A 72,089-nucleotide genomic window follows, 5' to 3' on the forward strand; every position below is an offset into this window, starting at 1 on the left:
CTGGAGGATCATTGATTTTCATCCAAACTGAATTGATGCTCAAACACGTCATAGACATGGTAACATATGTGCAGGCATGTGCACTGAGTCAAGGCAGCACTCGGTCCACATGATGCGAGCAACCCAGCCATAACGTTATCCATCTATGTACTTTTCCAGCGCAGCAGCAATATGGAATGCTGACTCTTATTAGCAAGGTTAATTGTGTTATTTTCCGCAGTAAATACAGAAAACACCAGTGACATTTATTATGATTGGGTTCTCTGGTAACTACAAAACACAGGATATTGTCTAAGTACAAACAAAATTGGACTTACAGAAGCGGATGTCATACAATTTTAATTCCACCCTATATTGTTTGTATTAGGTATGGAGCAGTGCTTACCTTGAGGGCATGTTCTATGAAACCAGTCCTTGTAAGTCATTCAGTGAGAGGCTTACTCATTCGTATGCTAATGTTATGGGTTAATATTTGTTCCACTGATTTGCAATAACCCAAAGTCCACCTCCTCTAATAAGCCCAATGAATAATGCACAATGCTTATACAATGTTTAGAAATGCATATCTTTGGAAATGAAAATCCCGGCCAACCTTGGGTGAGTTAATGGGAAGCGACTATTCTCCCTGGAGGATGTAAAAGAGGCTCAGCAAAGTCCAGTAAACACTCCAGCTTCTCTGATATGAGAGGTGAAGCTCAATACTAATAGCTCAAAAACTCACCATGTAGTGTGTTTGTAGCTGCAGCTTTGAGGATTAGATTTGAGTTGTGTTAAAGACTTGATGTGTTGTGCGTATTTTTGCTACTAATTATTTTTTTTAAAATGCACACGTCACATCAAAAAGATCACCTGTCCGTCAAACAGAGTGCTTAGTGCTCTGTCAGTTTCTGTAAGTGTTGCTTATTTCTGTCTTCTCTCAGCCACACTGTTTATCACTTTTCATGCTCACTGCCAAAATCCTCTTCTGTTTATTCTGAGCGAGCCGCCGTTGGTGGTGATATAAACATAAATGCATGTAGCTGGGATCCAGGCCTGGAAGGGCTTTAAAAGTGATTGGGAGAATTTTAGAATCAATCCTGGCAGGAAGGCAGTGGGGAGGCCAAAATAAGGTGATTCTGTCCAAGACTTATTTCAGAATGCTAGACAGTCTGCAGCCAGTTCAGAGATGATTTGCATTGAGGCTATTAAAAGAACATGATAATGCCCTTTTAATGAAGTCTTACGGTTTTCATAATTTATTGTTTCATAAAACTGAAGTGGGGAGGAACATTAAAGGTACCATGTAGATTTGAATTTTCCCCAAGAACAGGTGTCTGAAAGGAATAAAAATGGTCCAAGAATTGAACTCTGTGGAGCTCCAAAATAAAACAATCACAAAGTGACAAGACATGATCATTAAAGGAGACAAAACTTTCTGGCACCCAGTTAAGAGATTTTAAAAACTAGGTCACAACAGCAGCTAATTCTGTTTCAGTATACAATACACACTTGTGTCAAAGGCTGCAATCAGGTCAAGTAGTGCTAAAACAGAGCACATCAGCGAGTCATTTGACATATTGAGGACTATAGTCTCTTTATTTGATGTTGTGTGCTCTGGCACAGCAAGAAGATTTTTCACTGTTATAGCGGTTAAATTGAAAAGTAATGGTTCCTTGTAAATATAATCCTTCTTTTTCAGGGAAGAAAGTTCTTACTTTTTCAAAGAAGTTCAAATGCTGAAGTTGAGATACATCATGGCTGTATCCACTAGAAAGAAATGAAGCTTGCCGAAAGTTCAGTCCGCAAGATTATTCACATGTTTATTCTGTTTCGAGTTTTTTGCTTCCTTTTTCACTTCCAGCTCGATCAGCTTACTTAGATGATTCATATTTTACTTCTACCAATCACATTTTGTCACAGCCTTCATTTGTGAATTAATCATTTCATCGCTGTCAAACTTTGCTGTCCACCTCCACCTCATTCACCCCCTGTCTTCATCAGAATCAGTTGTCCATCGGTCTCTCTAGTGGGATCTCTCCACTTTTAGACACCACACTTGTCAACACTCCATCTAGGGGATATTCCTGACTTCTCCAGTAGAAATAATGATGTCACGGTGAAGTCACACATTTCTTCAACTTTTCCTGTTGGGCACACCATGTCAAATTAATTGAATAGCTTTTCAATTCTAATAAGTCTCTCCAGACTGAAATACTGAAATGGAAAAATACAACATGCAAACAAGGCCCAATATTGTCCTCTTATTTGGGGTCGATTTTGAGAGGACTGGAGAGGACTGGAGAGAGCTGTCACATGTGACGATATACTTCTTGCACAGTAATGAGATTGAATGTGTCCAAATGGGAATGGTTGGCATTGGGGCAGGATTGTAGTTGGATCTATGAAAGATTGGACAGTTTCTATCCACTAATTAAAGAAAAATAAGACCTTTTTGCAGTCAGAGCTGCTAAAGGCAAAAACACCAGTGACGAGCAGGTTCACTAATTGGTCAATAATTTCAAAATAATAACCTGGTGTCAATTTATAAGATTGTGGAATGGTCAGCTGTTAGTTAATTATACATTTTCATTGAGTACTTTACTCAGTTGATTTAAAATATAGTAGGTTTTTTGATGCCTTCTAAACTTGTTGACAGTTATTCTTTACTTAGAGACTAAAACTGGATGGTCTGTGATGTATTATGAAACAAATTCAGGAAATTAGCATGGGCTTTGTCATAGTGTTTTGAAAACTTGAGTTCACAAATACAGTATGAAAATCAAATCGGATAAACTTAAATTGAAGGTTATGAAAACCTGCAGAAAAACAGAGCCGTATCAAAGACTGAACATAAGCAAGTAGTGGCTTTAATGCACCCACCCTCCCCGTCACCATTACCCTCCAGCTCCAGTTCAGCTCAGACTCACTATCTGTTTGAGATGCACGCTTTCATCAGCTCCCCGCATGTTTACGTCACATATACATCTCTCAGCCAGCAAGAGTTGGGGAGAGTCTGGCACCGGTTCAAATGCAACCCCCTCCTCCCTTCAACACATAACACTCCCTCCTACAAAGAAACACATTCCACCCTCCTCATGTCGAAAGGATACCCATCTGCCCTGGAGCCAAATTCCAGCCATGTTTTCTGGGAACGTAGCGCTCGGTTTTAGTGAGCCTCCCCTGAGAAGACCAGGGCCTCCCCCCACAAAGGCCAAAAAAAACGCTACAAATTATTGCGGGCTCACACAGTGAAGTCTTTCTTTTAACCCCTGACAGGTACCGCTGGGCCTTTATCAAGATGTTAATGGAAGCTGTGTGACACAACAGGGATCGCAACAGTTTCAGAGGTGTACATCTTCAGGGTGAATAGACCTTGTTACATCAGCCATGTTTTGACATCATGCATTGTTGAATATTCATTAAGAGACACTATCACTTAGTATCAAAAATCCCCAGAAACAATACGTAAAGTTGAATCTGACACCAGCGTCCCTCTGCGTGGTGGATATTCAAATCTAAACGTTTCATTTTGTCTTTTCTTCAGAGGGCAAACAATTAAGGGGGAGCTCAGGAGAGAGGACATGTACGAGACATTCCTCCCACCTCTATCGAGCAGGCATGAGATGTCAGAGAAGGTGCCTGAGGCTGCTCTGGTATGGTTCATCCTTATCTGCACAGATGAACCCTTCTGGCTCCGACCTGGCAGCCATCAGCCTGCTCCGACGCTGAGCACACAGCCCCTAATGAAAGAAGTGCAGATCAGTAGTAGAAGCACTCACATGCTGCCACCACACATTAGGCAGCTCTCTGTGTGGCAGCAGGAAGCAATCGCTCAAATTTATGTCCATAAAACCAAAAGAGAATTTAAATGTCTTTTAGCATGAATGATCTGGTGTTTTTCCTCGTCTTTGATGCACATTTGGTTGTGTGTGTTCTGTTGTGCTAAGTGCTGGTCAGTGGTAGAAAGAGAGTACTTTCATTCAAATATTGTGCTTTGTTGACTTTTACTTTAGAAAGTATTTTCATTTTTTTCCGCTCTACTTTTTGCTCCACTACATTTACTCTACACCTATAGCTACTACTTATTTCTCAACAGATATTATGCCCATAATCAAATTAAAGCTTAAGCTTAAAAAACATCAATGGTTCATGATTTAACAATGGTCACCCAACCTTTTTGACCTTTGACCTCTTACAAAAAAGCAGGTTTTTTTTTTAAATGATTATTTAATAATTTGTCATTTCGGCATCAGTTTAGAAATGTCCCCTGCATCCCCCCCTGAATTTTACACCTCTGCAGATGACTATGAGTTGTTCAGCTCACCCAGGGACAAATTTCTCTTCTTAACTTCACAGTGGGAGACTGTTTAAGGCAAAATGATCCAACATGTCACAAAATGGCAAAGACTGGATAACAATCCCAAAAAAGGACAACATGAGTCTGTGTGTCAGAATGAATGAATCATCTTCTCTACCCCACTAATCATCTCACAACCCCCTTCAATTGGTTAGCTTAATGTAACTGCAGAAAAAAAAGCAGTGCGCACAAGTCCAAAATATATTTTCAGCAAATAAGCCGTCTTCAGTCTGACGAACCTGAAATCAATGCATGTCCATTATTGCCCTCAATAAGTGAAATCTTATGAGTGCCAGTGGTATTTCTCTTGTCTAACCTCATGTATCTCCCAGGATGTCAAAAAAGTGGCTTGGGCTGAAGCCCTCAGCATCAGATACACATTCAAAATGCAGCACCTTCAGTATCTGTATGAGACACAAAGGGGGGCTTTCATACAACTGCAATGTATACCCCTCTGCATCATTATGACAGGTTCTGAGCAACACACGTATTATAAAGAGCGTGAAAGTCCACTCAGGAGGAAGTTGATGGGTCCAACAAGCACAGGGCTTGACCCAAAAGACTGGTTTTTGTGTCCCATGGGAAACTAAGTTTATTTTATAGATGATACTTTACTTAACTTATAATTGAGTGTGAGACATAATGATATTGGACCTTTTGCTTCAGTAAATGATCTGACTATTTCTTTCATCTCTCTTATTGATACCACTGTGTCTGCTTGCAAGTCTATTTTTCTATTAAATATTAAGTGCTTCATTGAACACGTGAGCTCATCAGACTTGACAGCTCAGTGTTTGCATATAGTTTAGCATTTTTCCCTCCACCTCTCTCATCGTATTTGTATCTTAGCAAATGCATTGCAGCATGTAAGTTCCTGTCGTAAGTTAACGGAAAGAGGCGATGAAATCATTTCCTGTTATCGCCTCACTGTTTGGTTTCCTGGTAACACCACAGCGAAATCAGGGAGGACAACTTTCTGAGAGCTGCTTTGATCCTTGAACCTTGTCCCCTAATAACCCTCATCACACACTGTAGATGAAATGTTAGATTAACCCCTTACTCATAATGAAGCTTTGCTGTCGAGCCAGACTTTCCTATTGATCAATATAATGAAACATTTTTTGTCTGCCACGGAAGTCTCAGACAAATCAATCAGTCTTGAAGCCCATTAATCACAGATATCTGACGCCGCTCGGCTTTGTCATGATTATATTTGCATCAAACAGCTTGTGCAGTATCCTCACCGAAACCTCAGTGCTGAAAAAAAAACACAAAGCAATATACTCACTCATGCCTTCCATGATCCAATCTATGTTCAATGACAAGATTCTCCACATGTAAAGTCTAATACAGTGGATCCATACTCATTGTATCAATATTCTCTATCTGGTCCCAATGAAAACATTGTATAGGATCAATGCGTTCAGCCTCAAGCCCTGAGATGTTCTATTAACACTTTCACACAGCCATTTAAATCAGTGTGAGGAGATCGATCCGGAGTCGTCTAGTTAATCGATGATGGTCGCTTTTTATGACTGGAATGCTAGCATGAATAACACAGCGACGGTCTTTTCGGCTCTTTTGTTGCTAGAAAACTGTGTTATTGGGAATATTACATGCTGCAGAATGTGAAAAAACACACACACATATAGAGGCGAAGGAAAAAACACATTGGATTTAATGAGGGGACAACAAAAGGTGATATATCTGAGTCCAGTAAGTGGAGGCAAGGTTGAAATGATGGTGTATTCGGCTTTGTCAAGGATAAATCTTTTTGTAAAGCTGGTAAAATATATCAGTTTTAATGCCAAAAGACTAAACTCAGCAAGCATTTGCTTCAGATTTAGATTTTTTCATGATGGATTATCTTGAGGCTCATGATTTCAGGAAAGAGACATCACTATTGAGTTTCTCAAATGTCTTTTTTTTTTATTGTTTTGAGCACAGCATGACAAGTGCCATCGAGTTCCATTATGTTTGAGAGAAGACAGATATCTTCGTAGCTGATATCTCCAACACTCTGCAACTCTTCCAAAAACAATCCAGATTAAGGGTGTTAAAATCTGGCCCAAAGTTAAAAATCAGACCACCAAAGGGTCCAATCTGGCTCACGGGTTTACTTTGCACACCTAATATTGATACAGGCTGTAAAGGCTAAGAGGTGCAGGTTAAGAAAAGAGTAGCCTATGAAAAATTTCTTCTGAGGCTTTCACACCCTGACCAGAATACAATTCTGTAAGAATCGTTTTTAAAAAAGGCTGTTTGTTGCCTGTTTCGTAAAAAGATGAACATTTTCAGAATGTACTTGCACCTTTTTTTTACACTGAATGAAAGTAAAAGGTTATTATGTAATGGTTTAACTGGTCTGACCCACTTGAGATCAAATCAGACTCTATGTGGCCCAGAAACTAAAATCAGTTTAACACCACTGATCTAGGCTGATAAAAAGCCCTACAAATTTTGGATGAACTGTCCCTTTAAGTATTTTCATAGTGCACTTCCTTACTTTCAGAGGGAAGTATTGTACTTTTTTACAACAGCTGTTAGAAGTTACATCACCTGCTTCTTACATAATACCACAATGACAGTGATTCATCCTTTATTTAAGACTCGAACATTTACACATGTACATTTGCTTATAATACTCATTTACCTTTATTTAAAGCAGTTATAATCATTGTTTAACACTGACTGAAAATACTAAGTGTATGTGTATGTGATGACCCCACAAGAAAATCTGTTGGATATGTTGTGGACTATATTCACTGGCAACAAATTTTCCACCAAAGGAAATTTTACTTTATGTAAGGAGGAGTTAAGGGTGGATTGTATGCTGTCAAAGTGCAGATATTTGACACCAGAGATTGGGGTTCATTTATTTTATTTATCAGGACAACACACATCAATTAACATGTCTGTAAATGTGTTAGCCATCAGGCTAATTTTCAACTCCTTTGGCAAGATGTATTGAAACCTTAAAAATGATCAAATTCACAAATCAACAGTGGCAAGACAGCGACAACATAAAGACAACAATGGCAGCAACATACAGGAACTCCCAAGATAGAACACAAGCCATGTGAAGCAACAAGAAACAACAGAACAGTGCAAAACAGTAGCACAGCAACAACATGTAGCATTTTAGCACAAAATAGCCATGCACGCAGCATGAAGCAACAACACAAACTAAGTACAACATGCAGACATGCAGAGCAGCAAAAGCAACAACAAACAGCATCAGACAGAAGCAGATATATAATACAAGAGTCATAACATAGACCTTAATAAAATGTTAAAATATGCAGTGACGGGTAAACAATATGTTTGTATGCAGGCCATGCAACACAAAGTTAGGCACATGGTCAATAAAACAGATATTTCCTACATACCCATGCAAAGCTCACTGCCTGGCAAGTCCTGCATGTATAGGCAACAAATATACTTTGTTTTAATATTAGTGAAAGATTGTGGTTTTGGTCAAAAATAAGTATAGTATAAGTATAAAAGTATAGGGTCCCCAGTAGCTTACCTGCTAAAGTGAGCGCCCCATGTACAAAACATGTTCCCATACCGCAGTGGCCAGAAATTTAACTTCAACCTGTGCCTTGCTGCATTTCATCCCCTCTCTCTCTCTCTCCTTTTCACGCTTAACCTGTGCTATCTGATAAAGGCAAAAGCCAAGATAAATAAATAAATTTTAAAAAAAATAAAAACGTAAACACACACGATTTTTCAATATTTAACTTGAGTCATAGTCCACCCTTAGCCCAAACAAAGTGCTTTATTATAACCATAAAAATTCAGCCATGCTTTAGCAGCTTTACATTGAGTAATGCCAGTGTGGGAAGACTATTATGACCAAACAGGCCACACAAGGTTTGTGATGAGCGGACACATGTGCAGGCTGACTGTATGGGCCTAACGATAGCACAGGAAGCAGGTTGAACAAAGAATAACTAGAGAGCCGAAAACAATGAACATCCACCCAGAGAAAAACAGAAGTGACTTCAGCCTCTGTTTGTTCCTCCATCATTCCTTGTGAGCGGTAATTGCACAGTGAAACATCCTGTTTTGAGTTACCTAACTCAATAGAGTCACTGCTGCAATAAACAATAAGAATATTTCCTAAGCTGTGTAATGGAAAGAATCGCAGGGAAATGGGTTGTGACAGAAGAATGTGGCAATTGAAGTTAATGTAGCCTAACATCTTTTATGCCGTGCAACATCCATATTTTTTGTCCTAAATAAGAGGTCAAGCTGACACACTGTCTTGTTTATGCTGCTGTAAAGATGACAGCCCCCCAAAGGACATTATGGATGAATTGATAAGATTCCAACAGAGGGGAAAAGGTGTGATTTATGCCAGGAACTTGCTCACAAGGTGGCCTGGGTCAGGGAGAAAACGGTGGCCAAGGTTGTCTGTGTGAGCAGATTAAGTGTCCAGACACAACCTGTCAGTGAAAATACAGCCTCAACTGTGGGAGCCGGGAACAAAGCCAGAAAGTGAATGGCAAGTCTGCCACATTTTCCAACACACATAAGGGCATAAAATCCCTGCACAATAACACTGGCGAAAGAATTAGACACACAGAGGGGGGGAAAAAACGATTGTGACAACAGGAAGTGAGGTAAAGAAGCAGGTGCTGCTTCCTGCTGCTGAAATACAAGCATGGAGAAGGAAGGAGGCTGGGAGATTTAAAGAGGGGGAGGCGGAGTGGCGAGGGATTTGGGCAAGCAGATGGTGATTCTCTCGCTGTGGAGGGAAGTGAAGCTGAGCGAAGATACGAGGAGAATGGTAAAGAGTGCGGACAGAGGAGGAAGGATGTAAGTTGGTCCCAGGGGGAGGATGAGGTAGTGGGGTTATCCGCCGGCTGGGCTGGGCGTGCTCAGTGCGGTCTGGAACCATATGAGCCGAGCAGGGAGGGTCAGAGGGAGTCAGAGGGAGTCTCTGCAACTGCAGGAGATTGAAAAGCTCAAGTAAGATGCAGAGATAAAGAGAGGAGAGTTCAGTGTGATGGGTCATATCACTGACATGTGGTGGGATTCTTCTTAGTTTACTCACTGACTTAAAAGAATACCTCAAACTTCTGGAAAATATGTTTATTTGCTCTCTTGCTGAGAGTTAGATGAGAAGATTGATACCGTTTTCACATCTACGCCATAAGGTGCTGCTGGAACTAGTAGTCAGTTAGCATAGCTGAGCATTAAGACTTGAAGCAGGGGGAAACAGCAGCCAGTTCTCATTCTGAACTCATAAATTAGCGCCACTTTGTCAGTGCTTTTGATGGCAGTGTGCAACGCCACATGATACATACATGAGCGACATCACTTGAGAACACTTCCAGACAGAACCTGTCATCTGGACATGGAATACAGCCTCCTTGCCCTAAACTGAACCATCCATGCCAGCATGTGCATTTGTTGACATCCCAGCATTGGGTGCAATGTACTGTTGTTGCCTAAATATACACACATGCAGCGTAAACCTAACGTGCTTTTGTTATCATCATGGTGGCAGCATCCCTGAGCATAAACAGATGCAACATGTGACAAGCTGTGATGAGAATGTGTTGGAAACAGCTGGCCTGGCTCTGTCCAAAAGTAACCAAAGTCTTCATAAATGTATGTCTAAAGCTCCCTAATTATAGAAAAAAGTCCTGACATCATGTCTAGTCTCGTATCCATTCCTCTGGCTTCTTCCAAGTTATTTTTTAATGATCTCTCTGGAAAAAAAAAATCAAACATGTTCCTGGTATTTACTCTCCATATTCCCCAAATTGGCACCCATTAGGACACCTCCTGGACTGTTTTCTGGTTGCCTTGCAACCAGGTGTGTAAACTTATCTGGGGTCAAAAAAATTGACAAAAATGCTAACCACATAGGGGACTCCAGGGACATGTCCCCAGAGGAAGAACATGTTTTAAATATCAAATTGTGGATTTACAGTCAATTTTAGCATGAGGATATAAGGCACAACTGACCCTGTATCAATGTAATCTTACTGCTAGTAGGTATTGTAAGGCCAAAAAAACAAAACCAGTCCATTTGCCTCCTTCTCTTAATCCTAGCCATCTGTGCCAGCATGTGCACCTGTTGGCATCCAGGCGTTGGTTGCCATGTGCTGTTGTTGCCTAAACATAACCACATGCAGCATGTCAAAAGTAGATGCAGGAGGAGAGCATAATATGTAGACACAAAAGTCCACTGCAAAGCAGCAATATGTATTGACCTGGGATGAGATCATCTTGCACCTCCACCAGAATGTAAAGCCGTGCTGCTGTGATGATTTTCTAAAGTGTCTTAAAGCCACCTATTCACAACTGCCTTCAAAAATAGTTTGAGAATACAGGAGTGGGTCATTTATTGATATATTTTATGTTGTCTTAGGCCTGAGTTTACCACAGACCTCATTTCAGGCATCTAACCAAAAACCTTTTAAAACTGACTTCCAGATGAGAGAACCGGAAATGCAGAAATGTTAACTCACTTCCGGCTTTTATGACTCATTCCTGCACCACTCATGCAGATTAATCCCACTCTATTGAGCTTTAACCCTTTAAAACCTGAGCAAATTGGCCCATTGTTATTTCAAGAACATAAGAAGGCAATGAGCAACTTAACAAAGAATGACTCCAAAAAAAATTAATAACATTCATAAAGTTACAAGAAATATTTTTGAAACTTAGCAACAACAAACAATAGTAAAATACAAAAAGCAAACATGAAAATGACCTGAAAAGGGTGCTAAAATAATGTATATTTCTGTAACATAATTGTAAATATATAATTATAATATATATACTGTATATATACTGTGTGTGTGCGTGTGTGTGTGTATGTGTGTGTGTATATATATATATATATATATATATATATATATATATATGTGTGTGTGTGTGTGTGTAGTTCTCTCTACTTTTTCTTTTTCTCTCTCCTTTTTAGGTCATTTTCCTTGTCACTTTCTACCAATTTCTTGCATTTTCATTTCTTGCCAAGTCGCTCTTTGCCCTTTGTTCATATTCTCAAAAGAAATCAAACCAATTTGCCGATATTTCAAAGGTTTAAATCAAAGGCATCTGAATGTTTTACAAGAGAAATAATGTTGATTCAGGCCTCAAAGGGTTAAAGGGTGCTAGTAGGCAAATAGTGTTACCTTTGGACAGAGCCAAGCAAGATGTTTCACCTTGCTTTCACTCTTTATGCTGAACTAAGTTAACCAGCTGCTGACTCCGGCTCCATATTTCAAGTGAAGACATGAGAGTGGTATCAACCTTCTAATCTAACTCTCAACTGGAAAGCGATTAAGCGTATTCCCCAAAATGTCAGAATATCTTTTAAATTCTCAGCGTTGCTCTCACTGAAATTTGCATAGTTACCTGACAGGGACACTTTCCAAGGCTCTCTTTTCTTTCTTTCCGTCTTTTTTTTTTGAGGAATAGCTGTGCTGAAAAGTGTAATCAGCTTTGTGTCGAACAAAAAGCAGGTGTGTGAAGCTAGCTGCAAGGGGAAGGAGCTCAGAAGAGAGAAGAGGGTGGTGGTGGTGGTGGTGGTGGTGGGAAGGGGGGCCTCGCTCTTCACATCCATTTCACCCAAAATAAAAAAAAAAAAGAAAAACCTGAGGATAAATCCCCGAAATAGATTTAGGCTCAAAGTGGCAGACTCCAAGCTGTTTCTCTTTGCCATACGGCAGCTGTCTTCAAACGTCTGGGATGACACAGCAAGCATCCTGTTTATTGACTACCAGCAGGAAACGCTTTCAATGCTAACAATGTGCGCTACTTACAAGTCTCCTTGCTGCTGCGGCTGCCTCTTTTTTTTAACCTCATCCCTCTTCTCCCAAAAAAGGGGGGAGTGTTAACTTGAAAATGAACCGTCTAGGGAAAGCTGTGCATCAATATTCATTCATGCAGAACATGCATTGTCAAGTCGAAATAGAGACGGTGATGAGTGCTGCATTTATTTGTCATTTACCTCCTGGTATGCTAATATAATGAGGTCTGCACACCAAATAACCAGAGTCTGCATGAATACTGATTCTGTGCCGTGTTTCCAAATGCAACTGGCACACAGAGAACACAAATACTGCCTTTAGGGGTTTTCTTTTTCCTCGAGAGAATGCTTAGTGATAATAGTGGGCTACATTTTCCTTTGCAGCAGTCAAGAGAAAATTATATTATTCCATCAGCATAAGATTATTGCATTATGTGCTCCTTACATACTTCAATAAGCAATAAATCTTACGGCAGGGCACCAGTAAAACTGCACAAAGGTAGAGCACAACCTCACTTTATTGATGACAGTTGTGGGGCAGTCAGACAGTCACATCTCTTGTTAGAGAGTAGATGGACAGCTCATACTAAGGGACTGTATGAAAATTATTAGGGGGTCAGAAAAAGTGGGGAGTTAAATATTTAAATAAATAAATACTATTTTTGCTGAGGGGACAGAATCTGACTTTTGCTCATACATTTTATTTGATGATTTTTGTGGTATGCAGTGTACTCTATAAAAAATAGAAATAAATATAATAGTTAGACTACTTCAACTATTTTGTTCAACTTAAAGGTCTAGTGCAGAGATAACCAACTTGCCATTTTTGGGTGCCACTTTTGCAAAATGACAGGAGGTCAGGGACCACTTAATAAACAACCATGAATATTTCAGATACAATGAATAAACAAGACAAATCCAGTGTCTGCAGCCCTGAACAGGTCAGGTGTTTACAGGAGCGTTTCTAGGATTTAAAGACAATGAGGTCTTGGCACGGACCCCTGATACTTCTCTGACACTTTTTTTTTAAGAAACAAGCTCTATTTTTATGTTTGACATAACAAAATGGTGAACGGTGAGGGGTGACAGTGTTGCAGTGGGTTTTTTTGTTTGTTTGTTTTGTTTTGTTTTTAAATCAAGTCAGAAGAGGGTCCAAAGAAAATACAGACTTCCCCTCCATCCCCACGTCAGTAATTTTTGTACAGTCCCTGAAGTTGATGAAAACTGAGGGATGATTTAGCTCATTCAAATTGCTTTAATTAGGACATTTAGATCAGATTTTTTTGCTTCAGACGATGAATGTGTGCCACCTCAGCTTGAGCAGCGAGGACAGAATGAGCCAAGAAAAATGGTTAATGGGAAAACCATTTGACATTTGCTTAAACATACTTTCCACAGTCAGAAAACAGCCTTCTGCTCACATCAGAACATGTGAATGATTCTGAAGTCAGCGCACGTAGAAAGGGAGATACAGTTTACATACAGTCTACAATTTAAATAGCATGTACATACAGTTTACTGTACACTGGCACAGGTTAGCACCACTATCTCGTCATCACATAATGTAAATAGTATGGTTTCCTAATAACATGTTTACTGGAGACAAAGTGAGTCAGGTCCCGAGAGGTTACAGAGGGACACTGAATGCCTGCGTCATTGCAACCATAATGGAGCCTTTAAGCTAGGAAATATACGCTGACATTGACCCAAGGGTGCAGGCCTTTGTATCAGGTATCTGCGGGGGTTTGTGGCCTTGACATGTGTCTTTGAATGGGAAATTGGACGTTTTTGTTTGGAGATGGTTATTTTCCTGATAATCATTTGCACAAGGTTTTGCAGACCCTCGCATAGCTGTGATGGTCTGTTTCGTTTAAATTTTACATGATTTTGAATAGAGGGTTTGAATAGATTTTTTTCCCCCTATTACTATTAAAAGTGACCCCTCTGACTGGTAAATTCTTTTCTCATTTCATCCAAAGATTCCTTGTCTTTTTCCACATTAATAGCAAAAAAAGGGGGAAAAAAGGAATGTTGGGCACAAATGTCATGGTTGTAATTAAGGGATGTGTCAGTAATGCTGCGTCTCTCCAGGAAAAAGCCCTGAGCCCTCCCTCCATCTCTCTCTCTCTCTCTCTCTCTCTCTGTGTGAATGACATTGTTTATGTTTCACTTATCTCTGGCAGATGTTAGCTGAGTGAAATTGAATTCCTGGCAATGAGGGGGAGAGAGATCACGGTGCGCATCCTTTTTTATGTCTGGGGACAGGATTTCTCCTGGCCGGCCTTGATCCTTTGATTGTCTGCCCCCGCGATGTTGTTGCTGGATAATGACAAAGGTCAGGGGTGAAACAGGCTTTTCCTGAGTCACGGGGCCAAGGAACCACCGTCAGCCTGTTGGCTCAATTCGCATTCGCATTCGCAAACATCTCAAGCTGGCAGAATAGAAACTGTGCCAAAAAAACAAGCCCATTATGCACAATACAAGGCAAATTATATGCAGTAATACAAATCAGCTGTCTAATTCTTTTATTCAGCGATAACAGCTCTGGTGAATTACAGGTTCCAGCTCAAGTTTGAGTAAAACACTTATCATACTGGGGTTTATAGTTCTTCATATTTCTGCTTTTTTCCACATTATCAGAACGGACTTGTAAATCTTCCTGAAAGATAAATCCTGCAGTGATAAAATGTAGTCAGTCATCTTTATTGGATTTTCAGAGACTGGTGTGAAGACGGCGAGATGAAATTGCTGCTCGCAAATAAAAACACGGCAGAGCCCCTGAGTGAAAGGCTTTGCTCGTGTGCTGAATAGCGCGCATTTATCTCCAAACTCGGAAGCTGCCGTTTCTGCTGCAGTCGAGCATTTCCCCAGAAATTGTTGGTTAGATGATGCAGCATCACTTTACTGTAAAACCAATACACAGAGAGAGAGAGAGGGAGAGAAAAAAAATAAAGAGAGCAATTTGATGTCATTTGCTGAGAGGACAAGCTCATGTGTAGGCGCTCTCTTTCCTCCTGTTTACCCCGAGCTGTTTCTCAGCCCGGGATAACAGCCCTGAACAAACATGACTATCAGCTGATATTGCAGAGGTCTCCACAAAGCATGTGCAGATGACACTCATTACCAGAGCAGGCCAGGAAGATACGCAGGCAGCAGTTACACAACAACACCTCGCTGGCTTCGTTACGCTTGATTGAAATAACAATTTGCCCCCCGGAGGAGGCTACAAACACATAAACAAACAATGGAAGATGACAATAAAAACTTTAACAAGAGGAAATGGAAAAGTATAATATACACAGTATATATCAAAGAGCATCTGTACTTCTGTCTGTGCTCATTTCCTGAGTCTCCTCAGATAACACCTGTCAATATTACACTCACTGTTGCACAGCTGTCGTTATGCAATGAACCTTGAAAAGATGACATAATTCGAGGTAAAATGACCTTTGTGGGTCTGCCATGTCTGATGTTTACAGTCGTTGCCATGGTGCTGTTGACATTCTATAGATGTAAATCATTCCATACTGACTCCCATGTGCTCAAAATTTAGAATCATTGGAAAATCTAATTAGAAATCAAATATATTCTGCTGAACTTGTGTGAAAGCATTAAGTTTGCATAAGTAACTATAATAAAACCAGTTTGGAAGGTCAGTTTGTCCAAATCTAAGCCTAGCATGGCCATATGTTTTCAGTTAAAAGAAGGCATGCTTTAAATAGTTCATTTGTTGTTGTGTCACCCGACTTCAGTGAAAAGACACTGTTAGCCTTAGCAGTCTGTCAGAGTGAGGCTGCAGTTTGTAATCTGTTAACCTTGTGTAATCTGGTTATGTTTTGCCCAATAAGATGATAGCACACGCTGGAATAATGACTCTCCAAACACCATGCAGCATGCTTCTATGGCCCAACCGCACATCTGCATTGTCAAAGCAGTGGCGTGTCCAGACGTTTTTTTTAATGTTATTTATGTACCAAATGTAATGGCAATTTATCCAATAGATTCTGAGACATTTCATTCAAAGAATGGCAATTGAAGCAACCTTAATAACTGAACGTTCAGTATCAAAAAGTCTTGATCCTACACTTTTTACCTGGAAATGCCCTCATCTTTCAAAAATTAAGATCTTCATGCCAGAGCTCAAATAACCCTCCTGACATCACTATGACATCATCATGGTTATTTTCTCATTGACCAAGCTCCTCCAGAATCAAAAAGAACATTATAAATACAGCGTATAATTGGTGGAGTACGCCTTTAACAAAACTCCAGTCTGACAAATTATTATCATTTTAACAGACTCATTTAAAAGTGAGCTCTCAGCAGATAGTGAAATGATGTCTTTTGTCCGCCCTCGTGTGCTGGCTGTTCACCAACAGACTAATTCTCCGTTAATGTAGATTCAGACTGTGCAGCTATATATCATCTGTGACCATGAATACAGCCGTACAGTATTTATCTGCCCTTTGACAATACAGATGATAGGCCCCTGAACGGAACAGCAACAGTTGGCACGCTCCCAACTTCCATGGGCCAGTTAATAAATAAAATCCCTTTTCTGTAATAATTCATCCTACATATCTTGTCTGGGCATCGCGGCAACAGCGGGCATGAAGGTGCCCTTCAAGACGCCTGAATAAAACGCAAATTCTGTACATTGAAAAAAAAGGACCACTAGAACTAAACCTGTTATGGGTTCAATTTGATCCCTTGTAGCATGAAGTTGACCCCTATATCTGAGCCACAGATTGAATTGAAGAGTTTGTGTGGACTTGAGTTATCATTCACGGCTTGCTTTTGAAGGGGGTCTTGGGTTTTAAATACACAGATAATGGAAGTGAGGGAGGCACATTATTAAGAAAAGCGCGTGGAGCTGAAGGGTGGTGCCATCAGTCAAAGAAGACATTAGAGATTTAGATCAATCCTGTTATATAGGGAAGCATATGCACAATGTGGCTGATCTCCATATTCATATGTATATCTCTGTGCAGTGTCATTAATAATCCCAAAGATGGTCCATAAACTCAATGGTGTCGCAATGGAAATTCAATATGAGTAAGCGGCTGGTGTAGGGCCCTAAAATATGTGGGGGTTTTGATTAGGGTACACGGATGGGGAAGTGGATAAGGAGAAGATATAAAAGCAGCCACACATCTGCATCCCCACAGGAGAGCTTTTGGAGAGGAAGATGAATATGGATTCCCATTAGAAAGCGAATAGTTCATATCCAGGTGATTTGTTGCGAGGTATCAGCAGCTCAAATCTCTACTCCCTCCCCTCCGGTGCCGCCACTCCTCCGGTGAAGTCATTTGCGGAACGAGATTCCTCCAGACACCCCAGATTAAAATGCAGTTCAATGAAGTGGCAGGTGGCAATCACTCCCCCCAACCCTCTCCCCCCCAGGCTCCCTTCATCTCCCCCTCATCCGAGCTCTATTTTATTGAAGTGTAAAAAAAGGAAAAACTCTAAGAGGATCCTGGTTAGTGAGATTTGGGGAACATCGGTCACAACCTGATGCTAACGACGTCTGATGAAAGGGTGGGAGATGAGCGGCGGGTGATGAAAATGCATGCAGGTGCCCGGAGCGAGAATCAACAATGAGGCTCGGTGACAAGACACCATAAATAATAACCAACGAGTGTTTGAGCAGTTTTTTGACAAATGCTCGGCGGCGTGCCCTGACACTGCTTGGTTTTGGTTAACGACGCTCACCTGGAGAAAGCGGCAGAGGTTGTATTTTGGGGTTGGGGTGTGAAGGATGTTCTCGCAGTGCAAGACGCATTGACCTGGTTTCTCGAAATAGAGCCATTAAATGCAACTTTACTCAATGACACAAGTAGCACTTGAAACTTTTCCCATCGCAACTTCACCACGGTATGAATGTGGATCCCAGTATCAGCAGATCGGAACATGTTATCACTCTCTCCCCGTGTTCACTGAATGGCAAACCAAGGTCAGCATGTTTGCACGAGGAGGAGATATGTTGAGGTCAAAAGTTTATCAAAGAAAAAGAAAGTCCCCATTCAGTGCGGCACCCATGGATGGACAATGGATGAAGATGGAGATCAGGGCTGGACAATGCTGCTGACCTCAGTCACTCTGCCTCCTTTCACCTTCATATCTCTGCACCACTTCTCAGTGTTTTCACACCGAATCAATAGGAGCCGTATAGAACGGCTGACTTGAAATTAGCTGGAAAAGTAATGACAAAAAATATCAATAAGTGTAGATAATGTGGCTGCAAATGTCTTCATTGCCATGACTGTAATGGAAAGCCATTATCATTTTACTGCTGAATTCCCTAACCAATTGGAATTGCAATATTATAGCCTATTGTGATATTTTTATTGATGCAGCTTCTATATTTCAGGGGAATGAACAAACAATGTTTGCCAACAGTGTTGGGTCCATGAATTTGACAGCATTTGGCCTGGAAAGTCCTTGAAAAGTCCTTGAATTTGATGTTTGTGGAGGTGTGAGAACCCTGTGTTTTGACAGTTTTAGATAAATAAGGTTTTTAAAAAGAGATGCTTATGTATTTGTTAATAGGGTGACAACTGTGTAGTATTTTGTTAGGTCAGCTTGCATGTAGAGAAAAAAAATAACCAGGACTAACAAAATGTAAAGGGTTAAATTAACTTCATATTTTGACAAGCAGAAAAGTTGGGCCACCTTGACCTCAGAGAGACAAATAATTACTTCATCTAGCAAAAGTAATTTTAACATTAACATTTTGAGCCATGTGCACATTGTGTCGTCTAAACGGCAATGACAATTATTAAACCAGGGCAGCAATTTTTCTAAAAGATGAATAAACTTAAAAAGCTTTGAAATTTGTGTCTTCTGGAATAATAAAGTTTTTTTTAAAAAAAAAAGGGCTGCTTGTATATCTATTATTAGGGTGACATCTGTGTATTTTATTATGCCAACTTCCCCAATAGAAGAAAATTAGTTGAGCCTACATAAAAGTTTGATTTCTTTTTATATTAAAGAGTCTCACAACTTAACATTTGAACTATGTGCACGTTGTGTCAACTAAATGGAGATGTGAAATATTAGACTATGGCAGCAGTTAAACTTAAACTTTAAAAATACACAAGGGGGCACAGCTTTTTTACAGTGTATTTGTAAATGGAGGCACCTCTTAAAAACATGTTTCAACACAAACTTATGCAAGAGGAAGGGTTTTTGTGTTGTTTTTGCTCCATCTTCCAGTGGCATGTCTCAACCAAGGCCCCTCAATCCCTGTGAATCCGTGCAGTGTTTCCTGGCTGCCACATTTTGTTTGCACACGACAAAGCAGGAGTTCCTCCGCTTTTGTTACACATGTACACGGAGATCAGCGTGTGTGTGTTTACAGTGGACCATGAGGATAATTCCCTGCCAGGCATCTCAGATATGCAGGTGTTTCCACGTGTTTGCTCACAAGCGCCTCACCCTTTTCCATTGCCGGGACCTCCAAGAAAAACAGCGAGGGGCAAACGTAAACATCCAGATTGATGAGTGTGAAGCCCTGTTATATAAGCCAGTGCTATTCAGCTTGGGGGGGAGTGTTTGGAGGTTGGCACAACACACTTGATGTAGGTGCTTGAGAGAGATGTAGAACACCGGTGGACTGTCAAAACACCTGGCTTGTTGCAACACGCCGCATTTGCTCTTGAATGTGCTTGGTATTTCTATAGCATACTATTTCATGTGTGTTGCAAAACACGCTGATTTGATAGCAGGAGCGGCGATGACAGATTTGCACGCTGGTGATTGCATGGAGCTCTGAAAAAACACAGAGAAGAACCGGAGGTCTTTCAGCGGCAAGTGATCAATTCAGCCACGTGTGGTTCGACTATCTTTTATAAAGGCAGCAGACTGAGGAGTTCTTCCATCCCAGGTGTAGCTGATAGTAATGGCCACGAGGCTTTTTTCAATTGTTGCTCTACCAATTAAAGCGGCTCATCAGAGACTCATGGTGGAGCTGTTGTTGGTCTAATTAGTAGCCGCAGGCCGTGTTGGAGTCTCACTGCTCTGGCTATGGCATAAGCTTTCATATGAGCAAGTAATCACAAGTCCTGTCTGCAAATCCTCCCAAGAATGTCTCATTACCTAACAAACAGAGCTGCAGACACATCATGTCATTTTTATCATTTGCTCTTTTATTTCGGTGTCTTTAAGAGTTTAAATGCATGTGTCCGTTTTCGGTTCAAGCTCCACTCCATTTAAAATTTTCACTTGGACGTTCACTGTGCAGAATTATGTATGGGTAGAGTTTGGCACCAAAAGGCTGTTTTCACATTCATCTTCTGAGGGGAGGAGAGCTTCTCTGTGCTCACCTTAAATTACCTTAAGAGTTTTAGACCTGTGCGTACGAGCAGGAATTTGTAATATCACAAAGTCTGGAAGCAAGTGTGATGTGGAGGTTTCTCCAGGACACACACAGCGAGGATTGGCCTTTTAGTGAAGTACTTAGCACTGTTAGCTGCTAGCCTCAAGAAGCTTTTGAAAAACTTTTTGAAAAATTAACTTAAGTTAATTTGTGCACAATTTTTTCATCTTTTAGTCTCCTTTTTACACTTTTATGGCCCTCAATGCACATCACAGTCACATTGTAAACATTGGCAAACACATAAATGAGACACAGCTTTTGTTTGGTATCCTCAGTATTGTTGGCACCACATTAGTTTGTATTTGTAGCGTGCACATTTACAGTTTAAACAAGCCTACAGCTTAAGCAAGTCAGATTTAAGACTTTTTTAAAGCCACTTGGAATTAATTAAAGACTAATGTTACAATAACCAATATTAAAGAAAAAACATGAACATGACTTTAATTACTTTTTGCCCAAATATTTATTCTAGCATAAAATATGATTTTGTATTTTATTTTATTTTATTTTATTTTATTTTATTTTATTTTATTTTATTTTATTTTATTTTATTTTATTTTATTTTATTTTATTTTTGGGCACTGTTAACACAAGTGGAGAAAAATACATGAACAATTAGAGATTTTTTTATGTATTGTCAGAAAAAAACATATAAAATCCTTAACCTCAAGCATTTTTAACTTTTGAACTTTTTACATTTTAATATCAATTAGGGCCTTATTTTTGGTTCAATGAATTCAATGCCTTTTAAGATCTGCAGGAGCTCTTATGTAGTTCATTCCTGTACAGCCACGCTTTAGCTCATCTTTGGTTAAGTTTGCATTAAGTTGTCCTTTTGAGTAACCAGTACTGAGAGTTCTGCTGCTGCAGGGACATGTTGTCAGGCCCGAGCCAAAGCTGCAACCCCTAAACCTCAGCTGTAAAATACAGGAAGTGACTAATCAGGCTGCACCAAGTGCTTGCCAAGTCATAGGTGGGAACGGGGAGTTTTAGCTCAGAGATTGTGTGTATTTCTGTAAAATATATGAGCTGATATATTTAGATTTTGTTTTGGTTAATGGTTAAAATATTTAAACTCACTGAGAAACTTTCCTCTGTTGTTGTAATTTTGGCTGAGTTGTTTGTGTCTGCGTCTGTCTTACCCCCTTTTGATTCAAAAATGGTCTGATCAGACATTTTTTTAAAGCTTTCCCTCTGTGGTTCAAACCAGTTTGGTTTGTTCGGTTCAGCTCAGGTGGGGTCATCTCAGGTGACTGCAGCTCAGTTCAGCTCAGGTCATGTTTACTGAGTTTTAGTTTCAGAGCCAGAGCGTAGTTCTGTTTTATGGCCCCATAATTTTTGTAGCATGTGTTCTTGAATTACATTCCTCATTTTTGGGTGAATAAAACATTCTTGAATGTCCTCATGTGACCTCATGCCTGCAACCTCAGGCCCTCACATATGTCTGCAGTGGTTGGATCAGCAGTTTCGTTTTCATTCATTTATTTCAGCAGCTCACACATCGAGGAAATGCAACAGTAAACACACAAACAACATTGTGACTCAGTTCCTCTTGTTACAAAATTGTTTGAAACGCCTCACTAATTCTTTAAATATTGTTCCAATACACTTAATCTTTGACTGTTCAGACAGGGTGGAAACACTAACATGAATAAGCAAAAGACATTAAAAAGGCTCTGTGTATGCTGAATATTAGTTAACATGAGCTTCTCTGTTGTTGTGGTAGATGGTCTGATGGACAGGGGTGTCTCTGAAGGAGCTAGTTCCTACCGACAAGCACTTAGCCATAGCATCATGTGACCTATAAAAGCGAGAAAAGTGGTTCCATTGCACTTTTTTGAAACATGGCTATTTGGAATCGCCTGAAATGCCAGCTCATGCAAGTGTACAAACACTTTTATAATGTTATATTCACAATTTGAGGGTTAATGAAAACCTGCCACGGCGGTGAGCAAACTCTGCCTTAATTGATTAGTTGTAAGCAACCTAAGAAAGGCCGGATAGGTCGTCAGATCCGAAACTTCAGATAGCTTGGACCACCATGTTTAACTTTATATTTTTATATATTACAGTCTGGATTGTAGATTAACAAGTTTGCAGAATTTACATATCCCTATAGTTCAAAACCGTACATAGCCAGTTTTCCAGTTTTCTACCAAGAAGTGACTCTTGTTGTTGCCGCAATGTCACAATGATTTGGTCTGTGGAGCTCCCTTAAATTCTCAGTGTAGTTCCTCTGGTTCTGTGGCTCCTGGAACTATTTGGTTGGCTGATATTTACAAATCAAAAATTCTGCATTTTTCAATAAAGGGAGGAGTAGGTGTGCTGTTAAAAATTTGTAGTTTATTAAATTTATTAGGCGTAGTATTTTTATATTTCTCAAAACATGTCTGGATGGGGATCTTTATACCTCAGTCCTAGTTATTTTCAACAGCCCCCCATGACTTCACCAGAATCTAATGTATAAAACTAAATAATTCCTTGAATATGGTTAGTGTTTGATGATACCTGTGCACAAAATCACGACTCCAGCTAAAGTACAGAGTTATTAATAGGACCAGAGCGTGCCTCCTGGTGCCCTTCGCCCTTTCGCTCGTCCTTTCCTGGACAGCAGGTCCCATCAAAAGTGTCGTCCCGCTTCACAGCAATGACAAGGCACCATTTGGCCAGTAGATGTTTAACCATGTCCCAGGGCACCAGCTGGCACTCAAACGCACTTCACATTTCCCTCCAAAGTGAGCCTCCTGTTGTCCGTCCATACTCCTAGGAGCTGAGAGGAGGGAGGTGGCGGTAAGCAGGGGGAGGAGGAATTGAGGGAAAGGGAAGGGAGGGGGGGATAACAGGCAAACACTAAAGGTTACCATCCCCATTTCACATCAAATATCAAGGACACCAGTAATTACCGCATACAGCTGAGAGGTTCCGACACCAGCGTAGGGTATCTCTTCTATCTGACCTTGTGGCAGCCTGGACTGAAACGCTAGGAGCTCATACTGAAAGGGTGACTACAGAAAGAAAGAGAGAAAAAAACACTTGAAAATGACACTCACTAATTGCAATGCTCCCAAAGTGCAGTGTACCCTAATTGCATGTCAGGATGTGTCCAGTTTTTCCGTCTCTCTGGCGTGGGGTTGCAAGGAAATAGATTTCTCCCCGGATTTGATCCCATCGCCTCGACGCAAACACAGCCTGCTCTCCTCACCTTTTTGTCAATGTCACAGAGCATAATGCAAGTTTAAGACCTCACCAGGCATCTCAATTGGGTTAAATTTATGTTGAAAGTTAGCTGAAAACACACATGAAGGAGCAAGGAGGATTAAAAGAAAAAAAGAAAACTGGAGGGAAACACAGAAGCGCTTATTAACATCCCTGTGTTACTCAGTGTTGCGTGTGGCCGAGGCTGCAGAATGAAGCGATGGTGTGAGTGTGTGAATTTCTGCCTGTCGGCTTTGTGGGTGGGCACAGGGCCGGGGCTGCATGTGCTGGCTGGGCTAATACGGAGTCAACCGGGAGAATTTGATCCCTGGTTTGGAAGGCCAGGCGCATTGTTAAATTCCCGGATTAGGCGGCTGTAAAGGGAGGGAATGTTAACTGTGCTGGTCAGCAGGCTGGGCCGGGGATCAGCGTGCTTATTGAGGCTGCTCTGAGCGGCTGTCGCCCGCTGATAGCGTGAGATGACATGACGCCCAGCTGCGTCGCTCCCCACTGACCCACATATCACACCTACGTACAGAAAGTCCCAAATAACTGTGCTAAAATCTGCCGTGGCTGTTAATTAATTCTCACAATAGGTCAGGCGGCTGCAGGCTCGTGTCGGACATGCTTTGACTGCATTAGCTGAGAATAGGGAGGCTGTGTTCCACAAAATAAAGAAATGCTCCTGTGTGACACCTCCATGATATCAAACCAGATAAAGAGCACACTCTATGAATAAATGTTTCTGGAATATGTTTACAGCCAAAGCAGCTGAGCTCCAAATAAGAATTCCAGTAATATGGCACACCTGCGCTAACAATAGCCACGATGCAAAACTGTGGCGTGTATGCGAGCGTGCGTGTCATACAATAGCAGCGAGGAGTGGGAAGTCTCCAACCGAGAATGATCAATTAGGAACTCGCTCAGGTACCCTACATGCTGTCATGGCTTATTTGGGTTGTTGTTGCCACCGCTGTTGTTTATTGAGCCCCAGCCATTAAGGTTTGCTGGGGAAGAGGTGGTGATGTGCGCCTGTGCTCCCCCCACCCTCCTTGTTTTTCCCCCTGGGGAAGGCAGCCGTGTCTCCAGTCATTACAGGCTGTGTGTTTGAGGTGAGTGGGCTGCTGTGTGTCTACACTCGGCTCTTCAGTCATTCGAAAGCCACCCGCTCCCCCCCGCCTGCCTGCCTGCCTGCCTGCCTGCCTGCCTGCTCGCTCAGTCTCTGTTGCAGTGGGGAGGCAGTGGCTCGTGTCATTGCTCTCTGGGGCATTGCCCCGGCCCTGTTTGTCTGTCTGTTTACCTGTCTGCTTTAGTCTGCCAGCTTGTCTGTCCGTCTTTTTGTGTCACCTTGCCGCCTCATGGTGTCTGTCCTGTTGCAGGGCTTCAGAGTGCCACTGGTTTGGGGCTCATGGCAGAGACAAGTTCACACATTCTTCATTATTAGCGTCAACATGTTGTGCTGGGTCCTACTCGGTGCTTGTTAGGGCTATGGCAAAGGTGCCTGTGTGGTGCCTATTAAAATAGGCTTCATTTTGCTTTAGAGAACGGCACATCGTGCCCCACAGGAGGGTTCATGGTGTTTTTGTTTGACTGTTATCATCATTAACAGTCAGTGTTGGAAAGTAACAAGTACATTGACTGCGCATATTGCAGTGAAGTAAAATTCTGAGATGCTTGAGTATTTTAATTTTGTACTGCTCTATACCTGCATTCCACTATACAATACCTTCAGGATTTCGCACTTTTTTTTTTTAATCTTGCAGCCTAAAATGTCTGATTTTACAACAGCTTTTCTTTTAGGAAAAAAAAATGCAATCCATCTTGTAATGTTTTTTGGCATTTTTATAATGAAATTGCAGAAGAAAGTGAAAATTGCAAAAACAAACCAAAAAATGTGTGAAATTCAATAAAAATCTAAAGGCAATGGGGCGCCCAGTAGCTCAGCTGGTAGTTTGGTTGTTGCAGTTGCAATATCCTGTAGGGGCTGACTATATTTTTGAGGGAAGTGTATATTTACACCATTTTCGGCAGCTATATCTGCTTTGCGGTTTAGATTTTAAAAACCTATAATGAGCATATAAATATTATGTATAGTAATGCAATTAGTTAAATCCAGTGTCATCCAGGAGTCAACTGGGTAACTTTTGCATGAACAGTCTCAAGCACGGATGAATAGCGCAGCTGGCCATGCATGTGGATTTAAATTCTGCTCAATTGAACGCTCAAGCGGACTTCAAATGCACAAGAATGCCTAGGCACATATTCGTATGAAGAAGTGTTTTTAAATCATAAGATTTTAGCTAAAATGCATGTTTCAGATGCACTGAGTACGACAGGATGAATGACATGAATTAGTGGCCAACTTGCGTGAGTTCCAATTCATCAAGAATTTTGACCATTTTTGATTTCTTCATCCTCTGTGAAGGCATGTGAGAAAAACGTTTTCTTCCTATATTAAATGTATCACAGGGTGAGCAACTGATTTGTTTTTCGGTGGTCTAACATTTTGACTTTTGGGGTGGTAGCAGTAGTAACAGACAAAGAAGAAGTATCATTAAAGCTTAAAGCATTCCTTGTTTTATAGGAGGTGTTTTTTTTCATTATCTGGTCATTTTACACATTTAGCAGCACGTTGTGTTATTAGTCGCAGTATCAGTGGTAGTAATAGTGTCAGTATTACAGCTAACTCATTACCTGCCTGGCCTGCCTTTAAAGAGAACCTCAATCATTACTACCTGCAGGTTTAGTGAGAAACCAGTCAGGCTTCACTCTGCATCAGCCCATATTTGACGAGTAATTAGGGCCATTAGTATGTACAGTTTGTACTTGCTATATTTGTTTATGTCAGTCTTACTCCCTGGAGCCCGTAGCGCTGTGATGGTATAATTCACCACTCAGCCTGTTTCCCGGAAACTGCTGCTCGGAACAACAAGTTTCATTGGAAAGCAGTCATGAGATATGAATGAGTCATTCTCAGCTGGGCAAAGGTATCTGCTGCAGGGAGGGAGGGAGGAGAGTGAGACAGAGAATCTCTAACAGTGATGATTATCATCTGATTACTGCAGCAACCAGATGATGATGTACAAACAGGAACACATGTTGTTTTATAGCAACCTTAATGATTATTTATTGAACCTGTGTTGGCTGTGATACTGTTCACTTGAATAGGAACTGAAACCTAAACTGTGAGCATCACCTGAGATCAAAGTGCTCGCTCAAGTGTTCACTCTCAGAGGATATCCTTTATGGAGGCTTGGGAAATGGACTTACAGGGTTTAAATGAAAAGGGGCTTACATGGTAACGATTATGCTAAAGAAAACACACAATGGAGCGGAACAAAAGCAAAGGCATAATGGGTTATGGAGGGAAACACAGGGTTTCGGGATAGGATTTCCTTTTGATAGGGAAAGAAAACACGTAAAGTTTGAGGACGGAGGGCGGGCGTTGGAGGGGAGGAACTTGTGAGAGGAAATGCCAATGACACACAGATCAAATAAATGACATAACTGTTCAAAGTTCAACAGCGTTCACAGGCAAGTGAGGTCATAGTGGGTAGGATTTGTTACTTTGGCAACAGCAGACTGTTAGCCGGCCCACTATCTGTGTCCTAATGTACAGACAGGCGCTGAGTCAACAAAGCCCGTGTTTGGAGTCAACCTTTAAAAGTCACGACCTTAGCAAAAGGTGCTGTGGAGTTGATGTGTTTCCTATACTGCACAGATACCTAAAGTTCACACTCACCATATTAGCCGCTGTTGATCAGCTCTCCTGACAAAAACACGATTATAATAAAGTAGCGCCACACGATAAAGATTTTCCAAAGTTCATTCTTTACAGTGCCATAAAATTTGCTCTGATGAATCTTACCTTGCATGTTTTACTAGCCCAATTGCCAGAATAAAATATTGGCATTGATTGTTTCTGCCATAGACTATCAAATAATGGAAGTAGCTATCGTGACGGTACTCCATGTGTCATTGGACTCCTGTTTGTAAGCCTCGAGCTTTTTTGGAGCCAAAAGTGATCTAATTTGCATGAAAAGGTTGGAGCTATGGGGGAGTGAGGGTTGGCTCTTACTCATAAACCGTGGTGTTGCCTCACAGACAGCCTGTCACTCAAAGGAAACATGTTATTATGTGTAACTTTAAGCCTTATTAAAATGTAAACTGGTGAGTTATCTTGGAGTTACCTGCCTGTATGGTTGTCATGAATCTTAAAGTTAGCTATAGAAACCAAAACCTGTTTTTTGTACCGGGCTGTAAACTTGTTTATTTCTGCTGTAAAGTTGGAAATTTTAACACGGGGGTTTATGGGGATTGACTACAGACTGTATAAAATAATAGACATAGCTATTGTGACATTAACCATTGGTTTGTAGACTCCTGTTTTGCAGCTTCAAGTTTGGCATTTTATCCATTACTATGTTGTTTTTTGTGGCCAGAGCTAGTCATATTGGGACGAGAGGTTAGAGCTGTGGAGGAGCGAGGGTTGAATCTGAATCATAGACTGTGGTGACGCCTCACAGACAGCTTGTCTCTCAAAGCAAACACATTATTATGTGTTACTTTATTCCTTATTGAAATGTAAACAGATGAGTTATATGAAAAAATCACCTCCAAGTTGTCATAAATGTTGGAATTAGCTATGGAGGCCCAATCCATTTGTTTAACTAAGCTGTAAAACTGTTTATTTCTGCTGTAAAGTTGAGCATTTTGACATTGGGATCTATGGGCATTGGCTCACTTTTGGAGCCAGCCTCTGATGGCCATTAGAGGATCTGCAGCTATGGGCAATTGTATGCTTCCCATGGAAGCTATGGGGTATTACTAGTGCTAGAAATATAGAGATAGTGTCCACTCAGGTGCTCTTTAGGTGCACTCTTTCCAGCCTCCTTGGCGCCTCCTCCTACATTGGGCTGAAAATAATTTTTGGGTACACTTGAATGGATGGCGGGTGAACATTTTTATATGGAGAGCATTTGTTTGTAGTCTTTTATTAAAAATCTTTTCAATAATTACAGAATTGTAGACTAATTCTCAACTATATCTTTCTAAATATATTTTGTGCCGACTGTGGTCACCTCAGTGAAACAAATCAATCATCCCCATGTTCTATGGTGGTGTACCAGCAATTGAGCCTTTCAGAAAATGCAAACCAGATTTTACTGCGCATTTGTTGTACCCCAAGTTATGATACAATGTGACGGCATGACTTTTCCTCTTTTTAACCTTCATGGTTATGCATGGTTTCAACAAACCATCGATGTGTTACATTTGTATATTTCACAAAAATCATCAACAATTCAAAAGTGGTGTAGTTCAGATTAAATGTACATGAGCTGAATTTCTCATCAGGATGAGGAGGGGATGGTGGATGGCTGGGGGCCAAGGCGAGATGCCTGCCAAGCAGCAGTCAGCAGCAAACCACTGTTTAAGACCAACAAAATGAGTATTTTTAATGAGAGTCTGGGACAATTTCAGCTATGTTTTTAACAACCAAACTGAGAATTTACAGCCAAAAGATGATATTTTCCTAACCCTAACCAAGCATTTTTTGTGCCTAAACCTCAACCACAGTGTTGTCATAACATAAAGTTAAAACATATCCACTACAAATGCAACATATCCGTGGTTTGCAGAAATATACAATGCCAACATTTATTCTGCCGATTGAATTGGGATTCATACAAGGAAGCAGGATCTTAATGTGATGACCAAAGGTTGACTCACAGTGCTGCTGCTCAAAGTCTCCCTTTAAATGCATCTGACAGTCACTTCACTACAAACCTAACCACGTGGAAAAAAGTCCCTCTTTGTGTACCTTCAAAAACAAAAGCTCTTCTTCTTTCTTATATCTCCTTTTGTATTTCTTTTCTATCCAGCCATCAGCAAGAGCAGCAGAGGAGCTGGGTAACTTCATCCGAAACCGATCTGTGACCCAGATCTGCGGCAATCAGTGAGAGATCGGAGTTTGGATAAGAATGATAAGCAAGCAGTGGAGTCACATTGTTCACAGTTGTGTGAGGACAAAGACCCCCCGAGCAGAGACCTGCCTCCCAGGTCACTTGCTCAGAGAGCACAGTAAGGGAGGGGACTAGAATTACATCGTAAAACACAGATTTGGAGTCAGATTGGAACTAGGGACAAAAAACTTTTAACTCTTAAAGGAATTTGTGTATCCAGTGGATCAATTCAGCTCAAGGTGACAGATTGGATCCATTAGTGTTGCTATCCTTTAGGCTGTTGGGATTGTGGAAAAAATGTCATTTTAACCCTTTCAAACTTTGAGCAACATCTCTTTTCTTGAACTGGTTTCAGGCGCCATTCACAAGTAATTTTAACTTCAGCACATTGGTTTGAGTTCTCTCAAAAACATGGGGGAAAGACAAGAATTATAGATAATTATATAAAAAAAAAAAACCATAAAATAAAATTATGTATTTAAAAAAAGGTAAAAACAGCTAGGGATGAATGTCTAGAAAACTATATTCATAATAATCCTTCACAGGTATTTAAGTTTTTAAACCTTTGGACCCTGAGCAAATTGGTTTGAGCTCTTTCAGAAACATGGCGCAAAAAGTAATGAGCAACTTGGCACAAAATGTAGAAAATTATATATAAAAATAATAATAATAAAATTGTATCTAAAAATATATATTTACAAAAACAGCTTGGAGAGAATGTCCAGAAACTATTTATATTATCCCTAATAATAATTGTATTCATAATGATTGTGATTATGTATTTGAAATTGCGTTGCAGAATAATAATTATTTTTAAGTGCTTTTTTCAATTTGTTTCTTTTTTTCCCCTTTTTGTTGTTATTTTTCCCGCAATGTTCTAAAAATGCATGCCAACTAAGGCAACAATCACTTCCCGGTGACAGTAATGACAAACAGCTCATATGTTTTCCACAACACTGACTGTGAAACTATGAGTCAGTGTTACTTTTATTCATACACAAGGAATCCATCTGTGTGCTCTCCAGAACTGGGTGATACGTGATCCTGTATCAGAGTCTGAGAATACCACATTCAGACCATGAATGCGCTCATGGTCATGGTAACCTGATCATAACCCCTTGCTCCTCTCCTCTGTCTCTCCCACACCCGAAAGTGTACAATGAATACATCCCAACTCCCTAATCAGTGGGTTGGGTTTGTGTTTATACCATGGCCTTGATAAATACCACCCCCGAAACAGCCAGAGAGTGCTGGTTCCCACAGAGGATGGCAGAAAAAAATAAAATACCTCACATTCCTGCAGCCGGTATAATGGTAGTAGCCTTTAGTGCGGAGCTGGCATCACTGGAGGGGAAAACAACTTTCCAGCTCCTGAATGCACCACCCTGTGTGAAACAATGACCATTGAACTGTCCTGCACATTTTCCAGCACTTTTAAGATCTCACACTGAAATCTCTCCCTGCGTGACTGTAATGTTCAAACAAAGCGCTACTTAAAATCTCTGGCTGGCACAATGTCTTTCCGTATTTTCCGAGTCTGCGGTTGGAAGGAGTGAATGAAGCTCTGTTTGGAGGGGGGGCACACGAGGTCCCCTCTCTGTTTGTTTTTACAGAAATGCCTATTTGTTTCATCTGAGCAGAGACTCCTGAGGGCTACAAAAGTGTCTCTGCAGATAAGAGGGACTGAATCTGTTGCTATTCACTTGAGTGATAACCTCAAGGCCATATGACACAGCCTGCATGGTCACCAGTAATTTGCTGTTGTCAAAACAATACCACCATACACATGGTTACATACACTTACAGTGCATTACAGGGCTTTTCAAATGATGGACTGACATTGCCAATTTACACCTTTTGTGAAAATGTAATAGTTTTCAAGGCAGAACAAGAAAGGTTTCCATGGTAATCTTAGTCAAAAGACTGGTTTAAAATTTGCAAATTCTAAGGAATGGCCCATCTTAACTTGCCTGTACTTGGCTTAACTTGACGTTCTTACCCTAACCCCAACAAGTCCTGCTTGTCATGCCAAAACCTTACCTGTCCAATAAACAAAGGCAACAAGTACTAGTCAACCAGAGAGTAGAGCGGGTTATTTAAAGACACTATACGTGTTTAAAAACATATGAAACTATGATGCTTAGTAAGATCTACTTGCTCCAATGCATTAGGATAATGCCCTTTTTATGTCTCCTGCTTTTTCAGAATTGAAAAACACATGCTAATGTTAGCATATTAAAATGCTTAGAATGGCAGTGCTGACATGCTGATGTTTAGCATGTAGCCTAATGTTCCATCATTTCTTTCTACATTTTTTTTCTTATAGGCTTATTGAGCTATAACACCTTCTATGTTTTCTATTTTCATCTTATTTTTTGTATTTCAAAGTCTTTTATTTTGAGTTGCCTTGTTGGCCTGTTTTATGTCTCTTTTCTCTGTTTTTATGTGAGGAACTCACTGCATGAAATTCCCTTATTATATAGCATTTTTCTTGTATGAAGGGTGGTATATAAAGTTTAGTAATATTATTATCTTCATTTATCAAGTTAACGTGCTAATACAAAGCATGCTACAGCAGATGGTCAATGGCAATGCCATTAGTTCTGTATTTTGCCAACATGCTGAACAAATTAAATTTGTACCTAATGATCAATTGAAGAAAAAATAATTAGACCACCTGAAACATTAAAACTCATCTTCAGAGGAGCATGAACATGTGCACTAAATTTCATAGCAATCTTACAAATAGTTGATACATTTTACTTAAAAACATAAATGTCAACCTCATTGTAGCACTAATCACTTTAAAAGTATGAGAACAAAGTATTGTGATAGTCTGGTTTTAATTATGTTGGAGCTGTGGGTGCAAATTGCCTGCTGAGCTAACCTCAGCATATTTATATTGATGTATTCCAAAGGTCAGTGTTGATAAATATGGGATTAATATGTATGGTCCCCTAGTAATAAACAAACACAAACTAATAATGATATTCTTTATGGGTAAATTAGCTGAGGATGACCCACCAGACTTGTCCGCCCAAACGAAAGAAGATACATTTTATCGCAGGTTTTCCACTGTGTGGCGACGTGTGTGTGAAGCAATGATCAGAGAAGAGCCTCCATCATAACAGACGAGGTGGACAATATTGATTTCCACCCCAATATATCAGCAAACTGATATATCGGTCTGCTCTGAATGCAGGTGCACAAACCAATTCACAAACCTCCATCACCAAACATCACAAGAGCGTCCTGACTGATTGCTGTGTCCGATGCATGTTCAGTCAGACGCACTCAGCAAAAACACACACATGCACACGCTCACAGGGCCTACTTTTCATCCTCAAGGTCAAGAGCTGCTGGGAGGCAGAGGCTCCTCGTTGACGGCCTGATGGAGCTGACACCACATGACCCATTGTACACACATGTTGATCTGTCCCCAGACGTGGCCTGACAGCGGCACATAAGGCCAGCGTCGCACTAAACCATCAATGCATTTCAATGAGCGGATCTTGACGCTCATGTTTGTGTGTGTGTGTGTGTGTGTGTGTGGGGGCAAGAAATGTAGCGAGTGGGGGATTGTAACAAAGCTAAACACATTTGCAGGCTGGACAAGCCTCAGCCCTATGGAGTATGTAATCCAAAACCAGGCCAATGATTATCTCCCCTCCCCGCAAGCGCTGACTCAATTCTGATTTATGATTGGAATGAATATCGATTTTCCAGGAGCTCTTTTTCCCCCCTCGCTCTTCCCTTCCATTTCTCCTTTTAACAAAAGAGTGAATGATGTATGTGCATTGATTTCCAATCAATTATTTTTATTTTCATTTTATTTAAGCTTGGACAAATTTTCAGTGGCACCCGCGGAGAGCAATGCATCTCTATCAATAGTGCTGTACCTCATTACTAACTGGCCCTCTGATAGTAAGCAGGGAAATAATGAGGGGGCGGTTATTTCAGAGTCTGTCATGTCTGCTTAGACATTGTTGGGCCATAAATTTGTCTCTGCTTCATTTCTTTGGCACAGATAAAATAAATGAAGTAAATAAACACGTTAACACTTTTATTATGTACCATTGGTCCCATTAGTATGTATAAAATTATGCCTTTACTTAGCTTTACTTTAGTGAAGATCTTCCTACTCTACTTTTTTTCCTGTATATGTGTGTTGATATAGATATGGATATAGATATAGATATATAAATCACTCCCACACTTTGTACTATGAAGTTCAGTTTTGTCCACACAAGACTTTGATAACCCTGATGATTTCATCATAGTTATATTTAACATAGAGCTGCTGCTTATGTAGTTTGAAAGAAGTTGGCATTTAGGAGGCAGTGAGGGCTTAATGAGAGTTGCATAATGGGAAATGTGTTTTCAGAGGACAACCAATACAAGGAAGTTACTCTCAGCTTTCTTCTTTTTTTTTTTAACATCTGGCTCTTGTATGAACCCGATTGTTATGTAAGTGAAATAATAATGAAATAGCAAATTGCTGGAATTCCCCTGTAAGACTCCCACTGGACTTTTATGTCTGATTCATTCCCTACTGCTAATGTCTGTCCAGTCATAAATGTAATTGTTGTACCTATGAGGCATGCTATTTAAGTGAACCTATAGAAATATATAGAATCTTATCCCAGTCACTTAAAAAAATGGCATTGAGCGTTTATGCAAACCATGGGACATTTGCACATTGTTAGGCAGCGGATACATTAAAGCTGCTTTCATTGAACTACCCCCGCTGACAGGTCACTACAAAACTTGAGCATTAAAATCAGCTGGAAACCCACTGTCACTACAAAACACCCATGATTGGAGACTAACAAACCAATCGAAACATACTGACAAGTTGCTACAAAACACCATGAATTAGAGCCCACAAACCCACTGCAAATACACTAATGGGTAGCTACAAAACACCCATGATTGGAGCCTAACAAGCCAATGGAAAAACACTGGCGGGTCACAACAAAACATCCATAATTGGGGCACAAAAGTTGATAGAAACACACTGACAGGTCACTACAAAACACCCACGATTAAAGCTTAACATGGCAATAAAAAAACACTGACAAGTCTCTGCAAAACAGCTACTACAGGAGCATAAAATGTCACTGGAAACACATAGACTGATTATTACAAAATACCTGTGATTAATGCCTAAAAGTTGATGGAAACATGCTTAGGTGTTACGTCATCCACCATCCCCATATTGGTGGTTTGCAGAAATGTGTGATGCCAACAGGGCTGATTAACCTCATCTAGAGTCAAAGTATGTTTAAAGTGAGTGAATTTTTTTTTAATTAATCACTTAATCTTTGGCATGTAAAGTACCAGAAAAGAGTGAAAATTTTTAATTATTTTACTGGGCCCAAGGTGATGTCTACAAATTGCTAGTTATGTCTGACCAACAGCCCAAAGCTCAAATATATTCAATTTACTATCATATAAAGGACAAATAATAGCAACAAAACCTGTCAAATGTTAGGCATTTAAGCCTATAAATTGATTTCAGTGATTCATTGGTTTTCAAAAATAGACATTTAATTTTGTGAGAATCAGTTTAGTCCACTAATCATTTCAGTGTTAGTTCCTGCATAATGTCCATAGGGGATAATGAACACAACACTAGGGAACAGCCATAGTCTGTAGTCTATTCCCTCTACACATTATGGAAAACCACACAAGAGTGGGTCTCCAGTGCACCCAGGTTGCCCAGAAAAACCCCTTAGAACAACTCACTAATTGAGTTGACAGTGATGCATTAAAATGGGTCATCCTGGAATTGCTCTTTCCTGTGGCTACTGGCTGGGCTGGGATTACATAACGATGATAAAGCTGCGGACCTGGCCTTCCAAGATAAAAGCTGCCATGCAGGACCCCGTGCATTCTCTAAATGCTTCATCTAAGAGGCCTTCTGAAGGAAGTGATTACTGCAGAGCTGCCCACTAATGCTCCAGCGGGACCCGACGGTGTACTCTGTTATTCATCAAACGCAGACAGTGTAAGCCTTGGCAACTTTGGAAATGCATGAATAATGAGTGGGTATGTTATTGTGCAATGATAAGCCGTGCATTCTGTTACGTTTCATGCTGTGACAAAAGAAGTTTTAGCAGCTCTTTGGAGATGGACATGGGCTCTGAGTTTTTTACTCTTCAAAGTGTTCGCTCAGTCCTGGTGGGACATAATGAATAGCCCCATTAGTGACATAAAAGCAAAGCGGAATTCCTTTGCAGGGCTACTGAGGCCAGCCCGAGGCTCCACAAGGCATCCCATCGCCATATGACTGAATCAGATGCTATGGGTGACAAATATGGCCTCACAGCTGAGAGCAGCACAAAGGACACTCAGTTGTCTAGTCGAGCCGGCAGCAGAAAATACTGCCACTCGGAAGACAATGTGGCCCCTGTGTAGAAATGTTGTTTATCTCATGAGGCGATGGCGTGGGGGGTTGTAGCGCGACTTGATGCTGTGAACTTAGGGGATAGCTACAGGAAGAGATGCCTCCGTGGCACGTGAGCACTTCTGCAAAGCGGAAATGATAAGAATAAGGCGGGATGATGTAATGCCATTGCCAAATATGTGGTGGAATGTTACTGGAATGAAGAGTCATACATGAGTGAATACAGATGGGTTTCACCAGACAAGAGTGGAATTATGGAAGTTTTAAAGTAACTATAGTGTAAATGCTTCTGTTTTTACTTTGATGAATGTCAAAGTATGTTAATAGCAGTTAATTTAAGTTAATAGTTGAGTAAATATATGATTTTAATTTTCTTATACAGTGGCTTCACACTTCTGGGTCCAGAGCTCACCTATGGGACAAAGAAAAAAGACATTCTGTTACAAAAACATGTTTATTTCTTACCTTTTTTCTGTTGTTGTGAAACAGTGGATGCTCTCACCTCTTTGCTCTCTAAAAATACAAACTAAATTTGGCATATTGGTTAAGTCCAACTGATGGAGAGGCTGTGGTGAAAGGAATGTAAAACACCCAACAAAACAGCGTAATTGTAATCAGCTAACCATATGAAAATATAAAAACACTTGAACTAACTCAAGAAATAGACTTGTATCGTTATATCATCAACAGAGTTGCAGCTTTAAAACAAATTACAAGAAACTGGTTAAAATCCACTTTGCCAGGATGGGAAAAGAATACATTTTAGGAATTCAAATGATGAGTAGTTTAATAGTAATAGTTTGTTTACAAGGTGCACACTAATAATATAGAAAAGTATGTCATTAGGGTGAAGCCTTGAGAAAAAGTAAAAATAATGGATGCCACACGGATTGACTGAATGATTATATGCTATGTCTTTTTATTTTTAAAGCTAAAACACATCAATATTGCAGGAATGCAGAAATAAGCAGTGTAAATAATCAGAAATGTGTGATCTTGTGCTACCAAGTATAAAAAGGAACCTATAAAAATAGCTCAAATGAATCCATCTGAGAAGGAAAAAGGGTATTAGTTGTTCTGCTTCCAGCTCATGTGGACACTAATGTGGAATCACAAGCAGATTTCACTTTTTGAAAAACTAAAGTTAGGGACTGTTTGTTATTTATGGGAGGGGAAGGGGTGGTACAAAATGGGAAGGCCCTCAGATAGTTTTTTAGTCACTGGGGAAGGAGTTGTTTTTTGGTTTGGTTTAGGGACCGGACATTCAACTTAAAATGGTCATAGTTGTACTTATGTGAAATACCGTCACAACCCCAAAACCTGCAAGTGGGTTTAAAGGGCATGTTTTCCAAAATTGCACCGTTTATTATGGCAATTTTCTTTTACATATGTAAGGGATAATGCCGTACATAGTGTCCATAATCTATTTTTAATGGCCAAAATGGAGGCATGAGCCGTCCGACGTGCAGTGAACACCCTGCAGCCAATCAGAGTTGAGTATTCATCCAGATCAGTATAAGGTTATTCTGTGATGGAGGGTCACACATTTTACCCCAGTCACTCAAGTCATGCTCAAGAAAAAAATATTTGTGGCTCTGGAGGGGGTCATGATCTAAAAAAGCATCAACTAAGTCACAACTTAGCCACCCCATTACTCAGATAAATAAAGTACAGTCCCTAAGGAGCCACTTTCCTGACGCGTTGGGTGAAACTGCTGCTAAAAGGCACACTCAGGTCTAAAATGTTTTTTGGAAATAACTGAGTATGTCTTCCGTGTATCTTAACTAAACTGGGGTAAAACAAATTCTTTAACTTTGGGGAACCACTCTGAATATTAATTCAGCTACACGCTCTTTTAAGTGCAAATTAGATGAAGGGAGAAAAAAAAAGCTTTTTTAACTAATGGCATACTGCACTTGTGGAACCTCCGCTTTAGGACAGTGTTAACTCTGATCTTGTACTTTTTCGGCGATAAAGCAGAAGTCTCCGGTCTATATTAATTCAGTCAGAGAGGAGAAGTGAGGACAAATGTTTCCTCTAAACTCATACGTGTGCTGCTGATAACACAATAATGTCCTGCTGCCATCCATTAGTCACTGTGTCCCAAGATGTGGTGGCTGATGTCAACACATGCACTTGAACACAGTCACAGCCTCAGTGAACTCATCTGCTTAACCCTTTGAAAGCAGTACAAGGAAATGATGTCGCTCCAGGTTTGAGACTCCTTTCTCAAGTGTTTAAACCTTTGAACCCTGAGTAAATTGGTGCGATTTCTTTCAAAAACGTGGGAAAAAGTCAATGAGCACTTTATCATAATTATACTACATTTTTAAAATTTTGATACAAAGTAATTATGATTTTAAAGCACTTTTTTTGTTTTTTTGTTTTTAATTTTTTCTATTATTAATTTATTTATTTATTTATTTATTTATTTTAGAAATATCCAGGTAATTTTCTTGTACTTTTTAAGTAATTCTTGCTAATTTGGGGGTCATTTTTCTTTCGGTACTCATTGACTTCTTCCCATGGTTCTAGAAGAAATCATGCCAATTTGCTCAGGTTTCAAGGGGTTAAATATTATATTTTCAAGTACTCTTTCCAGGTCTTTTTTAGAACATATTTATTATTTTCTTTACACATTTTCAGGTAATTTTCTTATTTTTTTTCCACAAATTTCTTGCTGATTTCAAGCACTTTTTCCAGGTCTTTCTTTCTTTCTTTTTTTTACTTTTTAAATGTATTTTTATTTACTCCTTTGACAAATTTCTTGCCATTTTTAGGGTCATGTCTTTTGTTTCTCATTGCCTTCTTCCCATGTTTTTGAGACAAATGAGGCCAATTAATTTTAGGCACTTTTTCTGGGTCTTTTTTTTTATTTTAATTTATTTTCCAAATGTTATGTATTTTCTGTACTTTTTACAAAGTTCTTGCAAATTTGGGGGTGATCTCTTCATTCCTTGCTTGTTGCCTTCTTCCCATAGTTTTGACAGAAGTCAAGCCAATTTGCTGTTTGCTGTTTTTGAAGGGTGAAACAGCGTGTTGCCAAGTGAGACTTGTGACAAAGTTACACACACACACACACACACAAACACAGAGAAAGAGAGAGAGAGAGAGAGAGACTGAGATGTTTTCCACTGAAGATGACTAAAACTGTTTCGGCTCACATGCGCTGTCTGTGGCGAAACACGTCGCCGACAGAAAAGACTACACTCTCAGAGTACATCACCCGCTTATATATAGGTCTATAAATAACCAGCCAATCAGCGACGAGACACTGCGAGTTAAACGCGCCAATTAAAACCGAGAAAGAACCAAATTAAGTCAGAAGTCGGCCGCCATTGGCCGCCTGTGATATCATTTGCAATCCCTTACGCTGCTCGCCGCTGATTGGCTGACGCCCCGCAGGCGTAATCCTGCCGTGAAGGGGGAGGGGGGTGGGGGCGGGCATCGAGGTTTGAATAGGGAAGTTTGCAGAGCGCAGTTGTTCCCCATCCAGTCCGGTGCAGTGTTTGCAAACACCTTGAACGCGAGCGAGAGAAGAAGGAGGGGGACTGACTGACTGACGGACGGAGCGCTCGGCTCGGCTCTGCTGCTCCCGCTGCTGAAAACAAGAGCTTTGGGGACCACTCTTATTCCTTTCCCACTGGGTGTTTTTCTACCTAACAGACACATTCAACAGCAGCTATTTTTATTTTTAAGACAACCTCTTTGGGGAAAAAAAATGGATGTTCTACCCATGTGCAGCATCTTTCAAGAACTTCAAATAGTTCACGACACGGGCTATTTCTCAGCCTTACCGTCACTGGAGGAGTACTGGCAGCAGGTGAATATATCTAACAACTCTGTTTTTTTTTTATTTTTTATTTTTTGCTTAGCTTGTGTGGCTTAATTTGCTTTCATAGATCACACGCGAGAAGTTAAAAAAAAAAATCCCGTGAGAGCGGTTGTAAACACCCAGTGATTAGACGGCGCCCGTGCATCCATTCACCTGATTCCGTGATCAGTTTCCGTTATGAAGTTTCTGGCAGGCTGAAGTGGATCAGTGTGTCAGTCTGACAGCTGGAGTCGAGGCTCTGCTGCGCCAAGATGAATGGGGACAGAGTAACTCAAGCAAGCAGCAGCGTGCGTTGCTGCTCTGCTATATTTTGACTTCTTCTTCTTTCAGCGGGTGCTTTCCGAGCTGGTTTCACTCAAGAGTAGAGTTTGAAATCAGTCAGCTTTTGATTCAGAAATCAAGATCAGCTCCGTAGATCATCAGTCAATCTTTTCTTTTTTAATATGAACAGTCATTTATTGGCACAAAATGTCATAGTGATTTGAGCAACATTCTCACCCAACATTTATCGCCTTTCTAACACCCATTTGCATCCCCCTTGCATTTGAATGGGCTCCACAACATGACACTATCAAATGTCAGCCATGGCCAACTCTTGCTCGCATGAGTAGGCACTAGCACAGCTGGAAAATGTTGTGTAAGGCTCCAGGAGCCTGGAGGAAATCTTTTTTTTTTCTCTTGCGCCTTGCCTTGTTAGATCTGCTGTCTGTCTCTGAGCACCTCCTAATGTAGGGTCCCTGCTTTTCAACTCCTGAAGTCCAAAAAATAAAAGAAGGAGCTATGTTCTGAGCTGGACAGTGAGGAAGGATGTGATTGCATGAGGAAAAGCAGCTGAATGGCTCATGGTGGAGGAGGTGGTGGTGGTGGTGGTGGTGGTGGTGGAGGGGGGAGTTGAGCGGCTTCCTTAAAAGGAGTCTAGTTTTGTTCAGTGAGTCATTGGAGTGCTGAAATGACAATGCATGTTTAGTGTTGGGCCGCGCTCAGGTGTAAGAGAGTTTGAGTTCAAAGGGGTGACAGCTCAGGCCTGCAGAAATCACATGGAGCTGAAAAGGCTGCTGCATGTGGTGATGTTTAAGATCAGGCTTGATGAAGTGAGGGAGGCTGATTTTTAGCCCTTAATTTGGGGTTATGAAATGCAAAGTTTGTATATTTTAACTTTCATTATCAATACATCTGCTGCATATTTTCTTTATTGAGCATTTAAAGTCCAAGATGATGTGCTTAACTTGCTTGTTTTATCTGTCCAGTCATTGTATGATTCATATCAGCAGCAGATCCTTGTATTCCTTTGTACTTGTTTTTGCATAAGAAATGATTAAATTTCTATCAATTGATCAATCTTTTCAGCTGTACAGGGTTCCAAAAGTCATGGAAAACCTGGAAAGTCATGGAATTTGTTAGTCATTGAAAGTTTTGGAAAAGTCATGGACTAATGATTTTTGTAACAATCTTCTGTGGATAACCTTCCACGTAATTCAACATAACAGCAAATACATTTTCTGTAGCTGTCATTGTAATGTAGCTTTAACCCGCGTCAGTGTATGACAACGTTTTATTTACCGTAGCGTACGTTTTGTCACTATCTCCCAGGGTTCCTCTCTCCTATTCTGTATGTAAGCTAGCTGGAATTCTGTTTGTTTCTTGAGTTTGAATCTGATATAAATGATAAAAAATATGGGTCCTTGAAAAGTCATGGAAAAGTTTGGAAATTTCGTCCATGATAATGTGTGGGAACCCTGGCTGTAATGCTCCAATCTGATCATTACGAGCATGAGCCTTAAATGCACAATAAAGATAAGTGCGGCAATAGCTACAATTTCCTGGTTAATGCTTCCTGCTGCAAGCACTTAACAAATATTGCACCACACAAGGCATTTTGGGGTATGCACACATGCATGATTTAAAAGGAATTCCCACACAGAAGCATTTTGCTGCTGTGAATGAACCTCCTCTCTTCCTCTGACTCATGTATCCTCACTGTATCTTCTCCTTTGCTGCAGACATGCTTGGAGTTGGAGCGCTATCTACAGAGCGAGCCTTACGTCTCCACATCCGACCTCAAGTTCGATGGCCAGGAGGACCTCTGGAGCAAGTTGATCTTGGCCTGCGGGGACAAGGCCAAGGCCGAGTCTGACCCAAAATTGCCCCCGGCCCACGAGGAGGACAATCAGGACAGCCAAATCTTGGACACCAACAGTGTGAATTCTGATGCCAGCAGCGAAGCTTCAGACAGTTCTGAGGAGCTCTCGCCCACGCACAGCTTTACCTCCAACCCTCTGGGCTCTGTCTTGGTTGGCTCTGGACCTTTTAGCCCCTCTGTCATAAGCACTCCCCCATCCTCTCCGGAAGCCAACGTGACAAACGGCTGGGTCGCGGCGCACGCCGGGTTGCACTTGCCGGTTAAAATCAGGAGCGGTGGGGTGGCAAAGACTACAGAAAAGACGGGACTCATCTGCGGGGACGCGTCTCCGGACGGCAGGAGGCGAGTACATAGGTGTCACTTCAACGGGTGTCGCAAGGTTTACACGAAGAGCTCCCACTTAAAGGCACACCAGCGCACTCATACAGGTGAGTTTGAAGCGCCTTGAAGAGCCGGGGTTATTATCATGACCATGTGTGATGTATGTAAACACAGAGGAAGAACATGAGGGTCTCTGCTGCTCATTCATACAGTTACAAAAAAAACTCCCTTTTTATTGAGTGAATGGCAGAAGTGCTTTTAATTCAGTCTTCCACCTTAATGGCATTGTCCATCCATTGTGTAATGTAATTAAAGGTCCACATTGCATGATGTCCTCAGCTGCAGCGCTGTGAGTATTAGCTCTGCATGGCTGGATACCTAAACTGTGACCTAATCTATCTGGAATGTGACTGACTGAGCCAGTGAGTGAGCGAGCGAGCGACAGAGAGAGAGAGAGAGAGCAGGGGGGAGGGGTTGCACATGGGAGATAAAAGGACTTGAAAACAGATTGAGTTTCACCATGGGAAAGGGGTGAATGGGCGGGGAGCTAGGGGGCACGGAGTTGGAGGGGCTCTGAATGGTCATTTGAGCGCTTCTTATTTTTGATTAGTGGCGTGAAATTGCACGCCTTTTTTTTTTTTCATTTTCTATATTTCACATTTTCGGCTGCACAGTGTCTCTCCTAGCATGTTGCATGGAAAAACACAGCTAGTAATCCAACAGGTTTGGCGGAATTTGGGTCTCTGGTGACTTGTCAGCATATACATGTCATCTGGTCTGGCCCCCGGGCTGATTGATCTGAAAGCATTTGAATAACAAAAGCTGCAGAGGCGGCCAATCACAACCTGAGCAGGAGAATATTCCTTTTGTGTTTTTGTGCTAATCATCTCCTTGTTTCTTCTGCAGGTGAGAAACCTTACAGGTGTTCATGGGAGGGCTGCGAGTGGCGTTTTGCACGAAGCGACGAGTTGACCAGACACTTCAGGAAGCACACTGGGGCAAAGCCATTTAAATGCAGTCACTGTGACAGGTGAGCCACGTCACTGATCTGCAAATAACGTCGCCTCGGTCCCTTTCACACAGAGCTGAAACGTGCGGTTTTTGTTGATGTGATCTGCTTTCCCTGCATCATGAAGATAACCCGTGCATGTCTTTAACATTGAAAGCCCTGATGCATGTCATTCAGAACATTAAAACTAAACTGATAAGTCATCCAAAATAAGCTTATTGCCAATATAATGCATTTGTATTAGGGCTAGACGATATAGAGAAACAAATATCCCAATTTTTTTTTAACCTGAATATTGCTAGGATATTGTAGAGTTAACTATTGGTGCTTTCACAAAATATTTACACAATGAGATTTTAAATCAATAATCATCAGTCATGTGGACATAATGACGAGAGGGAAAGGCAAATATTAGAACAGCTTGAAAGGCTCTGGTAAATTCAAAAACATTACATCATCTCAGTGTAATGTAGCCTTGAAAACTAATTACGTTATCCAAAATCTGCGATGATATCTGGTCTCTTATCACAGTATTGATGAGATATCTATAAATTGCCCAGTTGTAACGCCAGTAGAACAGCTATAATATCTTTTTATTATTACACAGCCTTTAAAACCAGAAAAAGACAACATTTATGATATGACAAAACCGTATGACAAGTCTCATGTCACAATATTAATAAAATAGCAATATATTTCCCGGCTGTAGGGCAAAAAGAACAGTTAAAATAGTCTGATAATTTTAGAGAATTACATAATATTACTGTAATGCAGCCCTTAAAACCAGAAAAAGACAACATTTATGATAATGCAAAACACGAAATCTAAGCTGATGTAAAGTCTCATATCAGGAAATCAATAAAATACCGATATATATCCCAGCCATAGTGCAATAAGACTAGCGAGAACAGTCTGGTAAGTTTATAAAATTACATTTTCTGTAATGCAGCTTTTAAAAACTAGGAAAAGACAACACTTAGAATATTACGGTATCCCTATCTGAGATGATATCTGGTCTCATATCATTATATTGATGTAATGTTGACATATTGCCAAGCTCCAGTGCATAAGTCAGCCGACAAGTAACAAGAAATTGCAATAAGGAAGGGTCAAGCCAGGTTTGAGGTCATTTCAAATTGTGTGTCCACCACACACCGAAGAGCACCGACAGATTCGCCCAAATATTGAGATCAGTATCGGCCTTCAAAGTCAGATATCAGTCAGTTATACTAAAGCTGAGTGAGGAGGTCATTCGGAGTTAATCAGCCTCTCCTCAGCAGGAATCACTCTCAAATTCTTCTCATCTTCTGAGGCATTAATATTTACAATCACTGTAGCTCTGAGCTTCCTTCCAAACTTATTTCATTCATTCATTCACTTCCTAAAACGTGTCTCATTTCCCAGCAGTCCATTTCTGCATTGTTACTGACTTCCTCCTCCCCTCCCCTCTGTCCCCAGATGTTTCTCCAGGTCTGACCATCTGGCTCTTCACATGAAGAGACACATCTAGAGCAGGGCAAGCTCCAACCAAGCAACGCAGCGAAGGGGGAGAGTTTCAAAAGAGGAGGAAAAAAAAAAAGAAAAACAAATGCCGTCTCCCGACCAGTCTCTCGGTTGAACTGTCCCAGAGCAGAGTCGTGGGAGTGTGTTCCAGCCAAAGCATGCCGTTTTGCACCATACTGAAACCCAGTGCCTCCGGGACCTCTCTTTGGAGAAAGGCGCTCTGAAGGTTGTCTGTTGCAACAAGAGGACAAAATCATGGATGGGGAAGAAAATCGTTTTTTTCTGATTGAGAAGGACTTACAACACACACAAAAAAAAGAAAAAAAAAGATAAAAGACACAAACAAAAAGAGTGAATGATTTGTATGTGTGGTGCATGATGTTTTGGGGGACATCTCCCGGACAGCAGATACACTGGTACTTTACAAAACTGTCTGAGGTAAGCATGTGTGCACTGTGAATGTCTGAGATTGGCTAACCGGTCCCCTGGGAAGAGAGAGGAGTTTTTTTTGGGAGATGGATTGATGGATGGTGCGGGGCTGGTACCAATGTTGCTGTGGACTGAATGGGTTTCTGGGGGGAAACATTCCATTAGTGTTTCCCCGGTGGCAGCGTGAGGACGGGGCCAGGGATGGAAGTTCCTGCCTGTCTGTCTGGCACCCAGACCTGGGGGGGTCTCCGAAGCTTTTGAGGCCTTGGGTTTGACCAACAAGAGAAGGTGTCCGCCTTCTGGTCAGCGACCCAGGGACCAAAACCCCCCCCCTTTGGTCAGTGTATGACAGGAGCTTTTTTTGGTGTTTTTGGTGCAGCTACTAAATGTGCAATGTGTTATGTAGCCTGGTTTATTATTTTTTTACAAGCTACAAAGCTCATTTGTAGTCCAATTGTATAAGCTGTGTGCTTAGAGGTATAACACAACTATACTATAACTTCAGTATCATAGACAGGTGTTGCATGGTTCTAGGGTTTGTTCATTTCATGTTTCCACTGTAATCAGGACTGCAAATAGTTTCAATAAAAGTGCAGCTAAAGTGCGAACGGTTAAATGTTACAATATTGTACATAAAGCCTCGATGATTTCCTCTTTTTCTTTTTCATCCGTTTTGTTTTTCAACTGGCTGGAGACTTCACCACTGCTTACTCATTTTTCTCATTCATCCTATGCCTTGAGGAGTACTTTTGATTTTTCTACTTTCTTTTCTATCTAATAATGCACTGTTGACCTTAATGGTGCCTTATGCAAGTGGCTGGACCCTGCGGTGGTTTTGCTCCCGGGGGTGGTCACGTTTGTTGTATGGGTGATTCGACAAGCTTGATCAAGGCTCAGTTACACATTAACTCGCACCACTTTTGTGTTCAGTGTCTGTCGATTGTGTCGCTAAAATGTTAAGAGAAGCACCTTCTGTCGGTTTAATCACTGTTTTTCGTCTGTGGGCGCCAGTTTAGTTGACGCGTTTGAATAAGTTGCAACATGTAAAAAAAGAAACTGTTTAGAGCACTTAAATTCATGTATTAAAGACGTTGACTACTGTGTAGTATGTACTCAAGTCCATCACACACAGCTCTAAGGTACAAGACAACCAGACTAGGGAAACAATAATGGGTTATTGTGTGTAGTTGCTCCTTTTTTGCTGTATTCCTCCAACGCCATCACCCCCCTTCTGTCCCTCCATCCCTGCAAGTGGGACTGAAGAAAAAGCTAAAGATTTATTGTAATTAACAGGCTGCAGTCGGACAGGCCTCGCCTTGTACTGCCTCTCAGTAATGAATTGCTAAAGGCTTTGTTGGCATGGAATCTGTCACAGACTGCTGACTGTGTAGGTTGGTTATTGACCTGTCTGGGGAGCGTTGTTTTAGCCAAGCTGCAACAGTATTATGAAAACCACAGGAGCGAGCGAGGGGGCGGGGGGAGGAGGAGATAAAGATCAGGCGTCGACACATAGAAGTTGGACCAAAAAAAAAAAGAAGCCCATGACAATATCTCTTTAAAGGTGGATTTGTTTGATTTTATTAGAGGCGGAGGGGGACTCGATCACAGTAACTATATGGATCACACTTATTACAGTTTCAGGATAAAGTGATCCGTGCCACCCACTCCAGATCAGCGACCTCGCTGTAGGAATTCAATGTTGCAGCGCGGCATGCTACGACTTATAGATTTCAGATCCAAATGAGACGGGATGAGTACAAACTTGAAAGTGCTTGCTGCGATAGATTTTGGAGTGCTGGCAGTGCCTTTTGTGGGCAAGGGAGGGGAACATCCATTCTGTGAAAACACGGCAGCCAATACTGTTCAAGTGGTAATTGAGCCTTGATTAAGCCCCATGTTTGCTTGCATCTTTTATCATCATCGCTTCTCATCCCACTACCCCAACTTCTTCTGTCACATACACACACACACACACAGCTCTTTGTTCTCAACTGAATCTTTGTATAAAAAAGAAAAAAAAAACAACTTTTGTAAAATTGTTATGTTTATGCTTTATGAAATTTTTATTTGAAATTGTTTTGCAAAATTGTTATATTTCTGTATGAATGTATTTTTTATTGGAATAATAAGAAATTCTTATCTGACTTTGGCTTGCTTCCTTTGTCTCATTTGTTGATTCTCTTCAGTTATGCTTCATTATTGTGATTTTTTTTTGTTGTTGTTTTTTGGCCGTGGGAGGTTTGCAGGTTGTAGAGGATGAATGGCTGCATTTCAGCTGCACTTTGCCCTGCAGAAAAATTACAATAGGGCAGGGTGTGTGCACCAGGGGTGCATATCTAAAATTTCAAATGTGATGCTTAAAACAAGTATTAGAAACAGGAACAACTTGTGCATTACACATTATTTGTGCCTGCTGGAAGGGTAACGTTGGAATTTTTCAAGCTGAACTGTATTTTTTTGTTAAAGCGTATAATGGAGACAACAAACTCTGAAAGTGGTCCAAAACTGAGCGGAACCACTGCAGCCAGCAGCAGTGAAACTGCCAATTTATTTCCACTAAAAGTGCTTATTTTTGCCACTGACAGGATCAGATTTCTATTATAAGTGTGTGTCAACATTATAAAAAAGGATCCCTACAGAGATAGAGCTCTCTGTTAAACTAGAAACAACCCTGAAATTGCTATTGCCAAACCCACCAAAAAACAAACTCTATTCAAAGTTGACAGGAACAAAAGAAGTTGAGTCTGGTTGGTTTGCTGGTAGCTTATTTGGGGCTGTTTCTGGTTCAACATAAAAGATCTTAAACTTTAAAATAAATGTATATTTCTGCAGAATCCTTTCCATAATGTTGTCAGCAACTGAAAACAACAATTTGAGCCTGTCAGTGGCAGAAACAAACATTTTTTGTGAATGTAAATTGATGTTGTGCCACTGCCAGCTGCAGATTTTTTCTCAAAACTGGACCAAATTCTAAATTTGTTGTTCCCATTAGTCACTTAGACACAAAAACATGTAAAAATAGGGCCCAGGTAGAAAAATTCCAAAGTTACCCTTTATGTGGCTTCATCTCTTTCTGACTATAAATAGCAGCATGAAAATATATCTCTCAAATGTGAAAATTAGATCTTTGCAGAAACTGGTTGCTAAACACAGAAACCTGATGCACCTCGCTCCCAATGGCAAACTCTCTTGATTTTTTTTTTTTTTTTTTGCCCAAACACCCCCCCAGAAAACTTTCTGTAAAAATCTCACTGCAGTGCTTTCAGTTCTAAAAGCGACTGACTGCTCACTCCTTAGAGCTAGCTAGCTCTCATCAAAGCAGTATAAATAATTTATCTCCATCTCTTACAGCCCATGGCATTTAATTAGAGAGCAGCTTTTATACATTTGTTAGATAATTACTCTACTTGACACAGATAATGATACAAAACAGCAGTGGATAAACCAAAGAGCTGAGTTTAAGTCACAAACTAACAAGAAAATGTAAAAAAGCCGTCTTCCTCTGTGCTCCCCAGCTCATGGTGATGACCTAGAATGGGCAGGCAACTTATTAGCTCCTCTGATTTCTAGTAAAAGCCCTGTGGTTTATAAATGAAGCTTTGCCTGCAGTTGGTAATTAAGCTCGCTTTGGAGAACCTCCCAGCTTTGGAGTGGCAAAGAGTGTTGTTTTTGCCTCAAATGCTACAGCTCCTTGATCTCTCAAAACTGCTGCCCCACTTGATTTCTCATCTTCAAATCTACCTGTGATGCATAATGCATTGCTGAGGAGAAACACAACCAGCAAGTTCTGAGTCCAAGCACTTGACCTGCACATGGGAAAATATCCTCGAGGCTCAGATTCTTGTTTTTAACCTCTTAAAGGAGCCGGGTGTGTGTCGCGTTTCATTTCCATGCAGCTGACTCACATCCTTTCGATATAAGTGGAACATCCTCTTGTGAAGTGGACCATCATGGATAAAGTTCCTCGTAAATGTGGCACTAAGATTGCATATTTGCTTTGATGTGTCCAGACTGTAAATCCTCCATATGTTTTCCCACATTGATATTGTAACACAGCCTAAACCCCAAAGGATTATGGGAAACTATTCATCACTTTTAGATGTCACATCTAATCTTAAAGTCTCCTTATAGTAAATAAGATCTGTAGGGTTTCTTAGCAAAGGTCGATGTAATTGTTAACCGGGAAAGCAAGATGTAATTTATTCGAGTTTTTAACTAGTTACTTTTAAGATTAATGTTATACATTAAAGATAAAAAAGACATATAATAGGTCATAAAAATATTCTAAATTGTTCTAAAGAATGATTTCCCCTCTAAGCATTCGTGGTCTAGTTATTAAATAACTGTGTGGAAACCAAAGAGGTACAATTATTTTTAAAGGTTAGAAAACATTCCTAAAATGTAATACAGGTTTGTGCAGCAGAATATCATCTTTCCACTCCCAATAATTATCTCACGAGTCCCAGATTTATTTGGTGACCTTTTGTAGGGGTCCAACCCCTGTGTTGGGAATCACAGGACTAAACTATTGAAATGTAGCAGTAGTTAAAACCACTTACTGCTCAACCAGCAGTAAAATGCTATCTATGCACTGATGCCATATATAATAATATTTTAAAACAATTTATTTTTGTCCAAGTACTTTTACTCTTTAAACGATTGTCATGAAATCAAACAAAACATTTCTAACCCAACCCTCTTTTATCTGCAATAGCAATTCACTATTTAATATTTATACTCTGTATAGTAGTTTTTATTGGTAGTGGCGGAGTCCGCCATTCCTGAGACTAGTTGCTTATCTAAGCACAAGCGTTTCACAGAAAATGATGCATCCAATCAGTCTAATCTAATGCGATCTGAATCTCACTTGAGGACTTACTTACATAGTATTTCAAACTAGCTATACCTCAAGCAGCTACAACAATAAAAGACTGTTTACACTTTGAGGCGTCAGTGTTATCAATATAATACTGCCATGTTTAATAATTTATATGTCGCAGGGGCTATTTTTCTGCATGTGCACTTTTACTTTTGTATATTTTACTGCTGATACTTCTCTGTGTTTACAAATGCAGGAGACATTTACCTCACAGCTGTACACAACACTATCACTTCTGATAGTGAGAGTGATGGCAGGAAACATCAGATCCAGGGGTGTAAGTATAGACAGTGGAGATAATGTCGCTTCGCTCACAGACTTTGCAGTGTGGTGACGTCTCAGATTATTAAATCACTTTTCTTGGCTCTGGGAAAATTTTGCAAATATAAAACCACCATGGCTCAAAAAATTCAGAATAGAAAGATTAATAATTGACCTCATTTGCAGTTGAAGGTGTCCTGTCAACAACCTGTCAAGTTGTTTATTTTATGGGATAAATGCTCTCTGAGCTGCAGCAGATCTTGTTGGTGTAGTACTGCGAGTGGCCACTCCGAAAAATTTACTGCAAGGGGGAGATTTCCTGGGTGCCTAGTCAGGGCCTGTGACAAGAGTGGGCCCCGCCTGATGGATAGTGTGCCTTTGGTAGATATGGGGTTATTAAAATAAAATAAATAATAATAAAAAAAAGCCTTACAAACCACATTGGTAAAGATATTACCTTTGCAATATGTAGCTCACACCCAAATAGGTAAACCCATCTCTGTTCTGGTGTCAAAAAAAGACAGCATTAATCAAACTTTTAACAAATTGTAGGCTTCTTCTACATATATTATAACAGCTATTAATAAACTCCTGAAAACTAGGATTTTTTTCCACATACAGACGCAATCGTGATTGGTTGATGTGTGTATGTTGTTGTCCAATCATAAGTCTCTATTTGATCATGTGACAGGACAACGAGACCCCGGCAAGGTGAAGCACAAACTCTGTCAACACTGGAAAAGTTGAGCACACCTCGGCAAGCCAAGCCAAGTCAGGCCATTTAAACACAATAACGACTGCAAGAAAAAACAGGAGAGACAAGAAGAGGAGGAGAAGGATGCAAAGCTTCCCTAATTCGACTGTGTTGGATTTTTTTTTTTTTTTTTTACAAACAGTCGCCACCCCACGGCCGCCGCCGCCTCCTCAGTCATGTGTGCAAAAGGTAAGCTAACCCTAAGAGTAAGCTAGCTAACGTCGGTCTAAATAATCGTATCGTTAGGCTATAAGACAATACATGCATTTATTATGTAGGTTAAAATGTGGGCTACTAGTAAGTTAATGTCTTTATCAGGTGCATAGCTAGCCTACTATGGTAAGCTAACAAATGGACTAGTAGTTGCGGGCTGTCACTAGCATTAGCTAACCGTTATATTTACATATTTTCGGATGCAGGCCTAACCAGTCAGAGACAGAAGCCTTCAAATAGGTGAGTACACGTGTCTTTTCAAAGGGATTTGTGGTATTTGACGGGCCGCCGTGCCCCTGTTTTAAAGTTTGTTATTGTGTGGGAGTCAGGTCGCTGCTGAGCACCTGTTTTACTGTGTGTATGTAATCTTTAGGGATGCACGATAATGGATTTGTAGACGATATCCCATATGCCGATATATCAGCTCATGTGGCCAATAAAGATATCAATGTAAACACTGTATTTCCCACCTAATTCTGGTCATTGTCTAGTCTCTTCTGTAACACGTGAGCGTGAAATTAACATAATATTATACATAATTTCGTTGTGATAGCTCACCACCAGATAGAGACACAAAATACAAGGCTTTTCAGTGTATGTAATATTCATTTATTGTGTAAAATAAGAAAAATACTTCAATTTAGGGTTGATGATGTTGGCATTATCGTGCATCCCTAGTTGTTTTGGATTATTTTTGAGTCAGGTTGCCGCCGAGCACCTGTTGCATTGTGTGTGTGTGTACTTTTATGGGTAAACTGTGTATGTGCCACTGTAGAGGGCCAGTTTTCAGGACATGGTGTTTTGAGAAGTATTGCAGCTCTCCTTTCTCTAATGTATTTGCGAAGGCTACTGATTTACTGTAATCAGCTTCTCTGCTGTCAGGTGATTGTTGTCACACTGCAGAACATTAACTGTCACAGCACTATCAATGGCTCTGATAACTTCCCCAAATTCAAATAGATTTATTTGCATGAATGGAAATATCATTGCCAAAGCAGTTTGCAAAACAAAACAAAACAAAAAAATCATTGTACATATATTACATACATTCATTCATTTCACATTATATAAAATTTACCGGTCCATCTATCCCTCTCTATTTATGTATGTAACTTACATTCATTCATCCATTCATATATAACTTATATATACATTTAATATTAGTAATAAAGTAAGAGAAATAAATGAAAAAGCAGTGTGAGCTGTGAGGAGATGAAGTCCAGTTGTTATGTGTTGTTTTGTTGGTTGTTTCTTAGGCTGTGACATGGAGTGACATATCCTGCTGCTTCTATGGTGCTGACACTATTTTGTCCAAGTAGATGTTGCATTTTAATCTGGTCAGAGACTGTTATAAAATCTTTGTCTTCTGTACCTTGCAAAAACAATAGTTGAGGTAACACATTGCGACTGTAAAATCCAACATGTGGTTGGTACTTAATATATACGCCTAATTTTGTGTGCATGTCTAAGTGTGTGCGTATGTGTGTGGATGTGTGCTTCGTAACTGAGGAGCCCAAGGGCTAGTCATATTAGCCAGCACTGGGGCCTGTTGTTAGTAACTTAGGCCATTGATCAGATTGATAGAAAATAAGTAGATTTGCTGCACATAAGAATTGCTTATATTTTTATTTAGCCTTCATATGAAATGTTGCAGTATTTTAAATGAGGACAAATCAAAAGAAGAAGCAACCCAGCCTTACTGTGTGTGGTGAATCTACTTATTTACCATCAATCACTTTTATTTTTAAATGGTGGTATTGGTACTTTTACTTAAGTAAAAGATGCATGCACTCACTGCTGACAGAAAGGCTGAATTAACTGCCGGGCAACCACCCCTGTCTGGGTCCCAGACTCCAAAGTGCTGCAAAGGCTGGTGCTAATTTGATTAAATGCAAATTTGTCAGGAAAATGGACCATCTAATATCAGCTAAAATGATAGAGGCAGTAAGAGATCCCATTCTTATCTTCACTTGGACATCATTCTTTACAAGGACTGAGAAATAATTCAAGTATTTACAGTATGTACAGTGTATTTTAAAGGCCTGTGTATTTTCATGCGATCTATACTGTGCTGGTGACACTGAAGAAGAACGAGCATGTTATTCACAGTCATTTGGAAGCTGTCCTGCGTCCACATCAGTCGTATCTGCGAATCTCAATGAACGTGACTATCTCTCACTACATAATTGCAAAGGGATTACTATTTTATCATTCCCTTTCAAGCGGAAGGCCGTCCAATTGTGGATAGTAAAATAAATCATTATCCAAAATTGCTGTGAAATAACAGGCGTGCTGCAGGAGTGAGAGATGTCCTCGCCCGAATCTCTCTCACTCGCACACACAGACACACACACACACACACACAGGAAAATGGACTGTGATGGAGGCACACAGTGAGTTAAATGAGGGGAAATAATAAGGAAAGAGGAGGTTATCAGGCTCTGAGCCTGCTTCATTCAGCCAGCCAGACTGCAAGTCATCACATATGCAGACTTTACTCTGAAAGCCCCAGCGTCAGGGCTTTCTCTCTCTCTCTCTCTCTCTCTCTCTCTCTCTCTCTCTCTCTCTCTCTCTCTCTCTCTCTCTCTCTCTCTTTCTGTTAATGGAGTCTATTAGGACTTGGCTTGTAGGGGAAATAGGACTGAAATCAGAGGTCAATGACCCTCCTTTATGTTCCTGGCTTGCCAACACCACAGCCGCAGTCGCCGCCACAGCGCCATAATCACCATCATCACCGTCCTCATCATCATCATCATCATCATCATCATCATCGATGCTATCTGCCTCTCCTGCATTGTCAGTCCCATTTCAATCCTCACTGTCACTGTTGGTATAAAAACACGAGTATCATCAGAACTATTGTTATCCTGCTATCCTAATATTACTCCTCCTCCTCCCTCTCCTCGGATTCCCCCTTGAATAATGCATATTTCCTTAAACGAAGCCCCATAGTAAATTAGATTCTACACCTAATTACCATGTTGCAATTAGGAAAAGAAATGAGAGAGGATCTAAGAACATTGCCCACAACAAAGTGTGCCAGATTAGATGTTTTTTTTTCTGTTCCGTTCTGTTTTGTATTTAAGCCCCAGAAATATGTATGAAGAGCTTCAGCTTGTTTTGTCTTTCAGCACAGATTAATTTCCGACTGAAACTGTAAGAGTGTCACTTCTTTTGAAAACTGAGATGCAATCCTCAGAGAGCCTGACTCGCCCCAAAAGAAGCAACACCTCCTCCAGAGATTTGTGGGTGAGACATTGTAGTAGCCAGTGGGAAGCAGGAGGAGGGGGGGCTTACGGGAAAACCTCCGCCAACTGATGTCACTGAGCGTGACCTTGTCGCAGAACTCACGGTGAACCAGCGAACACGTCTGAGTGCTATGCAAAGTAGACAATGTGACATTGGAAGTACGAATTCTCAGAGGAAGGATTAGTTTGAGTAATAAAAATATTTTTCGACAGCAGGTCTGCTCTAGAATTTCTCAGTGGTTCAGACCTCATTGAACCTCACTAAAGAGCCATAATTTGCCTCATTAAGTAGGTTCAAACCAGCATCATCACTGAACAGAACATTTATTTCTACTTATATTTGTACAGTAACCAAAAATACTTAATTGCCAGTTAGCTAAGATTTCTTCAGAAAAACTGTGCTTGCATGGCCGGGTAACCTGGTTGGGGGGCTTGGGGCAAAAATGAGCTATTAGCAACCTATTGTTTATGGTTGTGGTAATTTGTTAGTCAGAAAATGTCCTGTTCCTGGACTTGTCACTCCCTACAAGGAAGCTCAGGAAGTGGAGAGTAGTATGGTTTTATGGATATTTTTACCTAGCTTTAAAAAAAATCTAATAATTTCCTGCAATTTGCAGCACATTTTTTGCCAAGTTGCTCATTGCCTTTTTCCCCCATGTTTTTGGAAGAAATAAAACAAAATTGCTTAGGTTTCAAAGGTATTAAGCAAACTGAAAAGCAGCACAAGAAAAGATGATGCCAATCCAGGTTTCAAAGGCTTGATGCGCTGCCATAAAATAATGCTTGATCCTTTAGTTAATTTACATTTCTTTTACTGGAAAGCAATAACTCAAAATTCAGGTTACCATGTAATTGTCAATGTGAATGGAGTAGGGCTGGATTTAAAATCCTTATCATGATAATTTAAGGACATTTCCGATATCATTATACGTAACAATATCGAAAATGTGTCAATAAAAGTGATGTTCAAAGCAATGAACAAATGTTCCACTGATGTGCATCACCAGGTTGTGTTCAGGCAGACTGCAGCACTGCATGAAAAAACACTGTCCTCTTATTCATTTCAGTCGAGCCATAGCTTTATTTATATATATTTTATTGATGTATTGAGAGTATAGACTCAAAAGAGCTATGGAAATAAAAAGTTGAGCTTTTCCCACAATGCACCTGGCAAGGCTGGCCATTCAAATTTGTGCACACACAATCCTTGGAGATTACTTTGTAACATAAATAGTGTACTTTAAGTGTTTTCCTTACGATTGTTGGAATGCAAGAGATGATCGTCTCATCGTATTATAATCCGCTGTGCCATGTGAAACAACACGCCCCCACCAAGGCGGCCGTTTTTTAATACAAGGCTGTTTTGTGTAAACGTTCCAATCTATCATTTTATTAGCGGTGGTTAATCTAAATCATTGCTATGAACAAGAGAAATTTATAGAATACAATAAGAACATGTCACAATATGGTTCTGCTAGCAGTCGATAAACTGTAATATTTAATTTTCACCCAGAGCTAATGGAGACCTTCTGGTTAAATTATACGGCTCAGTTTGAATTAATACATAAAAAAAAGAAAACGGTGATGCATTCAGCTGACAAATAAGCATGTATGTCACTGATAATTGTGCGCATTGTGTGAGCATGTAATAAAGAGACTACTGCTTTAGAGAGACTGACAGAAGAGTCTCTGGGTTCACACTCAGTCCTCAGAAGATGTAGCTCCAAAGCTCAAGGTAAATGAGTCCATTTGAATACAAATCCGGGTCGAACTGGGTCGCAATCATAATTGTCTCTGTAATTAGATTCAGTCTCCGAGTCTCTGGCTTGTGTCAGTCCGGCAGACAGCGGCAGTGTACTCAGGAGGATGGACCAAAATACACTGTTAGCCTCTGGAGCCAGGGGTCGGGCGGTCAAGAAGGGGTGAGGACAGGCGAGTGCACATTCCAATATAATGGTCCCTGGTGTAATGATGTTTTTGTCCCTGCCCTTTCTCACTCTCATTAAGGCATTCCTGGTAGGTCACATTGCTTTCAGAACTATAGATGCAATGCTGCGCCAGTTTATGTGCACTAATGATCCCAGTCCGTATGGTACTGTCGAGGCTTCATTCTAAACAACTTGTTGCTATGTTGCGTGGTGTCAGCGTTGGCGTGTTGCCCAAAATAACTACATTGTCACATCTGAAAGGCTCAGTTTCCAGCCCAGTATCTGACTCCCCGTACCCAAAGTGTTTTCCTTGAACCAGGCAGCCGATCCACAATCTGAAGTGCAGGGATTTCATTTATAACATCTAAGCGAGATGTCAAACTTTATGAAAGCCAGTATGATTTTCAATTTCTACTGGCATTATATAGGTGGTGAGAGGAGACACTTATTAGTTAAAGTCAAGGTTTGAGATGCTTTGAAAAGTCCTTTTCTCTCTTCTACAGGTTAACAGTCTGCATTTGCATTAATCACCATGACAACTGCCTCCTGACTACGTGTTATGCCTGGCAGAGAGAAGAAAGAAAGCAAGCAGAGAAATTGCGATAGTCTCATGACAAGATGTGTTTTAATTTCACACTTTGTGAATATTTTCACTTCAAACTCACTGTAACGCGTCCCGCTTTGCTCAAATTGCAATTATTGTAGGAAAAGATGAGGTCATAGCATACAAGCTTGATTACTTTCTGCTTTAAGAGCACATCTGTCCACTTCATCTGAATCTTAGAAATGCATAAAATAAAGTATTAGTTTCTCCGTCTATCTGTCCGCTTAAAAAAAAAATGTTTATCATGGGCAGTGTTGCAGCAGGATGGAGCATAAGGGTAATACACAGGGGTAATACATATATACAAACCTATTCACATGTACAGGCAATTTAGAGTTTGGAATTCGCGTGATCTGCATGTCTTTAGACTAATATAATCTTTAGCCATACTAACAGCACGACTGCATGGATGCCAATGTCAGTCTGTTGGTCCGCTACTTTGTTTCAGACTAAAATATCACAACAAGTGTGTGATGAATTGAATCCTAATGAACTTTTGCTGTCCCCTGACTTTACTTTTAGCGCCTCCAGTTTTTACTTTCCTTGTAAAATATCTCAACATCTACTCATTGAATCAGCACTATATTTAGTAAAAAAAATGTACAGAACCCTCCAGATGAATTATCACTTTGTCACTTTGCTACTCTCTTGCCTTTTTCACTTAGCCACCATTACATCAAAATTTTAATTAGTCCACTACTTTTTTAATTTTTAACCAAACACCTCCAAAACGATTGACATTCCCATCAGCCTCCACTGTACTCTGTTGTTTAAAATTTTGGACATGGAGCATTTTAGCATTGTTATTGTTATTGTAAGTATCATATCTGCTGAAAACCAGCATGTAAGCATTGGTATTAAATGACATGACATGAGTCAACCCTCATGACTTACTGTTGACCCAGTCTGCATCATGATTCACCGACACCTTCTGCATCAAGATATAAATGAAAAGGCTGATTCTGCCCCAGCGTCAGATTATGATGAGTAGGGACGAGATCACGTTGAACATTTTATTTGTTAACCCTCAACAACTAACAGTAGTTTCGGATTAGTTTAAGTGACCAAATGTGATCCTATACTTCAGGGGACCCCAGGCGAAGAGGCCCATCATGGCCCATCAAGGTCATACGATAGCTAGAAGGGGCCTCACTTAGGGGTTTTTTGGGGGGGCAGTGGCAGTGCACTGTATAATGCCTTTATGGGAGGTTCAAGAGGGTTTATAGTGGTCATTGCAATATATTCCAATATTTCTTGGTGTCAAGGGCCTTTTTCAAATTCTTTGAGGGGGCCCCATGCATTTTCCTGGTTTGGCTCCCCTGATGGTGCACCCTTGCTGTGACTAACTAAATGCAGCACTCAAGCTAAGTCCTGTCTTTTATTGAAAGCTCAAATGCAAGCAGCACTATAAGTGGCTAGTTAGCAGCTAGCTAGCAACTAAGCAGACAAAATAAGCAAGATATTTTTGGGTTTAGCAGAAGAGGCAATTCTCATCTTTTGGTAAGAACTAGCTCCCTCCCCACACCCCTGCACTGATCAGCAGTCAGTCCACTGAATACAGAGAAGTATTTAAAAATCTGTAAAAGGGCAAACAAGCCGACCTCAAATTGTAGAAGTAACACAGCGTTTCCTATTATAAGTAACTGTATTTTACCTATTTTCAAATTACAATTCCTTATTTGGCACTGAAATAAGTCACAACACTATGCTAATGCCCAGCACTGGGTATTAATTGTAGCAAAAGCACACAAGCCTTGAAATCCTCATTAGCCATACAAGTATTAACATTGTTAACCGATTGTGTCCTTTCTTTTCATCACGAGTATGTAAATGTAGCCATGTAAAGTCAATCATCAGGTTTTATGTGTTTGATATTTACATTTCACTTCATCATCTCTCATTAAAACCTAAGGCTACAAACCAACGCTCATGCAGAATATTAATCCTCCTCCCTCTACCTCCAACTTAGGAATTAATTTCGCAACGCACACCCATATTCTTTGGACTAGACCCTAATTAATTTTTGGTCACACTAATTAATTATCAACTGAAAAAGTGAAGAGCATATAGGAAATAGTGTAGCATATGACAAGGCAGAGCGGAGATAACAAAGTTGCTGCTGGTGTTGGAGGCAGCCGGGTGATGCTGAGCGGTGTGACGGCATGTAAAGTGAATGTGGTGAAAATAAGGCGAAAAGCGGCCGTATCACATTTGGAACGCCTAAACTCTTAACTTTGAATATAGTGCGTGAAGTGTAAATTGCTCACATCATGCTGGAGCATATTTACACATTAAGTCTGCATTAGCGCTGCATTTCTGGCAAATGCTGTCATCAGTTCATTGCTCTCTACTGTAGGTTACACATGCAAAGTGTCTTCACAGCCACATTGGAAAAAATAAATAAACTACTGAATCAGTGTGCAGATAGAAAGGGCATGCACTTTCTATTTTCAGTTGACATGTTATCCAGCATATTTCAAAGATTAATTGCAGCTCCCCGAGGAAAAAGACATCTGTCCTCCAATTATTGAAATGATTGTTTTGTTTTGCCAGCTTATTCTGTGGATCAAGGGGTCCTGCAGTGAAATATAAATGACTCAGGCTGTGGATGGCCTTGCTCGCATCCTGATGCATAATGCTTCCGAGACGACACTTAGGAATGTTAAAAGGTTTCATAACCCTGGATCGACATTGAGGCTAATGGGAGCTACACTCTGGGATGCAAGTAGCCTTTTAGCACTACATTCAGCTTGGGAAAAAAGGCAACAGAGAGAGCAGACATGATGCTACGGTTATGTGGAATCCATCTCCACTTTTGGGGATTTTCATTATCACCAGCAGGGGCATAGCAGCAAATTCTGGGCGCTATGCATAACCAGTCTGTGTGGGGCCCCTGGCCTTCCTCTCTTGATCCGTGTCTCTCTCATGCACCTGAATTTTTATTCTGTCAGTTTGTTTTCTTTGCCTTTACGGTCTTTTCTGTTTTAGAATCTCTTTTTTTCTTTCTTGGAGAAAGACATAACAGTGTACTTTCATGTTGCATAAGCAGTCACTCTCTTAAGCAGTATTTATGCTTGTGCGTTGAATTTAACACTGTACATACCATTGACTCCATGTTGACATGTACCCAACGCTGTAGCTTTACGTGCGTCACCTCAGAAATGTAACTACCTGTCACAGCAACGCAGACCTCCTGTTTATATTTGTGAGCTGAAAACCAGTGGAAAAAAACTTCTATTTACTTTTATTTCACAGATAAGACACAATACATTTTGAAAATAATAATAACGCCCCTACACAATAGCATTTTAGTTCTTGTGTGTGATACTTCCTGGCTTCATATATAAAACTCTGCAAGCCGCTAGGCTAATTTATACAATGTTAAATACCATAGGCTTGTGCTAAAAATGTTTGCATGTCGTATTTGTGGGGAAAACGGGTCTAGTGTAAGACACTTGTTTAGTTTGTACCTTGTTAGTTACAATTGAGTTGAATTTTTATTTTTAACAAATACAAAGTTCCGTTTTTCAACCATTTTCATCACCAGATTTAATGTAGTTATGGTACTAGTTTCTCTTTTTGAGGGCCCCCCTTGCATTGGGGCCCTAGGAAATCATCCCAGCTTTTCCCTCCAGCGGGACACTCCTGATCACCAGGCTGAAACCAAAGCTTGACATTCTGAAGACAAGAGGCTTTAAACTGCAATAGTTTAAAAAAAAGTTAAAAATGGAACTTGTTTTACCACAAAATGTAATTATATACTTCATTTTTCATTCAATGCTCGCTGTAATTCTTTAATTCTTTATTTACCTGTTCACCCTACATGATAATAAAATCTAAATATCCTCAGAGAGAAAACAGCGGTGATATATCAGCTATGTCTGACGTTTTAGTAGAAGTGTGTAACCAAGAGGCAGCGGGGCTGACTGACCACGCGTCACATCCAATCACTGCAGCAGACAGGCAACAGGTTACTTTGCATTTTAATTATGAGAAGGTCAGGCCAGGGTTTGTTCGCCAGCGTTGTGCTTCATGTGATTAAACATGCACAGGACGCATAATTTATAGAGCACGGAGGACGCTTTGACCCCATCGCAATTTTACAATCTCCCACAAGCCTTTGTTGGTGCAACGTAAATAACGCCGGTAATTTATGGTAGAAAGATGAAGGTTGTTGGTGGGAAAGAGAGAAAAACGATCAATGGTACATGTTTAGGCAATTTCATTAACTCTGTTTCTACAAAATCATCCCAGTGCCAGGCTTCTTTCCTTGCCACTCTGTGTTTTCAACAAACGTGGCAACAGGAAACATCAATGGCCCAAGAGTACAATTCCCACAATAAACCTGCGGTTGCGAGTTCTTGTGATGTTTCAAGTATTTGTCACCCAACAGATTTCTCATTATGTATTCCCACTGAGCTATTTTGAGAGCCAGCACACACAAATACAAGAGGTGAAAAACTACATAGCTGACATGGATTACATTCTGAAGCTTGAGAAATCCCCAAAACATCTTTGCGGGCACCAGTTGGCCCCCAACAACAACAGAAAGTTGCTCCTTTATTCCCAGTTTATTTCCCATGGAATACTGCTCTAATTCACATCCACTCCCCCCGTCCTGTAAAAGCTTATAGATGCCTTTGCTGCAGAACAGTAGCCTGGCTCCGCTCCATAAGATCTAGTTCTCAGACTTTAGCCTTTTCCTCATTTGCATACTGTAACACAGCAGGGGAGGGGGGCTAACTTTCTCACATGGGAGGCCAAACCCTGTGACATAATTGTTTGGCACATTATTAACACTCGGTGGCTGTGAATGCGGACTCCCATGCTTGGCTGAAGAATACACTTCAGCAGATATTGGATGTTTTTGTCATTTGAGCTAAAGGGAAGGGGGGGGGGGGTCACTATCAAAATAATGCGTTCCCACCCGCCCTCTAGGAAATGCTTGCCCACCCGTGTCCAACCGATGTCAACACTGAGCAAAACAAAAAAGAGCAACAACCTGTCGTAGCCTCAGGGCTGCCCCCACTCTTGGGCTCGGGGCCCAATCATGTCATTTCAGACACCGGCACTTTCAATGACAATAATCCACCGTCATCATGCTGGTAATGATGTTTTTCAATATTGCTCTCCAGATCCACTTGCAATCCAAAACCATAAGCATCCTTTAGTATTTTTGGAGCAGACAGTGGGCCAGACAAACAGGGAAGGTGACGACATGCTTCCCCTCCTGCTTCTCTGCTGATATTACTCTTGGCCTGCGAGAGCCTCTGGAAAATTCCCCGATGATGAGCTGGAGGCGCCCGCTCAGTGGAGAGGTGATTTCCATAAAGCAGGTCACAGCGGTGGTTGTTAGGACTGTGATCACTTGCATCCTCTTCTCCATGAGGGGATTCTATTGTTTTGTCCCGCTGCCAAGCTCCGGTCACTTCCTTCAGATGGGTACAGAGGACTTTTTTTTTGTCTTCTGTGAACATGGGGGCAGACCTGCTGTGCAGGTAAAGATAAGAGAAAAGAAGGTTAAACTGGTGAAGAATTGTGCCCCTGCTTCTGTTAGTTCCACATGACATTTGACCGAAAATTCACAGCCAACAACAATGTAATGCACCCTGAACTGTTAGCATCAGTTTCTAACAATATTTTCATGCTGTTTGCTTTCATGTAAAAGTAGGCCCACAGTACATAATTATAAATTTGAAAACATGCTATAAATAACTGTAGAATTACTTAAAACCATGGTGGTAACTGCTTAATTGCCTGTTATATTTGTCCTTCGGTTTGTTTTGGCACAAAATGCAAGTGCAAAAATGACTCACAGCATGAAGAGGGAGAACGATCTTAAACAGTAAGAGGATTTTATTTTCCTTTCAGTTGCTCTATTGCCATTTCTATTGAGTTTACTATCACAAAAGACTAAAAAAGTGGATGTTTGGCACTTTTGCTTGAAAAATGACTTAAGCTGTTAATTTATGAACAAATTTGTGCATATTATTTTTTCGTCAGTGGACAAGTCAATTAATCCAGTTAATTGTTTTAGCACTACAATCAGCCAGCATAGATTTAAGAAAGTCAGTGCTTCCGGCCAAGAAATAGTTTTACGTAACCCTTGAAAAACTTTGTACTTTTTGGATTCTTGTTTAATGGATAAAATAACAAACCAAATATAACATGTAAAAATATGTGTTAGTTTTGATTGTGTTGGTAGGTGGATTTTGTTGTTGGACTGAAGCAGGTTAGCTGTTTCCTGCTCTTTGCAGTCTTTATGCTAAGATAAGCTAACCGTCTGCTAATTGCAGTCACATATTTACCATATACATGGCACACATCTTTTTAAATTCTTGGCAAGAAAAGTGATATGGAACTGTTCCTTTAAGGGGCTCCCATAATATCAGCAGCTTTAAGTTAAAGTGACTGTTCACCCCCTCATCAAAAATACATATTTTTTCTCTTACCTTACCACTGCGCATGAGGTAGCATACATCTACCGCTAGCTCACCTAGCACCACTGAGCTAGCCAATGTGACAGCTGAGGAGAACGCCATTATTATTATTTTTTGGGCCTTTCGAGCACCATAAGCCGAGTGCCATCTAGTTCCATTATAATGGAGAAAAGGCAAACATGTCTACGGCAGATATCTCCAAAACTCAACAACTCACACCAAAATAATCTAGACTGATAAGTAGGTAACAGGTAAGAGGAAGAAATATGTATTTTTGATTTTGTGATGAACGGCCCCTTTAATTTTGATTTTATATTACATTTCCTTGTGATCACTGTAAATAGAGAACAAGGTGCAAAAGGTTTGTGTTACTGCAGAAAACTCAGTATTTCTGTATTAACCAATCTAATGGCATCAGGCTCTCACAGATGGCTGCAGGCAAGGTCCTCATCTCTCCAAAATGCACCCAAACATCGACTGCATGTAAAAGTTAGAGCGAAACTGGTCTGCAATTCAAGTTAAATTGTGATCGGAAACACTTCCCTATGTTCTGCTTGTTGAAATTTAACTCAGTGCACAAGCTGTTTTTTTTTTCCTTCAAAGAGCTCTGCTATCTGCACCATTCTGCTGGAGATGCACTTTTGATATGAATTTTAAAAAGGGAAGAGACGGGGCTTTTTGAGTTCACACCAACAGAATGGTAATGCGCACCGACTATCATCACTCCGAGGTACACTGCACCTATCTATTTGTTTTCAAGTCATGCTTGGAACATACAACAAAATAAAACTCAGCCCAGTTTATATTTTAATTAGTTTACCACTGTTGCATATACAAATCATAATTCTGCCAACACCCCACAGTTAATGGATCCCAATAAATGAAATGTACATTTTGAAAATTGAGCAGGCACGCTTCCAGAATAAAGGCCTAGTTAATCATACGCAGACAGTTATTCATTGATTCTCCGCATCAAGTCAACTTCTGATACCGCACTTCCTTCTTATTTCCCCGCCAGCCATTCATTCCTTTTATTTGCATGACAGACTTCGTGCAAGAACCGTCCCTTTTTTTTTCTTCTCTGACATTGTTTGTTTTTTTTCCCCTCGTACGTATCCTGTTGTTTTGTTTTGAGGGTGTAAAGGTCTTTGGGAGACTGAGACAGCCGTATCAACCCTGTTTAGCATAAAGCTTGTGGCTGGCCCCGTCCGTGGCCTAATGAAAAGTAGAAGATAGGCAATGCTTGTCATGCTTGGCTAGCCCTGTGATCGGCAGACTGTGGACAGTTACTCTGCTTGCATGCCAATTAATCTCAGCCTCTGAATTTCCCACCGTCCCTGTTTTATTCACTGCTGAATGGGAGAAGTCTGTGGGGCTGCTTTTAAACAAATAGTCGTCACAACAATTGGATTTATGTGCACAACTTTATCTGGAGATTTGATAGTTTTGCACAGATTGATTTTGCAGCATTCACTTTGCATGCTTGCTCCAGATATGGACATTAGAGTCTAATGGTTTTATTTAGCTGCAGATAAAATAAGGCAGGAGTCCCAGTTGTGTAGCTTTCCATGGACTGTTAGATGCCTCTCAGGATCATATTTTCCACCTTTTGATATGGTGCATTGGTTAAAGGGCACTTTCAGCCGTATTAGCATGCTGCTCAGGCAGCCGCTGAACATTATTATTCTCTTTTATTTATATGTCAAAGCAGTGGGAGGAACCTGGATCCCAGCTCAGGCTCAAACGCTCCTGGCTCCGTCTCAACAGACAGCCTGAGTATCTTTAAATGGCCAGTCATCACCATCGGAGAGCAGATAAAGATGGATTTCAGATGAAGATTCATCGGGTGAAAACAGACCTGAGCTTGCTGTTTCTGGCCCTCATCATTCATCACGCATCATCTGCTACATGCTTACACGGAAATAAATAAAAAAAGAAGTCTGAAAAGCACTCATACAGCTATTTTACAAATCAACAAAGAGCTGACAAAAAAACATGCCCATTCATCATTAATAATAGATGCGTTGGCTAAGCTCACAAGGCAAGTGAGGAATCCAGGTTACAATTTATGGGATAAATATTTCATCGCTAACATCTGTCTGTATATTCTGTGCCAGTGTGTTTTGAAGTTGTTACAAATGAACGTCAAACGGAAAAGTAGTTGAACAAGCCGTCGAGGGAATGGAACAAAGACGTAGCAGTGCTGGGAGGAGAAGGGAAGATTCGCGGGAAGGAAAAAAAAAAAACTGAACAGCAAACAATTTTCCTTGGCTCGTCAAACAAATTAAATATGCAGTTTGGCGGACTTTACTGTATTGCTCTTGTACGGAGGGAAACAAAAGAATCAGGAGAGGAGAGGGGGGCAGGGGTGGTAGTCGGGGTGGAAGAGGGGGGTTGTGCCCTCCTGTGGCCCCCCCTGTCTGTTGGGGCAGTGCCACGGCTTGGACAGTACTCGCATTCTTCCACAGCTTATCCCAGGACTCTCTCAATTAAGCACTAATAGGCAACCACACAAAAGGAACTCTCAAATTTTAAAAAAAGGAGCCACTCACTTTGCTTAAATTATTTTGGGCACTTTTTCCATGGCTTTGAGGGGAAATACCCCCCTAATTGGCTATACTGTTTCCTATTTCCTGTTTCTGTTTGTCACAGGGTTTTTGATTTGATTATGCCCAGAGGAATCCCCTCGAAGACAACTGTCGGCTCACTTGAGCACAGTCAATAGGACAGCAGCACCTAAGATTGGACATGACAGCTTTGCTTTGACAGCCACTTAAAGCAGCGGAGCACAGGTCAAAATGTCAGTCCAGTTAGTTTTGACAGACATTTAAAAACCGATGGCACAAGAAATACCCATAAGTTAACTATTCAAATTAGCAGCAGCTTCTTTCCTGCCGCTAAAGAGCTTCTACCCGCATTGTATAATCAAGAAGAAAAGAATAACACAGAACATGAATACAAAGTGCCTATAGCAAAGCACCATACTGAGTAGAGACTAAAGCAGTTGCCACATCAGAGCACATCCATATGAAATGAGTTACTGATGGGGCTGTTTTTCAGCTTCAGAGAATATGGCACCGAATCAAAAACCCACACTTTCAAAAAGGAGGCGACCCCCTCCTCCTCCACCGCCACCACCACCACTGCCACCGCCATCCCCCCTAACAACCAAAAAATAAGGCTTAGGAGCCAAACAGGCTGTGCACCCCAGTGTCTGCACTAATGTGAGAATGACTTGTATTGATGCAGAAGGAACTGGGGGGGTGGGGGGGTGAGTAAGGAAATAAGTGTTACATCTAATGGTTGTTCTGTGTACACGTGCGCCAGGGTCTTTGATAAATTAATTATGCGTGCTTTCAGTGGTTACACAAGTGTTAATTTCAGTCAAGTTAATTTGTGGCAATCTGGTTAAAATGCCTGTGCCCACAACCCTAGCAACCCAAATAGCTGCTTTTATTATTTTTTTATTTTTTTACATGTTGTCTCTAAAACAGAGGTCTCAGGCCAAGGACAGCTCAGACAGAGGAAAGGCAGGATCCTCTTACTGCGTATATAGTAGAAAACTAGGCAGACTGTTTTTCAACAAAAAGTGATGCACCCAAATTCATGCATATCCCAAATGCTGCGATCACGTGATCAGTGCGCTGACAGGAGTAAACAAGGAAGCATGACAGAGCGGTCCAAGGCCACAGGAAGAGCGCCAGGCTTTGAAGCAAATTTTACATAATGACCAAAAGTGGAAATACACCGTGACGTGATGCCATGGGGCCCAGAAAGACTTTTTCACACAGACTTACTCTGGAAAAGAGACGTCTGTAAATCAGTGTATACATTTTTTTGAGTGTCAAAATTTCTGCTAAGCGATTCATTTCACTATCAAGTATTAATCCTTTTAGTTCGATAACATTTGAAAGCTGTGTGATTAAATTATTTGATCGCCATTCACTAGTGGGACTCTCAATCGGAAGTCAGTAGTATATATCCAGGGAGCGGTCATGTAACGGAGGCAGGTGGGACGTTTTATGGATTACAAAAATCTACTTTGAGATGAGGGAACCTGAGGTGTTAAAATGCTAATTGATTTTAGTGTTTTAGGACTTATTCCTGGGGTTCTCTATATGTTGGATTTACGTAAATGTGTAAAGGACCACGCCGTTGTGGATGCAGGCTCTATAAACTTTAATCGTCACTTTTAAACTCAAATCCTCTTGTCTTTTGTGTCAATTTGAGCCCAACAATTTAAACCTCCAGAAAATTATTGCAATTGAAATTATTACCAAACTTACGTGTCCTGTACTTTGCTCTCGTTAACCCCATTCTGATAACGTATAGCCCCCCAAAGTGAAAAAAAAATATGTCAAGCCCTATATTCCAGACATTCAACATTGAATGGGATCAAATTAACCCAAAGAGTGGGCTCTCCGAAGCAGACTGAGCAGGTAGCAGACCAGACTGAGCCTTGTAAATGTAAACAAAAAGTCCCCAGTATTACAGGAAATATCACCAACCTTCACCACTCCATGTTTTCTTGTCTAGTCGGGGCTTTTCTTTCTTTATTTTTCACATTTACCATGTTGTACATAAAGTCATGTTGTTTTGCTCGCAATCAAATCCCAAGACACTTCAGCGCGGTTGAAAACAAAGTCACTGAAGGTCATTTCTGAAAAGCACTGAAAACCACTCCAAGTTCAAAAGCAATAAAAGAGTTTTCTCCCTCATCTGCATCCTCTTGAGAGAGCTTTTCTTTCTCAAGTGCTGTAGTGGCCACAAGGACGACTACAAACAGTCATAATTTAAATATAGTTAGTTACAGAGGCGTTTCAGAGATGCAGAGCTGTTCTGGAGGCAGGAATAATCTCAGCAGTTGAGGTAAATATGATAGGCAGACCAAAGAAATTGTTAATTTGAGCTTCTGACAAAAGGTCATGCTGTGAAAATAAACGTGAAACTACAGACGGGTGTCTAAGCAGCAGGATTGTGACGTGCACAGACACAGGGGTAAAAAACAAACCAGAATGACTGAGGTGAGTAGTGCCAGAAATGTTTGCAAATATTTTTTTCCACCAATTACTTTCAGATTTAGGAGCAAATCACACAAGTGAAGTTGATCCCCTGCTATAAGTCAAGCAAGTCACAAGTCAAGTCAGTCAAATTCTGATGATCTTCAGACAATGGTCATGAAAAGCTGAGTATTATTTTTGCCATTACCCTGCTTACACCTCATAAATCTTATGGTTTTTGACATTTTGTGTCAACCAAGATCAGGCCTCTTACATAAATAACAGAACAGAGTGGGGCTCTAAAATAATTGTCCTATTGCTTTGAAGGGCTCTAAATGGAAAATGAGTTCATTAGTTAGCTAAAAAGACATATTCACGTTAATTTCTTTGTAGGTTGGAGAGACGAAATGATGAGTGTTGAGCTTTTGGTGTCACTGATTTTTGAGCTGCAGACCTTACACACCACTGCTCTGTCACTACCATCACTGACAACGTAATCCTTGAATTTAAAGTGTATCACTTTTGGACTAGGAGCCTCCATGCCCCTCTGGGGCAGCTGTGGCTCAGGAGGTAGAGCGGGTCATCCACTAATCGGAGGATTGGCAGATCAATGTTGTTTCCTACAGTCTGCATTATGAAACACCTTGGGCCAGATTCTGAAAGCCAAATTGCTCCCAATAATCCATCGATGTGTGTGTGTTTAAGATGAGTAGCATGTGGCACCTTGTATGGTACCCTCGACCACCAGTATATGAATGTTTGTGTAAATGGTTAAATGTGACATGTAGTGTTAAAGCAGTCTTGAGTGATCGTAAGACAAGTAAAATGCAAAAAAAGCTGAAATACTGCTTCATACATTGGCCCAGCCCGTTCTCATTCTGAAGTTATCAACTACTGCTGCTTTGATAGTGCTTTCGCCATATTATTCAGATGCCAAAATCCACCTTTTGCATCCATATGATGGAAATTAGCACCAGCCACCAACCATAAGCTGTTACAATATGCAATATGCACTCACCAGCCAAAAAACAATAGTTATCTACTGAGTGGCTGGTAGACTTAGGAGTGGCAGTGGCAGTTGGAAAAAAAAAGTTTCCAACACTGCCCCTGGACGGCATCAACTGAGGACGTGGGCGGACAGAAAGGGTTGCGGTATTATTATGCGCCAGTGGACGGCAGGACGGTTCCTCCAGCAACCTGATACGCGGATGTACGGCATCCCTGAAGAATACAGCCAGACAGAACCTGTCACGTCCACCTGATGTACCACAGAACGGCGTCAGGTTGAAACACTGCTGATAACGATATAATAGGATGGACTGGAGGGGGGATGGATCTGTCCAACAAACCCCAGACTTTCATGTGGGAACCTGGTGTTCAGTTCCTGTCTGAATGTGATGTTTTTTTTCAATACCTTACCATATCCCTTCTTACCTTAAACCTAACCATCCATTCCCTTGTTGCTTAATCCTAACCATTCGTACCAGCATGTGCATTTGCTGACGTTTCAGCGTTAGTTGTCTTGTGCTTTTGTTACCTAAACATAACCACAAGCGGCGTATCCCACCATGTGCTTGTGTAGACATAACGGTAGTGGAAGTCCACTGTAAAATGGCAATATGAAACAACTTTGTATGTGCTGGTTGGCATCCACATCCTAGCTTGTTGTCAGGTTTGAGGACACTGAACTAGAAATCACTCAATCATGTTTCAAAAGCAAAACTAACTTCTCAATGTCAAGAAAAATAAAAGTAAATCCTTATTTTATTTTTTTTTAAATCAAGTCCTTTAGAATCATTAGATACAAGTTTAAGTCAAGTTTCAAGTTATGAATACCAATTCAAAGTCAAGATCATGAACCTCCATTAGGTTAATGACTTTCTATTCTAATATTACTTACTGCCTCTGCTTTTATCAGTTTGTGTTATTTTGGTTGCCGTTATCACTTCTAGTAGGTGCAACTTGCTGGAGTACAGTGTGTCATGTTTGCTAGTTAGAGCCGCTAGATTATATACCTATAGACTGCCTTCTTCATTTGCACTTGTCCCATTCACTGCTTTTAAGTATCACTAATGTTGCCAACTACTTTCAGTGGCAAGTAGCTAAAGCCTGCTGGAAAAGTTGCTAGTTGCTAGGTTTCATCATACACCAATTTGCACACTTGTGACATGATCAAGATTTTAAAAGCTGAAAGGAAAAAATAACATTGCCAACGCTGACTGTAACATTACACCTACTTATCCTGAAAAACTGTTGATCTTTAGCTTCACCCCCTGACTTTAAACCCATCCAATTAGATTATTTCTGCCAGTAAAACAGCTTTGGATCGAAGAAAATCTTCTCCCCCAATCTGCCAGAGACAACCGCCAGATTTGTTTCCCAGATCAGGCAACCCCCCCCATTACTCCGTGCTGAGCTAGTGGGCTGAACCAATGGAGAATGTGCCATTAAATCATGTATCAGAGTAATCCGGAATCGCTTTACACCCAAGTCGGCTTTAAAAAGCACCGAAACTGGCTTTGCTGTTTAGCCACGGTCCTGCAGCCCCCCTCCTTCACCCCCTCTGTTTTCCTTTCAGTGTATCCTGGGAACCTGGAGGAGTAATTACATCATTGTGACTCTCCCTTTCAGCTCGTCCGATTGGTTTTGTGGGAACTTCGGTGCAGGAAGGAAGGAATTGCAGGTGTGTTTATAATCAGGACAATAGAATGAGCAAAGGAACTGTGTAAATGTTCTCTGTCCTGCTAATGGTGCAGATGGAGAGGTGTTTGCTGTGATTATTTGCATGTGCAAACGGCCTTTTGTGATAGCAGCTAAATATAGCTTTTATCATCAGTTGTGTTCAGGCAAACATTTTTACTGAGTGACGAATGAAAACAACAACTCAGACCGTTTGAGCAAAATCAAAGGCGGGAGGTCACATGTGTTTGGCCTCATTAACTAACTATTAAACCTTTTGTGTGGCTGTGGCCCCCAACCATGTTGTTTACATTCGTAACTCCATTCCCCCCCCGAAACATCCATAATCTCAAATGCCTACGCAGTGTCTTAGCGAATTTTCAGACCCGTCCGTTAGCTTCAACTCCCAAACAGCTATTGTCGCACCACAGCATGTGGTACACTCTGTGGCATGTGTACCGCTAAGAAAAAAACAAAAACAGAGTGACACACTATTTTTCTCTTTTGTTCCCTTATTCCCTCCCTGTGCAGTATGCGTTGTGCTGTTCCTTGTGAAGTGGAGTTCCCATGCGACTGGCTGCCGTTATGGCGTGAACCTGCCGCGAAAAGAATAGGCCACAGTGTTATTTATAGACGAAGCCTGCTCTGGATAATGAACCGGTGGATATGTTGATGCAAAGCACACCTGTCACTTCACACATGATACGGTGATGAAGGTAAGAGGGCGTAAACAGGAAAACAGCTTTGTTGTAATTTCATAAAATGAGACTCTTTTATCTCAAAGTTTGCTGGGCC

General features: G+C 40.7%; 1 protein-coding gene and 1 long non-coding RNA gene across 2 annotated transcripts; one reads left to right on the forward strand and one right to left on the reverse strand.

The window, feature by feature from the left end:
• Positions 1 to 21,979: 21,979 nt before the first annotated feature.
• Positions 21,980 to 27,668, reverse strand: LOC148186010 (uncharacterized). Its single transcript, XR_015775373.1, has 3 exons — positions 27,548 to 27,668; positions 23,388 to 23,489; positions 21,980 to 23,254 (listed from the first exon to the last, which is right to left on the reverse strand). It is a non-coding gene; the product is annotated as an uncharacterized LOC148186010 (long non-coding RNA).
• An 11,855-nt stretch (positions 27,669 to 39,523) lies between these two features.
• On the forward strand, positions 39,524 to 47,432 carry klf6a (Kruppel like factor 6a). The gene is made up of 4 exons (XM_042510388.2): positions 39,524 to 39,874; positions 41,887 to 42,454; positions 43,254 to 43,377; positions 44,815 to 47,432. The coding sequence occupies exons 1-4, from the start codon at positions 39,773 to 39,775 to the stop codon at positions 44,864 to 44,866; spliced, it is 846 nt and encodes a 281-aa protein (XP_042366322.1). The 5' UTR covers positions 39,524 to 39,772; the 3' UTR covers positions 44,867 to 47,432.
• The last annotated feature ends 24,657 nt before the right edge of the window (positions 47,433 to 72,089 follow it).

This window comes from Plectropomus leopardus, chromosome 21 (assembly GCF_026936395.1).
Source record: "Plectropomus leopardus strain MGB_pleo_1.0 chromosome 21, ASM2693639v1, whole genome shotgun sequence".
NCBI lineage: Eukaryota > Metazoa > Chordata > Actinopteri > Perciformes > Serranidae > Plectropomus > Plectropomus leopardus.

Coding starts and splice junctions, on each gene's coding strand:
- klf6a (XM_042510388.2), top strand. CDS start 39,773: ATGGATGTTCTACCCATGTGCAGCATCTTTCAAGAACTTCAAATAGTT. Junction 42,455..43,253: donor ACACCAGCGCACTCATACAG/GTGAGTTTGAAG, acceptor TTTCTTCTGCAG/GTGAGAAACCTTACAGGTGT. Junction 43,378..44,814: donor AAATGCAGTCACTGTGACAG/GTGAGCCACGTC, acceptor CTCTGTCCCCAG/ATGTTTCTCCAGGTCTGACC.